The following is a 72089-nucleotide window of genomic DNA, read 5'->3' as shown; positions in this document are numbered from 1 at the left end:
GTTAGATTAGATTAGATTTTTTTTTAGGTTAGATTTTATTTTTATTTTTTTAGATTAGATTTTATTTTATTTTATTAGATTTTATCTTTTTATCTTTTTAGGTTAGATTTTATTTTATTCTTATTCTATCTTTTAGGTTAGGTTAGATTTTATTTTATTTTATCTTTTAGATTAGATTTTATTTTTTAGATTAGGTTTTATTTTATTTGATTCTATCTTCTAAATCTCTTATCTTCTTATATCTTTTCAATCTTTATTTTCTTTTCTCTATCTTTTTGTGCTAACAATTGTTTTTAGGGTTTTGTGCCTAATGTCTGCAGAATGCAATTTGGTCAAGAGTTTAATTATAGGGGCACTCAATTCTACCAAAGTAATCTCAACCAATGGTGGGAACCTCACTCAAGCACGGATCAAAGCCAATTTTGGCAAGCTGCTGGACAATTTGAGAACCAACCACAACAACAATGGCAGCAACAACCCTTTCTATCAGGAAGTTTGGATAGGTTGGAGGACACCCTTCAACGATTTTTGAAAAATTCCGACTCTACTCAGAAAAGCATTGAAGAATCATGTAAAAGAATGGAGATGCAACTTCGTCACATTAGTCAGATATTAAATGATGATGTTAATACTGATGTTAACCTTAAGGAGGAAGGGCAAGTCATTATCACTGAAAGTGACAAGATTCTTGATGAGGAAAAATTAGAGGGAGATGAGGAAAGGGTAGAGAGAAAAGAGAAAGAAGAGTTGAGTGAGAAAGATAAAGATGAAGAAAAAGAAAAAGAATTGGTTGAGAGAAAAGAGAGAAAGAAAATTTGTGTGAAGATAAGGAAGTTGAGGAGAAAAAGAGAAAGGAAGAAAAAAATAAAAGAAGAGAAAAAGAGAAAATTTAGGGAGAGAAAAAGGAAGAAAAAGAAGATGAGAGGAAAGAAGAAGAAATCACATGAAAAATCACATCCTCATCTAAAGAAGAATCATAGGAAGGAAAAGAAATTTAAGTGCTTTATGGAAATCTTCAAGAAATTGGAGATTAAAGTTCCTATGATTGAGACATTGCAACAGGTTCCTGGTTTGATCAAATTTCTGAAGAAGTTCAGTAGGAAGAAGAAGAAAAAGAAGAAGGAACTTGAGCTTTACTGGGTCAAGCTAATGACATTAAAAGAGCGCTTGCTGGGAGGCAACCCAGTGAATTTAAAAACTTTTGATTTGGTTTTGTAATTTTTAATTTGTGAACATTAGTTTTGTAAATATTTTTGTTGGATCCAGCATCTACTGAAGGATGTTAGGTTTGTAACACCTACTGATGGGTGTTGGTGAGAAAATTTTGCACCTACTGATGGGTGCTGGTAAGTTGGAAACACCTACTGATGGGTGTTGGTGGAATTTGGGTCAGGCTCGTGACGTTAAACAAGCGCTACCTGGGAGGCAACCCAGTTGATTGATTGTTTTTGTTTGTTTATTTTAGTTAGGGTTTGCATAAGCATTTTTAACATTGAATTGCAGGGAACCTATGAGGGACATGTAGGGAAGGCACGTAGGTCAAGAAAAGAAGGAGAGGAGCACATCAAGAAAGTGCCGCTGAGCGGCAATTACCGCTGAGCGGTACTCTCGCAGACTGGGCTTTAGTTCCCCTTAGCGGGACCCGAGCCCATTAGGGTATTTTTATACCCCAAGCTGCGTTTTAGGGTTTATTTCCAGACTTCTCTCTGCACAAACACTTCCACACACCTTCTCTTAGGTTTCCCACATCTTTTTACTCTTCCCTCTTTAGAAAATTTCTCTTCCACTCACTTTTACACTAGTGTGCTATCAAAGTTTGGGGTTGGAAGAGAGCATTCTAGTTTGGAAGCATTCTCATATCATCTAGCATCTCCACCCAAGTAAGTAAAATGCATTTTGTTCATTCTATGGTTCTTGAAATTGACTGTGATTGTCAAAGCATGAATATTTAGGGGTTTTGATTTCTATGCATGATTTGATGATATATTTGATGTTTGAACCGATTAAACTGCTTGATTATGAACTGAAAAACTGAAAATTGCATTTGGGTGGAGTTAGGACAGTTTAAAAACAAGATTTGCAAAAATCTGCAGATCACCGCTGAGCGGCATTTACCGCTGAGCGGCACTCTGCCAGATTTGCTTTTTCTGGTTTGTTGCGTGTTTGAATGTGGCACTGGTGGCGCTGAGGGGAAATTCTGGCCCTCAGCGGTGGTTTAGCTTCAAAAGGAGTTTTGTTTTGTGTTTACTAATGATTAACATCATGTTCTGTGGTTTTGGATTTATGTTTGAATGCAGGAATGGCATCCTCTTCAGGAAAGAGATTGAAAACCATGGCAACCAAGAGAAAGGAAAAGGAACCAGAGCAGCCCCATAATGGCAGGTTCCTCTCTAGGAAACATGAGAAGCACTTTAGGGTGGTTCAGGACAGGAGACTTCTAATGGAGAGAAAGGTTGGAATGATACCTAACTTTGCTCCTCAATTTGGAGAGCAAGTGTTAGGGAATGATTGGGGGAAGCTAGCCACTTATCCATCACCTGCCAACATAGCTGTGGTGAAAGAATTCTACACCAATGCAAAGAAGATTGGTGATTATCCAGCTGAGAATTATTTGGGCTATGTTAGAGGCCATGCTATTAGATATGATCCTGACTCCATCAATAACTTTCTGGATACTGTGTGGGCTGGTGAGCAATGCCAGTTTGCTCTTAGCATGGAGGAAGGTGCTGACTTTGAGGATGTTGAGAGAGTATTGTGCATACCTGGAGGACACTTCCAAAGGAATAGATCTGGCTCAGTGGTTAATATTAGGAGGACAGATTTGACTCCTCTTGCAAAGTATTGGATGGCATTTTCTCATGCCAACATTCAGCCATGCTCACATGTGTCAGATATCACTCTCAGCAGGGCATTATTCATCTATTGTGCTATCAGAAACTTGAATGTTAATATTGGGCAGGTGATAGCTGATGAGATTAGTGTGTGTGCTAACACCTCAAACAACAAAGCACCACTGGGACATCCTTCTTTGATCACTCACCTTTGCAAGCTAGCTGGGGTGGATACTTCTGTTCCACCATTTGAGAGGCCACGAAAAGCTATAGATGAGGCCTATTACAGACATTACTGTGGAGGTGAGGAGGCAGCCCAGCCAGTTCCACCACGCCAGGCTCGTAGAGAGAGAAGGCCAGCACAGGGCAGGACTTCTGCTGATACTCATGAGGTAGAACCATTCCAGATGAGGGACATGTATATGTCTCTTATAGGTGCTCAGTTGCAGTCCATCCACAGAGGGCAGGTGGCCACGACTGACATGATAGTGGGGATGTATGATACCCCTCCAGCACACAGGTGGACTATGGATGAATTCCATAATGTGGTAGCTTGGCCAGAAGAACCAGTATATGGAGGAGCTGGAGCAGCTGAAGCTTCAGCCCGAGACATGGATGAAGATGAAGCTGAGAAGGAGGATGCATTTGATGAAGATGATGATGAAGAGGAAGAGGAAGATACAGAGGACAACTCAGATTGATGAGGAGCTGAGATAGCATCATGTGCTTGATGAGAGGGTCGCACCTCCCACAAAAGTTATGCATAAAAGAATGCAGTATAGTGCTAGGAAGTGACTCCTAGGTCGTCTCACAAGGACCAATATTGCGGTTCAGTCTCAGTTCACACACGGAAAAGGGGGGGTTTGTGATTTTTTTGGTTGCGGTAAAATTTAAAAGCGTTGAAATAAAATTCAAAACAGTAAAACGAAATTAAAACAGTAAAAAAAAAACGAAAATACAGTTACATGAAACAGTGAAAATAAATTTGGAACAGTAAAAACGAAAATACAGAAAAACATAAAATACAGAAAACAGTAAAAACAGTAGAATATTAAAAACAGAATTAAAATTACTGCAGTAAAATAAAAACAGTAAAACAGAAATTACATTTCAGAAACAGTAAATTAAATTAATGCATTAAATTAAAATTGTAGATGAACAAAAGAAAAAGGAAAACTAAATTGAAAATTCAACATTACAAGATGTGCATCAACCGTAAGTGGATTCTTGTACACATGGCAGCAGCTGCACACTCCTCATACATAAATGAATTTCTATCTTCTAGATAAGATATGTGCTTCCTCTCTTTGCTACTGGAAACCAACGTTCCATTCCAAAGTGCTGTCCACTTATGCCTTCATTCCAACCATTTACTTTTTTTTTCTCCATTTTCAATCATCATTCTATTCTCACCAAAACTATCTTCTCCTCTTCGTAAGAAATCCTTCTCCTCCTCTCTACTTGTGCTTACTTCCAACAAAGAAAACCAGCAAAAACAAATCCACACCTCCAAGGTTGAACATGGTTCTCTTCTCCACTACACCGAGAGCTCTTTCTCAAATAAACAACTTTTCTTTTTGAGTTTATTTTCTACTGCTAGGTGACGACAAAGTGCTACTCTACTTCTAAACCAAAATAAATGAACTCTCTCTAAGGTTCCACACAAGACCGTGTACCCTTTTTCCACAAATGACAGAATGCTAGAAGAGATTATAAAATAGTGCATAAATCCAAATGAAAAGATGCAATACTGATTCAACAAGAGGAATAAACAACATCCAATTCATTCATCATCAGAAATATTGTACAGTTCTCTTGAAGTAAAAATACTCAAAGTAAAAGGAACAAACAAGTGGTAGCTGCTGCCTCTTGGCCGTGTGCTTCCTTCCCAAACGTAACATCAGTTTGCTTCCTTCTTCCAGCTCTCTGAATGTGGTATTTTTCTACTTAGGATCATCTCTAAATTTTCTTCTGTCAAGCCTCTCGGCCGTGTACCATTTCTTCTTTCATTCTCCAGCCATGTTGTCTGCACTCTTACATTTTTCTCTCATAGAAGAAGAAGATGAAAAAAATGGAACACTCAGAACTGTTGAGAGCCAAAAATCCGAGAGGAGAGACTCCCCAGGTGGCGGCTGCCCTACAAAAACCTGCACCTCCTCTGCTGGACCGTGGGCGTGAAGGTGCAGCCCTCTCTCGCTGGACCCTTGCTTTTGACACCCCTTCATTCATCCAGTGTCCTTGGCTGCCTCTCGGCCGTGTGTGAAGGCCTGCTGTTGTCCGTGCACCAGTGTGGCAGCAATTTGGAGGAGTTTCCTTCCAAACGGTGGCAGCCTTTTCTCGTGTGTCTGGGCAGCACCAAAAATAACTCTCTTTTTTGTGATGTTGGACTCCTCCATGGGCCCCTCTTGCTGGACGTGAAATACCATAGGCTGCCTCCCACTAAATGCCAAAGTCCTTTTCTTTAATGTCCATGTCTTAGGTGGCAGCTAGACTCTCCATCATGTGTGCCAACTCCTCTTTCAAATTTTAAAAATCCAAAAGCTTTCCATGTGGGCCGTGATGTGCATGTGGTTGCTCTTTTTTTTTTCTTTGCTATTCAATAAAGCCAAGTTGTTGTATGCCTTGTTTAAGAGTGTTGGGAGGTTTTAGCACTGTCCAAATATCAATTCCAGCCACCACAATTACTAAACAGCAAGCAAACAATGCAAACAGATTAGAAATCACTCAAACAGTAATCACTGGACTGACATATGAGAGTAAAATAAATACTGGGAACAAGACAGAACGAATTTGAACAAAGTAAAAACTATACGTTAAAATAGACATCCATACGAAACTATGAAAAAAAATTGCATGGAAAACGGATAAGAATTGAACTCAAACGAAGACACACAAGTTGACACAAACAGCAGTAATCACTGGACTGACATATGAGAGTAAAATAAATACTGGGAACAGCACAGAATGAACTTGAACAAAGTAAAAACTATATGTTAAAATAGACATCCAGACGAAACTATGAAAAAAAATTGCATGGAAAACGGATAAGAATTGAACTCAAACGAAGACACACAAGTTGACACAACATTCACGCGGCAGCCAGCGAAAAATAAAAATGGCTAAGATGCATTGGCTCAATTTCCATTTCTCATTTAGCTTTCTAATGTCCCAAAAAGTTATCCAAAATTTTCCCATAATTAATAATGCAAAACAATAAGCTCAGATAATTCAAATTAGTTAAAATAAGAATTTCCGATCAAATTAAGCACAATTAGGAAAAACAGGAAAATACCGGACGTTTAAGCATAATTCCCCGACTAATTCTAGCACATTAAACTAAGTGAAGTGAGGAAAATATTGGTTCATCAAAATAGACCACACTTAGTCTTTTGCACTCCTGGGCAAAATCAAGACGCAAATCAGGGAATAGTTCAAAGGGCTTTTAAGAAGGTGACACAACGTCGACACACAGAAAATAAAGACTCACAAGGAAACAAACAGAATTTACACCGTCCTCAAGAAATCTGGACAGAGAAAAGAAGTAGATAATTCCAACACAGAATGAATCAGAGAAAGCAGATACTCATGAAATCATCCAAGCAATTCAAGACATGGCAAAATGATTAATCAGCTCAAGAGGTGAATCAAAAGTAACAAAACCTCACAGATGCACTATCAGTGTTTCTCTCAAGTGTTTGGGGTAAATCAATGTCACTCAATGCACTCAAGAAAGCAAACAACAACAGACTTGGCAAGCCTCTAATATCAACACTCAGAAACATATGCATGTTCAAATCAAAAGGTCTTTTCATGGTTGTAATGGGGCCAAGGACAAGGGAGGATATAATATGGATGAGAAGCTATAAACCAAAAGAAATAGAGGAGCAATGGGGAACAAGTGTAAACACAATCAACTCACACCCAGACCTCTAATTCAATCCTCTTCTTGACTCCATTATTCACAATTTTTTTTTTTTCATTTTTTTCATATTTTTTTCTGCTCTCTTTTTTTTTTTTTTTTTTCAAAACAAAACTGTAAAAGACAAGATACACGTATATTTACAAAAACAAAACAAGAAAAGGAACCAACTAGCCAACTCATAAGAATCCCCAAGGAGACCACACTTGTTCCCAAAACACTTCCAAAGCTCCAAAATTCCCTAAGGTTAAGGTAATCATGGTTTTTCACTTAGGGCTAGTGTATGAGCTTCAAAACAAAGAAATGGGGGAAAGTATAGGCTCAAAAGGGGTTATCAAAGGATCAAAACAAGGTAAGCTTATTTGGCTAGAGAGGCTCAAGAACAAAATTGCCTTTATCACTTCCAAACATGCATATCAATCAAGAGTTATCAACAAGAGTCAAGCCAAGGCATATGCGCAAGCAATCAAGAGGCATATCACACACAAGAAAGAACATAAAGTGGCTCAAATCTCACACAGGGTAATTCTGTCACAATCAAATCAACCTCTCAAACATCATAATCATCTTCTCAAGCAGAGAAAAGCAAGGATTTCAAACAGGTCAGAGTATCAATGAAGTGAAAGATACATCTACAACCTAAACAAAGTCCAGAAATGAAGAGAATCATGCAAAACTGTATACAAGACACGACAAAAACTACCTAGAAAAGAAAAAATTTAACCAAGAAAACAAAAACTAACGAAGAAAATTAAAAATCTCCCCCAATAGACCACACTTAAACTACACAGTGTCCTCAATGTGTCATAAGCATAAGATCATAAATCATAACAGTCAAAAGATCATGGACAAGTGCAATAAAAGTAGGAAAAGGGGGAGAAGAGAGAAAGAAAACTCCCCTGATCATGGTGGCAGTTGCCAATTTTGGACTTGTAGGGAGATGTCTTCCACCACAGGATCCAGCAAGGAAGTTTTGAGGAAGAATTGCTTCATCCTCCAGATTTGATCTAGCAGGGAGATATCATCCACAGCTGGATCTAAGAAGCAAAGGTTGTTGATGAGCAGGTTCAGCTGGTGCCTATTGATCTTGAAGCTTTTGTCAGTGTTAGCACCTTTGTTTTCCACTGTGGGTGTTTGTCTATCAAATTCATGTGTACCTCCTACAACATGGTTAGTGCAATGTGGCTCCAAAGAAATGACGTGCAAAGGTATAACACCCAATCCCAATTTATCAGACTGAACCTCAGATACATCCTCAGAACATGAATCAATTTCAAAATCACAAGCAATATCAATTACAGACTCAGATTCATGTTCAATGCATGGAGAATAAACATTCGGATGCGACAGCAAAAATTGGTTCTCATCATGCATAGAGGGAAAATTAAAATCAGACTCAACAACAATATAATCATCAGCATACCTCTCAACAACATAATCATCAATATAATCAAATTGAGGTATGCTCACCTCCTCTTCCTTGAAGATTGCTAAAGTGTGGGAAGATGAAGGTGGTCTACCTGGTTCAGGATTACTGCTTATTTCTGCCTGCTCCTCAAAATACTCATCACTCTCCTCAGGTGCAAGGGTATGGACATAGGATGATGGGAAAGTAGATGGCACAATAGTAAGTTCATGACTCTTCTCCCCATCTTCTATGTTGATGCCACTATCATCATCATCTGGAATCTGAACAGTCTGAAATGGTAACTCTGAATCTTGAGACTGTTCCTCAGTGAGTTGAGTGGCCATCTGCCCTATCTGATCAGTCATACTCTGAATGGCAGCTCCTATTTCTTGCTGGAACTGCATGTTCTCTTGCCTAAACTGAAGGTTCTGCATGGTCATCTGCTCCAACAACTCCTGCAATGTAGGCTCAGAAGTAGAAGGCTGAGGAGCTGTTTCGGCAGAAGCATCATATTGCTGACTCTGATATTGCTGGACTGGTGGAGGCATGAAGGTACTCTGGAATGGTGGTTCTTGATATTGATGTTGTGGAGCATCGTACCATCCCAAGGTAGGGTCATTCCATCCAAGACCGTTGTCGTATCCATCTTGCACATGGGAGAATTTACTCAGAAATTTATGCTCAAGATCTTCCCATCTGGTAATGGATCCTGGAGGAAGAGAGTCTTTCCAATCTTTTGGTGCTCTTTCTAATGAGTGCGGGAATGCTCTTAAGAAAACTAGATCGTCCGGGACATTTGGAAGTTTCATTAAAGAGCAAATTCGATAAAACCTATCCAAATGTTCATGTGGGCATTCACTTGCAAGACCATAAAACTTGGGCAACAAATTCATCAGTCCAGTGGTGAGAACTAAATGATCACCATCCTCATTAGGTGGAACCGGCTCCCAAAGAGAGCTCTCAGAAATTTGAGGATGAGCCACATTGTTCTCAGCATAGAAGTCAGCAGAATATGAATTACAATCAGAGTAACATGCAGAAGGAGAATCATAATCAGAGGCACCAGCAAAACAAGCAGTGTTCACAAAATCAAAATAGGTAGACATGGAAAAAGAAGAATACTAAAAATCACGAAACAATTAAAACACAACACATTTATACATGCAACACGCACACATAAAACAGAACATCACATCACATCACATCACAACACAAGACAAAACACAACACACACAAACACAACAAAAAGACCTAAGACTGAACCATTGGTCCCCGGCAGCGGCGCCATTTTGATGAGAGGGTCGCACCTCCCAACAAAAGTTGATTGCATAAAAGAATGCAGTATAGACTAGGCAGTGACTCCTAGGTCGTCTCTCAAGGACCAATTGTGGTTCAGGTAATAGGTCGAACACGTTAGGGGGGGGGGTTTGAAAATGTTTTTGTGATTCGAAAATGATGTAAATTAAGACTGGAAATTAAATACAACCAAACATAATTGAAAACAGGGAAATGAATTAACAAAGCGTGAATACCGAACGGTTTCTAAAATAAGTGAGGAAATTGGAAATGCAAGAAGATAAATAAACTGAACAGAACAGACAACATGATAACAGTAAATTAAACATTCCTAAAGCCAAAACTAATTTAAATGCATTAGAGAAATAAGAAAAAGGAATTCAAAACTATTAAAATGCAATGATGAGCTAAAAAATTAAATGCACTTTGTAATCATCTAGATGAAGTACATCCATCATTGAAACGACATCAAAAAAAAACAATGCATGAACAGTAAAGGAATCAACGTGGCAAATGAAATAAACTAAACAAGTAAACTACTCCAAGCTGGAATAAAAAAATTGAAAGCACCCAACGCAAAATGAATCAGCGTTTCTCTCAAATAACCGTGCAGCTGTGTGCTTCACTTCTTCCAACTCCATTCTGCAAAGTATTAGCTCAAGAAAAAAAAAACCTTTCTCCGTGTTTGCTTCCAGCCGTACCAAGCAATTCCATTTCACCTAACCAATCTCTATTTTATTCTGCCTCTTCCAGCCGTGTCATGTGCTCCTTTCTTGTGAAATGAATTCTTTCTTCTTTCCCAGGTGCGGCTGGACTCGCTTCCCACAATTCCCTAAGCCAAAAATAAGTGCTCTCCTTCCAAGTTCAATTCATGCACATCCATCACCGAACAACACTCCAACGTGTGATTCTCTCATGGATCCATCACCGAACAAACTTTTAATTAGCTGCATTTCTGAAAAGCAAAGAAAAACAAGATGACTCACGTGTGTGCTGGACTTCCCACTTCTATCCATTATTTAAAATGCATCCTAATCTCTAAAAGCAATGAAAATCGTAAAAGCTGATTCCCGTGTGCAACTCTTCCAGCCATCACCGTTCCAGCTCTTCCATGTGAATCAAAATAAAATTAAAAACCAATTGAAATCTAACACCATCCGTGTGCAAGCTTCCAGTACGTCACCGCACACACACATTCACGCTGCTTTGAGGTTGTGACACTTGTGTGCTGCTCCAGCTGCTCATGGACGTGGCAGTGATGACCGAGACCTGCTCATGCATTCTCTCGTTCAGCACCAATTCATTCTCAAATTAAAGGGGCCATGAGTGAATCAGCAAAGAGGAGTAAAAAAAATCAGCTTCCATTCATAGATAAAAACCAGCGTTCCTTCAAAAACAAAAGCCCGAGAGAAAATATGAGGAGTGGCGGCTGCTTTTCTAAGGGCCGTGTGTCCCTTTTTAGGGTAGGGTCCACACGGCCCTTAGAAAAGCAGCCGCCACTCCTCATATTTTCTCTCGGGCTTTTGTTTTTGAAGGAACGCTGGTTTTTATCTATGAATGGAAGCTGATTTTTTTTACTCCTCTTTGCTGATTCACTCATGGCCCCTTTAATTTGAGAATGAATTGGTGCTGAACGAGAGAATGCATGAGCAGGTCTCGGTCATCACTGCCACGTCCATGAGCAGCTGGAGCAGCACACAAGTGTCACAACCTCAAAGCAGCGTGAATGTGTGTGTGCGGTGACGTACTGGAAGCTTGCACACGGATGCTGTTAGATTTCAATTGGTTTTTAATTTTATTTTGATTCACATGGAAGAGCTGGAACGGTGATGGCTGGAAGAGTTGCACACGGGAATCAGCTTTTACGATTTTCATTGCTTTTAGAGATTAGGATGCATTTTAAATAATGGATAGAAGTGGGAAGTCCAGCACACACGTGAGTCATCTTGTTTTTCTTTGCTTTTCAGAAATGCAGCTAATTAAAAGTTTGTTCGGTGATGGATCCATGAGAGAATCACACGTTGGAGTGTTGTTCGGTGATGGATGTGCATGAATTGAACTTGGAAGGAGAGCACTTATTTTTGGCTTAGGGAATTGTGGGAAGCGAGTCCAGCCGCACCTGGGAAAGAAGAAAGAATTCATTTCACAAGAAAGGAGCACATGACACGGCTGGAAGAGGCAGAATAAAATAGAGATTGGTTAGGTGAAATGGAATTGCTTGGTACGGCTGGAAGCAAACACGGAGAAAGGTTTTTTTTTTCTTGAGCTAATACTTTGCAGAATGGAGTTGGAAGAAGTGAAGCACACAGCTGCATGGTTATTTGAGAGAAACGCTGATTCATTTTGCGTTGGGTGCTTTCAATTTTTTTATTCCAGCTTGGAGTAGTTTACTTGTTTAGTTTATTTCATTTGCCACGTTGATTCCTTTACTGTTCATGCATTGTTTTTTTTGATGTCGTTTCAATGATGGATGTACTTCATCTAGATGATTACAAAGTGCATTTAATTTTTTAGCTCATCATTGCATTTTAATAGTTTTGAATTCCTTTTTCTTATTTCTCTAATGCATTTAAATTAGTTTTGGCTTTAGGAATGTTTAATTTACTGTTATCATGTTGTCTGTTCTGTTCAGTTTATTTATCTTCTTGCATTTCCAATTTCCTCACTTATTTTAGAAACCGTTCGGTATTCACGCTTTGTTAATTCATTTCCCTGTTTTCAATTATGTTTGGTTGTATTTAATTTCCAGTCTTAATTTACATCATTTTCGAATCACAAAAACATTTTCAAACCCCCCCCCCTAACGTGTTCGACCTATTACCTGAACCACAATTGGTCCTTGAGAGACGACCTAGGAGTCACTGCCTAGTCTATACTGCATTCTTTTATGCAATCAACTTTTGTTGGGAGGTGCGACCCTCTCATCAAAATGAAAACATAAAATACAGAAAACAGTAAAAACAGTAGAATATTAAAAACAGAATTAAAATTACTGCAGTAAAATAAAAACAGTAAAACAGAAATTACATTTCAGAAACAGTAAATTAAATTAATGCATTAAATTAAAATTGTAGATGAACAAAAGAAAAAGGAAAACTAAATTGAAAATTCAACATTACAAGATGTGCATCAACCGTAAGTGGATTCTTGTACACATGGCAGCAGCTGCACACTCCTCATACATAAATGAATTTCTATCTTCTAGATAAGATATGTGCTTCCTCTCTTTGCTACTGGAAACCAACGTTCCATTCCAAAGTGCTGTCCACTTATGCCTTCATTCCAACCATTTACTTTTTTTTTCTCCATTTTCAATCATCATTCTATTCTCACCAAAACTATCTTCTCCTCTTCGTAAGAAATCCTTCTCCTCCTCTCTACTTGTGCTTACTTCCAACAAAGAAAACCAGCAAAAACAAATCCACACCTCCAAGGTTGAACATGGTTCTCTTCTCCACTACACCGAGAGCTCTTTCTCAAATAAACAACTTTTCTTTTTGAGTTTATTTTCTACTGCTAGGTGACGACAAAGTGCTACTCTACTTCTAAACCAAAATAAATGAACTCTCTCTAAGGTTCCACACAAGACCGTGTACCCTTTTTCCACAAATGACAGAATGCTAGAAGAGATTATAAAATAGTGCATAAATCCAAATGAAAAGATGCAATACTGATTCAACAAGAGGAATAAACAACATCCAATTCATTCATCATCAGAAATATTGTACAGTTCTCTTGAAGTAAAAATACTCAAAGTAAAAGGAACAAACAAGTGGTAGCTGCTGCCTCTTGGCCGTGTGCTTCCTTCCCAAACGTAACATCAGTTTGCTTCCTTCTTCCAGCTCTCTGAATGTGGTATTTTTCTACTTAGGATCATCTCTAAATTTTCTTCTGTCAAGCCTCTCGGCCGTGTACCATTTCTTCTTTCATTCTCCAGCCATGTTGTCTGCACTCTTACATTTTTCTCTCATAGAAGAAGAAGATGAAAAAAATGGAACACTCAGAACTGTTGAGAGCCAAAAATCCGAGAGGAGAGACTCCCCAGGTGGCGGCTGCCCTACAAAAACCTGCACCTCCTCTGCTGGACCGTGGGCGTGAAGGTGCAGCCCTCTCTCGCTGGACCCTTGCTTTTGACACCCCTTCATTCATCCAGTGTCCTTGGCTGCCTCTCGGCCGTGTGTGAAGGCCTGCTGTTGTCCGTGCACCAGTGTGGCAGCAATTTGGAGGAGTTTCCTTCCAAACGGTGGCAGCCTTTTCTCGTGTGTCTGGGCAGCACCAAAAATAACTCTCCTTTTTGTGATGTTGGACTCCTCCATGGGCCCCTCTTGCTGGACGTGAAATACCATAGGCTGCCTCCCACTAAATGCCAAAGTCCTTTTCTTTAATGTCCATGTCTTAGGTGGCAGCTAGACTCTCCATCATGTGTGCCAACTCCTCTTTCAAATTTTAAAAATCCAAAAGCTTTCCATGTGGGCCGTGATGTGCATGTGGTTGCTCTTTTTTTTTTCTTTGCTATTCAATAAAGCCAAGTTGTTGTATGCCTTGTTTAAGAGTGTTGGGAGGTTTTAGCACTGTCCAAATATCAATTCCAGCCACCACAATTACTAAACAGCAAGCAAACAATGCAAACAGATTAGAAATCACTCAAACAGTAATCACTGGACTGACATATGAGAGTAAAATAAATACTGGGAACAAGACAGAACGAATTTGAACAAAGTAAAAACTATACGTTAAAATAGACATCCATACGAAACTATGAAAAAAAATTGCATGGAAAACGGATAAGAATTGAACTCAAACGAAGACACACAAGTTGACACAAACAGCAGTAATCACTGGACTGACATATGAGAGTAAAATAAATACTGGGAACAGCACAGAATGAACTTGAACAAAGTAAAAACTATATGTTAAAATAGACATCCAGACGAAACTATGAAAAAAAATTGCATGGAAAACGGATAAGAATTGAACTCAAACGAAGACACACAAGTTGACACAACATTCACGCGGCAGCCAGCGAAAAATAAAAATGGCTAAGATGCATTGGCTCAATTTCCATTTCTCATTTAGCTTTCTAATGTCCCAAAAAGTTATCCAAAATTTTCCCATAATTAATAATGCAAAACAATAAGCTCAGATAATTCAAATTAGTTAAAATAAGAATTTCCGATCAAATTAAGCACAATTAGGAAAAACAGGAAAATACCGGACGTTTAAGCATAATTCCCCGACTAATTCTAGCACATTAAACTAAGTGAAGTGAGGAAAATATTAGTTCATCAAAATAGACCACACTTAGTCTTTTGCACTCCTGGGCAAAATCAAGACGCAAATCAGGGAATAGTTCAAAGGGCTTTTAAGAAGGTGACACAACGTCGACACACAGAAAATAAAGACTCACAAGGAAACAAACAGAATTTACACCGTCCTCAAGAAATCTGGACAGAGAAAAGAAGTAGATAATTCCAACACAGAATGAATCAGAGAAAGCAGATACTCATGAAATCATCCAAGCAATTCAAGACATGGCAAAATGATTAATCAGCTCAAGAGGTTAATCAAAAGTAACAAAACCTCACAGATGCACTATCAGTGTTTCTCTCAAGTGTTTGGGGTAAATCAATGTCACTCAATGCACTCAAGAAAGCAAACAACAACAGACTTGGCAAGCCTCTAATATCAACACTCAGAAACATATGCATGTTCAAATCAAAAGGTCTTTTCATGGTTGTAATGGGGCCAAGGACAAGGGAGGATATAATATGGATGAGAAGCTATAAACCAAAAGAAATAGAGGAGCAATGGGGAACAAGTGTAAACACAATCAACTCACACCCAGACCTCTAATTCAATCCTCTTCTTGACTCCATTATTCACAATTTTTTTTTTTTCATTTTTTTCATATTTTTTTCTGCTCTCTTTTTTTTTTTTTTTTTTCAAAACAAAACTGTAAAAGACAAGATACACGTATATTTACAAAAACAAAACAAGAAAAGGAACCAACTAGCCAACTCATAAGAATCCCCAAGGAGACCACACTTGTTCCCAAAACACTTCCAAAGCTCCAAAATTCCCTAAGGTTAAGGTAATCATGGTTTTTCACTTAGGGCTAGTGTATGAGCTTCAAAACAAAGAAATGGGGGAAAGTATAGGCTCAAAAGGGGTTATCAAAGGATCAAAACAAGGTAAGCTTATTTGGCTAGAGAGGCTCAAGAACAAAATTGCCTTTATCACTTCCAAACATGCATATCAATCAAGAGTTATCAACAAGAGTCAAGCCAAGGCATATGCGCAAGCAATCAAGAGGCATATCACACACAAGAAAGAACATAAAGTGGCTCAAATCTCACACAGGGTAATTCTGTCACAATCAAATCAACCTCTCAAACATCATAATCATCTTCTCAAGCAGAGAAAAGCAAGGATTTCAAACAGGTCAGAGTATCAATGAAGTGAAAGATACATCTACAACCTAAACAAAGTCCAGAAATGAAGAGAATCATGCAAAACTGTATACAAGACACGACAAAAACTACCTAGAAAAGAAAAAATTTAACCAAGAAAACAAAAACTAACGAAGAAAATTAAAAATCTCCCCCAATAGACCACACTTAAACTACACAGTGTCCTCAATGTGTCATAAGCATAAGATCATAAATCATAACAGTCAAAAGATCATGGACAAGTGCAATAAAAGTAGGAAAAGGGGGAGAAGAGAGAAAGAAAACTCCCCTGATCATGGTGGCAGTTGCCAATTTTGGACTTGTAGGGAGATGTCTTCCACCACAGGATCCAGCAAGGAAGTTTTGAGGAAGAATTGCTTCATCCTCCAGATTTGATCTAGCAGGGAGATATCATCCACAGCTGGATCTAAGAAGCAAAGGTTGTTGATGAGCAGGTTCAGCTGGTGCCTATTGATCTTGAAGCTTTTGTCAGTGTTAGCACCTTTGTTTTCCACTGTGGGTGTTTGTCTATCAAATTCATGTGTACCTCCTACAACATGGTTAGTGCAATGTGGCTCCAAAGAAATGACGTGCAAAGGTATAACACCCAATCCCAATTTATCAGACTGAACCTCAGATACATCCTCAGAACATGAATCAATTTCAAAATCACAAGCAATATCAATTACAGACTCAGATTCATGTTCAATGCATGGAGAATAAACATTCGGATGCGACAGCAAAAATTGGTTCTCATCATGCATAGAGGGAAAATTAAAATCAGACTCAACAACAATATAATCATCAGCATACCTCTCAACAACATAATCATCAATATAATCAAATTGAGGTATGCTCACCTCCTCTTCCTTGAAGATTGCTAAAGTGTGGGAAGATGAAGGTGGTCTACCTGGTTCAGGATTACTGCTTATTTCTGCCTGCTCCTCAAAATACTCATCACTCTCCTCAGGTGCAAGGGTATGGACATAGGATGATGGGAAAGTAGATGGCACAATAGTAAGTTCATGACTCTTCTCCCCATCTTCTATGTTGATGCCACTATCATCATCATCTGGAATCTGAACAGTCTGAAATGGTAACTCTGAATCTTGAGACTGTTCCTCAGTGAGTTGAGTGGCCATCTGCCCTATCTGATCAGTCATACTCTGAATGGCAGCTCCTATTTCTTGCTGGAACTGCATGTTCTCTTGCCTAAACTGAAGGTTCTGCATGGTCATCTGCTCCAACAACTCCTGCAATGTAGGCTCAGAAGTAGAAGGCTGAGGAGCTGTTTCGGCAGAAGCATCATATTGCTGACTCTGATATTGCTGGACTGGTGGAGGCATGAAGGTACTCTGGAATGGTGGTTCTTGATATTGATGTTGTGGAGCATCGTACCATCCCAAGGTAGGGTCATTCCATCCAAGACCGTTGTCGTATCCATCTTGCACATGGGAGAATTTACTCAGAAATTTATGCTCAAGATCTTCCCATCTGGTAATGGATCCTGGAGGAAGAGAGTCTTTCCAATCTTTTGGTGCTCTTTCTAATGAGTGCGGGAATGCTCTTAAGAAAACTAGATCGTCCGGGACATTTGGAAGTTTCATTAAAGAGCAAATTCGATAAAACCTATCCAAATGTTCATGTGGGCATTCACCTGCAAGACCATAAAACTTGGGCAACAAATTCATCAGTCCAGTGGTGAGAACTAAATGATCACCATCCTCATTAGGTGGAACCGGCTCCCAAAGAGAGCTCTCAGAAATTTGAGGATGAGCCACATTGTTCTCAGCATAGAAGTCAGCAGAATATGAATTACAATCAGAGTAACATGCAGAAGGAGAATCATAATCAGAGGCACCAGCAAAACAAGCAGTGTTCACAAAATCAAAATAGGTAGACATGGAAAAAGAAGAATACTAAAAATCACGAAACAATTAAAACACAACACATTTATACATGCAACACGCACACATAAAACAGAACATCACATCACATCACATCACAACACAAGACAAAACACAACACACACAAACACAACAAAAAGACCTAAGACTGAACCATTGGTCCCCGGCAGCGGCGCCATTTTGATGAGAGGGTCGCACCTCCCAACAAAAGTTGATTGCATAAAAGAATGCAGTATAGACTAGGCAGTGACTCCTAGGTCGTCTCTCAAGGACCAATTGTGGTTCAGGTAATAGGTCGAACACGTTAGGGGGGGGGGGTTTGAAAATGTTTTTGTGATTCGAAAATGATGTAAATTAAGACTGGAAATTAAATACAACCAAACATAATTGAAAACAGGGAAATGAATTAACAAAGCGTGAATACCGAACGGTTTCTAAAATAAGTGAGGAAATTGGAAATGCAAGAAGATAAATAAACTGAACAGAACAGACAACATGATAACAGTAAATTAAACATTCCTAAAGCCAAAACTAATTTAAATGCATTAGAGAAATAAGAAAAAGGAATTCAAAACTATTAAAATGCAATGATGAGCTAAAAAATTAAATGCACTTTGTAATCATCTAGATGAAGTACATCCATCATTGAAACGACATCAAAAAAAAACAATGCATGAACAGTAAAGGAATCAACGTGGCAAATGAAATAAACTAAACAAGTAAACTACTCCAAGCTGGAATAAAAAAATTGAAAGCACCCAACGCAAAATGAATCAGCGTTTCTCTCAAATAACCGTGCAGCTGTGTGCTTCACTTCTTCCAACTCCATTCTGCAAAGTATTAGCTCAAGAAAAAAAAAACCTTTCTCCGTGTTTGCTTCCAGCCGTACCAAGCAATTCCATTTCACCTAACCAATCTCTATTTTATTCTGCCTCTTCCAGCCGTGTCATGTGCTCCTTTCTTGTGAAATGAATTCTTTCTTCTTTCCCAGGTGCGGCTGGACTCGCTTCCCACAATTCCCTAAGCCAAAAATAAGTGCTCTCCTTCCAAGTTCAATTCATGCACATCCATCACCGAACAACACTCCAACGTGTGATTCTCTCATGGATCCATCACCGAACAAACTTTTAATTAGCTGCATTTCTGAAAAGCAAAGAAAAACAAGATGACTCACGTGTGTGCTGGACTTCCCACTTCTATCCATTATTTAAAATGCATCCTAATCTCTAAAAGCAATGAAAATCGTAAAAGCTGATTCCCGTGTGCAACTCTTCCAGCCATCACCGTTCCAGCTCTTCCATGTGAATCAAAATAAAATTAAAAACCAATTGAAATCTAACACCATCCGTGTGCAAGCTTCCAGTACGTCACCGCACACACACATTCACGCTGCTTTGAGGTTGTGACACTTGTGTGCTGCTCCAGCTGCTCATGGACGTGGCAGTGATGACCGAGACCTGCTCATGCATTCTCTCGTTCAGCACCAATTCATTCTCAAATTAAAGGGGCCATGAGTGAATCAGCAAAGAGGAGTAAAAAAAATCAGCTTCCATTCATAGATAAAAACCAGCGTTCCTTCAAAAACAAAAGCCCGAGAGAAAATATGAGGAGTGGCGGCTGCTTTTCTAAGGGCCGTGTGGACCCTACCCTAAAAAGGGACACACGGCCCTTAGAAAAGCAGCCGCCACTCCTCATATTTTCTCTCGGGCTTTTGTTTTTGAAGGAACGCTGGTTTTTATCTATGAATGGAAGCTGATTTTTTTTACTCCTCTTTGCTGATTCACTCATGGCCCCTTTAATTTGAGAATGAATTGGTGCTGAACGAGAGAATGCATGAGCAGGTCTCGGTCATCACTGCCACGTCCATGAGCAGCTGGAGCAGCACACAAGTGTCACAACCTCAAAGCAGCGTGAATGTGTGTGTGCGGTGACGTACTGGAAGCTTGCACACGGATGCTGTTAGATTTCAATTGGTTTTTAATTTTATTTTGATTCACATGGAAGAGCTGGAACGGTGATGGCTGGAAGAGTTGCACACGGGAATCAGCTTTTACGATTTTCATTGCTTTTAGAGATTAGGATGCATTTTAAATAATGGATAGAAGTGGGAAGTCCAGCACACACGTGAGTCATCTTGTTTTTCTTTGCTTTTCAGAAATGCAGCTAATTAAAAGTTTGTTCGGTGATGGATCCATGAGAGAATCACACGTTGGAGTGTTGTTCGGTGATGGATGTGCATGAATTGAACTTGGAAGGAGAGCACTTATTTTTGGCTTAGGGAATTGTGGGAAGCGAGTCCAGCCGCACCTGGGAAAGAAGAAAGAATTCATTTCACAAGAAAGGAGCACATGACACGGCTGGAAGAGGCAGAATAAAATAGAGATTGGTTAGGTGAAATGGAATTGCTTGGTACGGCTGGAAGCAAACACGGAGAAAGGTTTTTTTTTTCTTGAGCTAATACTTTGCAGAATGGAGTTGGAAGAAGTGAAGCACACAGCTGCACGGTTATTTGAGAGAAACGCTGATTCATTTTGCGTTGGGTGCTTTCAATTTTTTTATTCCAGCTTGGAGTAGTTTACTTGTTTAGTTTATTTCATTTGCCACGTTGATTCCTTTACTGTTCATGCATTGTTTTTTTTGATGTCGTTTCAATGATGGATGTACTTCATCTAGATGATTACAAAGTGCATTTAATTTTTTAGCTCATCATTGCATTTTAATAGTTTTGAATTCCTTTTTCTTATTTCTCTAATGCATTTAAATTAGTTTTGGCTTTAGGAATGTTTAATTTACTGTTATCATGTTGTCTGTTCTGTTCAGTTTATTTATCTTCTTGCATTTCCAATTTCCTCACTTATTTTAGAAACCGTTCGGTATTCACGCTTTGTTAATTCATTTCCCTGTTTTCAATTATGTTTGGTTGTATTTAATTTCCAGTCTTAATTTACATCATTTTCGAATCACAAAAACATTTTCAAACCCCCCCCCCCTAACGTGTTCGACCTATTACCTGAACCACAATTGGTCCTTGAGAGACGACCTAGGAGTCACTGCCTAGTCTATACTGCATTCTTTTATGCAATCAACTTTTGTTGGGAGGTGCGACCCTCTCATCAAAATGAAAACATAAAATACAGAAAACAGTAAAAACAGTAGAATATTAAAAACAGAATTAAAATTACTGCAGTAAAATAAAAACAGTAAAACAGAAATTACATTTCAGAAACAGTAAATTAAATTAATGCATTAAATTAAAATTGTAGATGAACAAAAGAAAAAGGAAAACTAAATTGAAAATTCAACATTACAAGATGTGCATCAACCGTAAGTGGATTCTTGTACACATGGCAGCAGCTGCACACTCCTCATACATAAATGAATTTCTATCTTCTAGATAAGATATGTGCTTCCTCTCTTTGCTACTGGAAACCAACGTTCCATTCCAAAGTGCTGTCCACTTATGCCTTCATTCCAACCATTTACTTTTTTTTTCTCCATTTTCAATCATCATTCTATTCTCACCAAAACTATCTTCTCCTCTTCGTAAGAAATCCTTCTCCTCCTCTCTACTTGTGCTTACTTCCAACAAAGAAAACCAGCAAAAACAAATCCACACCTCCAAGGTTGAACATGGTTCTCTTCTCCACTACACCGAGAGCTCTTTCTCAAATAAACAACTTTTCTTTTTGAGTTTATTTTCTACTGCTAGGTGACGACAAAGTGCTACTCTACTTCTAAACCAAAATAAATGAACTCTCTCTAAGGTTCCACACAAGACCGTGTACCCTTTTTCCACAAATGACAGAATGCTAGAAGAGATTATAAAATAGTGCATAAATCCAAATGAAAAGATGCAATACTGATTCAACAAGAGGAATAAACAACATCCAATTCATTCATCATCAGAAATATTGTACAGTTCTCTTGAAGTAAAAATACTCAAAGTAAAAGGAACAAACAAGTGGTAGCTGCTGCCTCTTGGCCGTGTGCTTCCTTCCCAAACGTAACATCAGTTTGCTTCCTTCTTCCAGCTCTCTGAATGTGGTATTTTTCTACTTAGGATCATCTCTAAATTTTCTTCTGTCAAGCCTCTCGGCCGTGTACCATTTCTTCTTTCATTCTCCAGCCATGTTGTCTGCACTCTTACATTTTTCTCTCATAGAAGAAGAAGATGAAAAAAATGGAACACTCAGAACTGTTGAGAGCCAAAAATCCGAGAGGAGAGACTCCCCAGGTGGCGGCTGCCCTACAAAAACCTGCACCTCCTCTGCTGGACCGTGGGCGTGAAGGTGCAGCCCTCTCTCGCTGGACCCTTGCTTTTGACACCCCTTCATTCATCCAGTGTCCTTGGCTGCCTCTCGGCCGTGTGTGAAGGCCTGCTGTTGTCCGTGCACCAGTGTGGCAGCAATTTGGAGGAGTTTCCTTCCAAACGGTGGCAGCCTTTTCTCGTGTGTCTGGGCAGCACCAAAAATAACTCTCCTTTTTGTGATGTTGGACTCCTCCATGGGCCCCTCTTGCTGGACGTGAAATACCATAGGCTGCCTCCCACTAAATGCCAAAGTCCTTTTCTTTAATGTCCATGTCTTAGGTGGCAGCTAGACTCTCCATCATGTGTGCCAACTCCTCTTTCAAATTTTAAAAATCCAAAAGCTTTCCATGTGGGCCGTGATGTGCATGTGGTTGCTCTTTTTTTTTTCTTTGCTATTCAATAAAGCCAAGTTGTTGTATGCCTTGTTTAAGAGTGTTGGGAGGTTTTAGCACTGTCCAAATATCAATTCCAGCCACCACAATTACTAAACAGCAAGCAAACAATGCAAACAGATTAGAAATCACTCAAACAGTAATCACTGGACTGACATATGAGAGTAAAATAAATACTGGGAACAAGACAGAACGAATTTGAACAAAGTAAAAACTATACGTTAAAATAGACATCCATACGAAACTATGAAAAAAAATTGCATGGAAAACGGATAAGAATTGAACTCAAACGAAGACACACAAGTTGACACAAACAGCAGTAATCACTGGACTGACATATGAGAGTAAAATAAATACTGGGAACAGCACAGAATGAACTTGAACAAAGTAAAAACTATATGTTAAAATAGACATCCAGACGAAACTATGAAAAAAAATTGCATGGAAAACGGATAAGAATTGAACTCAAACGAAGACACACAAGTTGACACAACATTCACGCGGCAGCCAGCGAAAAATAAAAATGGCTAAGATGCATTGGCTCAATTTCCATTTCTCATTTAGCTTTCTAATGTCCCAAAAAGTTATCCAAAATTTTCCCATAATTAATAATGCAAAACAATAAGCTCAGATAATTCAAATTAGTTAAAATAAGAATTTCCGATCAAATTAAGCACAATTAGGAAAAACAGGAAAATACCGGACGTTTAAGCATAATTCCCCGACTAATTCTAGCACATTAAACTAAGTGAAGTGAGGAAAATATTGGTTCATCAGTGCTTATGCTTTGTGGTTTAAGTTTTCTGAACTTATTTGTTTTTGTTTTTAGATTAGGGCTGATGTACTCTATTTGAAACCTGGTTTGTTGTGATGGTTTGCTATTAACTGTGATGTTGTGATAAGTAATACTGAATGATGCTTATGATTAACTGATGTTGAGATGATGTGCACATTAAAATGCTTATACAGGTGATTCACAAGTTTTGTGAACAAATGCATGATATCATGATTGTGATTGTGAAATTAAGCAGGAGGTGTATGTCGAATGTGAATGAGCTTATATGTGAGATTTTGAGCTTCAGAGTTGTTATTGTTGAATGCTATTACTTTGAAAGCATGAATGGTTTTGCCCAGGTTTTCTATGATTGAATTAATTGCTTGTTTTGCATCACATGATCAAGGCCATTTGTTGAAAACCTTTTTATTGGCCAAATTCATACAATTAGCCCACTAAAAGAGAACACTTTGCGTTCTATCCTTTGAACCCTTAGCCTTGAACATACACTGAAACCTTTGATTGAAAAATCTTTACCTTGAGTTAAGTAGAAGATCTTGTGTGGTATTGTTAAATGTTCAAGTTTGGGGTTGTTGGGAAAAACATGAAAAGCATTGAGCTAAGAGTTAAAAAAGTAAGAATATGCAAAGAAAAAGAAAAGAAAAAGAAGCAAAGCTCAATGCAAAGGCAAAAGAAAGTTGGGAAAGAATAAGATGATTGTGTTGTATAATTCTCTTAACTCAAGGATTTTGTGATCTAGAAAAACAAATTTTCTTGTTAGCCCAGCCACATTATAAGCCATAGAAAAGTCCTTGTGATGATGCATGCTTGTGAATGTTTTTGATTGTGGTAAAATGAAAGGCAAAGCTAATTCATGTAACATTGTGATAGTAGAGTGAATGAGTGATCATCTCTTATACACTTGAGTGTGAGTGAAACACTTGACTTAGTGAGGAAATATCACATGCACACATGAACATCCATGCTTAATTGATTGATCATTCATGAAAATAGCATTTGTTGGAATTTAAATGACTTTGTGAACACTAAAGCATGTGCACATCTTGATTGAACTCTTGGTCATAAGTTTGAGTGAAGTTTTTGCTTATCTTGAAAAGAAGATTTTTTAATAAAGTGAATCATGATATGAATTGGTTTAAAGATAGAGTTACATCTTATTTGCTTGAGGACAAGCAAAGTTCTAAGTTTGGGGTTGTGATAACAGTTGAAAAACTGTTATTTTCATGATTAAAATTGACACTAAAAGCAACCTTCACACTTAGAAATTAGCTTGAAATCATGTTTTTCTTTATATTTTTAGAAATAAGAGAGCTGGACAGGTTTATGCTTGATTTCAGTGTTTTTGTGCAGGTTTTAAGGTGAATTTGGTAAAAGAAGTGAAGAAGGAGAGAGATGAAATCAGAAAAGACAATAAAAAGTGCAAAAGGAGAAGCCGAAGTCACCGCTCAGCGGCAGTTTACCGCTGAGCGGCACTCAGGAGTTTGCGGGAGGTCCGCTGAGGGGCAAAATGGCCGCTGAGGGGAGAAAACAAGTCACGCACTCACCGCTGAGCGGTATTTTACCGCTGAGCGGTATTTTACCGCTGAGCGGTATTTTACCGCTGAGCGGTACTCTGGAAGTCACGGGAGATCCGCTGAGGGGCAAAATGGCCGCTGAGGGGAGAAAACAAGTCATGCAATCACCGCTGAGCGGTAGTTTACCGCTGAGCGGCACTTAAATGGGCTTGGACTTGACTTTTTGTAATTTACGAATGATACATAAGCTTTAGGGTTTCCTAGGGTTAGGCATCTCTGGCTGGAAGGAGGCAAACACTCTCTCTACCACCCCTTTGAAGGAGGATCTTGGATGCTGAGGCTTCCGCTTCACCTTTTTAGGGTTTATTCTTTCATTCTTTCATTGTAATTCATCTAGGTTCACCATGAATATGGTGAACTAACCTCTTTATGTTTGTTGGGGAATCAATGTAGTCTTGTGAAACTCTCATATATGGAATCTGTTTTTACATCTTTTAATTAAGACTTATGCTTTCTTTCATCATTAGTTAGGGTTTTTCCTCTTTGTTTAATGCTTGCATGGTTTAACTCATTCGATGCATGATTATTGGTTTTGTCGATACGGGAACGTACGGGGAAGTCTAGATCCGGGGAATTTCTCCCAATTTTATATTGGTTGTCGTTAAGCTCCTGTACTTATGAACTAATCATTAGGAATGCTAGGAATTGTATGAACTCGTGATTAGGGAGAAGCCTTCTGGAAAGGTACATTAGAGAGTGGCATTAACAATGGTGATTTGATCGTTGAATTCCTAAAATATATGAGAGTGGATAAGATGAAATTGAACCCCAACAACATATCCATACATAAATTTCATTGAAAGTGTTTATCTTTTGCTTTTTGCCATTGATCACAATTCATGCATACATGTTTATTTTCTGTCTTGCATTTTAAACCCCAATTAATTCGTTTGTAAGTCTTAGTTAATTAAGAAATCACATAACTAAACTAGGCCGTGAGTCCTTTGGGAAGAACGATACTTGGTCTAACCAACTTTATTACTTGAACGATTCGGTCATACTTGCCGATTGAAAACAAGTTTGTGACATCATAATTTGGTGTTCATAAATTTGTCCATCAGTATTGTTTGTTTTGATTCTGCTTTAGTTGCATGATAGGGATTGAATGTTTGAGTGATCTGAGAAATTAATTGCAGGGAGCAAGTGAGGGGCATGAGTAGAAGGCACCTAGGTAAGCTAGGAAGAAGAAAAGCACAACACGAAAGTGCCGCTGAGCGGCAAATTGCCGCTGAGCGGTGGTATCGTAAAAGGGGCTTAGGTTGCCCCTTAGCGGAACCCGAGCCCATTAGGGTATTTTTATACCCTAAGTCACGCTTTGGCCTCTATTTTTATACCCAAAGGTTCTCTACATTTTTCCTTTCATTCCTCTTTAGAAAATCTCCCTTCCACTCACTTTCTCACTAGTTTTCCATCTAAGTTTGGGGTTGGGAGAGAGCATCATTGATGGGGCTGAGTTTTTCAAAGCACTAGAGTAGGATTTGTTTTATCAATCACTTATGTTTTTAGAATAGGATTTGATGTACTCAATTGAAAATTTTGTCTGTTGTGATGGTTTGCTTATGATTGTTGTTTGATAAGTAATGCTTGATGATGCTTTAATATTGATTGATGTTGAGATGTACACATTATATGCTTATACAGGAGGTTCACAAGCATTGTGAACAAATGCAAGATGTTATGATTGTGATTATGATTCTAAGCAGGATGTTATATGTGGAATGTGAATGAGCTTATATGTGAGGTTTTTGAGCTCCAGAGTTGTTATTGTTGAATACTATTACTGTGAAAGCATGAATGACTTTGCCTAGGTTTTCTATGATTGAATTACATGCTTGTTTGCATCATATGATCAAGGCCATTTGTTGGTAACCCTTATATTAGCCAATTTCATGATTAGCCACTAAAAGAGAACACTATGTGTTCTATCCTTTGAACCCTTAGCCTTGAACATGATTTGAAAACCCTTGTTGAAAAGCTTTACCTTGAGTTAAGATGAGAATATTTTGTGGTATGTATAAATCTTCAAGTTTGGGGTTGTTGGAAAATAGAAAGGGAAACTGAAAGCATTGAGCTAAGAGCTAAGAATTAAGTATGTGAAAAGAAAAAAGAGAAAGAGAAAGAAAAGAAAAGAAAAGGCAAAGCTCAATGCAAAAGAATGTTGGGATAAATAAGAATGATTGTGTTTATATGTTTCTCTTAACTCAAGGGTTTTGTGATCTAGAAAAACCAATTTTCTTGTTAGCCCAACCACATTATAAGCCATAGAAAAGTCCTTGTGATGATGCTTGCTGGTAAGTGTTTTTGATTGTGGTTAAATGAAAGGCAAAGTTGATTCATGTGACATTGTAATAGTAGAGTGAATGAGTGAATATCTCCTATACACTTGTGTGTTTAAGTGAAACACTTTATCTAGAAAGGATAGATTCCATGAACACATCAAAACATCTTTGCTTAGTTAATTGATCATTCACGAAAATAGCATTTGTTGGATAGTATGTGTTTGAGTGGTCACTAAAAGCATGTGCACATCTTGATTGAAGTCTTGATAATGAGCTAAATTGAGTATTTACTTGTCTTGAAAGAAGGATTTTTGAATGTGGTGAACCATTATATGGATTGATGGAAGATTGAGTTACATCTTGTTTGCTTGAGGACAAGCAAAGTTTTAAGTTTGGGGTTGTGATAACGGTTGAAAAACCGTTATTTTTATGCTTAAAATTGATACCAAAAGCAACCTTTAAGACTTAGAAACTAGCTTGAACTCATATTTTTGCTTTAGTTTTGTGAATAAGAGAGTTAAAAGTGAATTTAATGGTTTTGTGCAAGATTCCCTTGATTTTGTAGGCTAATTGAATGATTTGAAAGAAGAATTGAAGTACCGAATGATTGGAGTGCTGAAAAGTCAACCAGAATCCAGAAAAGTCAACCAGTCAACCAGAAAAGAAAACCAGTCAACCAGAAAAGTCAACCAGAAAAGAAAACCAGTCAACCAGAAAAGTCAACCAGTCAACCAGAATACGGAAAAAGTCAACCATACGAGTTTTGGGCCAGTTTTCTGCGATTTTATGATCTGTTTGGGCCTAGCCCCTTTTATATTATTTTTATGTCCTATTTAAAGACCTAGATGTCTTAGGGTTTTGTATCTTTGGCTGGGAGAAAGCAGAAACACACTTTTCACCCCTTAGGGGTAGATTGGGAGATGGTGACGGCTCTCCTCTTCTCTTTCTAGGGTTTTTCTATCTCTTTCATTCTTTCATTATTGTTCATCTAGTTTCGCCATGAATATGGTGAACTAAACCTTGTATTGTTGTTGGGGAATCAATGTAGTCTTGTGAAACTCTCATATATGGAATTTGTTTTTACATCTTATATTTAAGACCTATGCTTTCTTTCATCATTAGTTAGGGTTTTTCCTCTTTGCTCAATGTTTGCTTTGTTTAACTCATTCAATGCATGATTATTGATTTTGTTGATACGGGAACGTACGGGGAAGTCTAGATCCGGGAAATTTCTCCCAATAGTATATTGGTTGCCGTTAAGCTCCTGCACTAAAAGAACTAATTATTAGGAATGCAAGGAATCGTATGAACTCATAATTAGGGATAGGCCTTCTTGCAAGGTAATTTAGAGAGTGGCATTAACAATGATGAAAAGAATGTTGAATTCCTAAAGTATATGAGAGTGGATAAGATGAAATTGATAACCCCAACAACATACTCATCCATATATTCCATTGAAGTGTTTGTATTTTGTTTTAGCCATTGATCAAATTCATGCATACATGTTTATTTTCTGTTTTGCATATTAAACTCCACTTATTTCGTTCTTAAGTCTTAAATAATCAACAAATCACATAACTAAACTAGGCCGTGAGTCCTTTGGGAGAACGATACTTGGTCTTACCGAGTTTATTACTTGAAACGATTCGGTCACACTTGTCGATTGTTAAACAAGTTTGTGGCGCCGTTTTTCGGTGTACATAAATTTGTCATCACTGAGTTATATATGTGATTTTATACATGAATGCATGACACATGTTTTTGGATGAAAAATCACAACCACTAATGTTGAACTTTAAAATGTGTGGCAAAACAACATTTTAAAATCGATTAGATTATGGGGGAATCGATTAAAACTCGTGTATTTGCACAAACGTTTTCAAGTGTGCTATGAGAGTTTTTCAAAGAGAAAAGTTTTCAAAATTTTGCATAACACTGTTGCATAATCGATTGCATGCGATATGTATTCGATTAAGTTTGTTACTCTTTTGAAATCTGTTAATGCTTGATATAACTATTACAACGAATATATTTTTAAATATGTTGACCAAGCATTAAATGTTATTCGACTACATTAATTGTGAATTCACTTAAGTGCTTTGACTACTACTATCTATCTGTTATAACTGAATTGGTGTATTTGGCTGCATTAGTAGCTTAGTCGATTAAAATGCGTCAGAGATGTGTTATACTATAAATTGACGTGAATTTGATTTCTGTAAAGACTTTTTGTGATTCTAACCTTTTCATATTCTTTTGCAGAAAAGTGCAAAGCTTACAGAAAGAGAAAGAGCTCCAAGAAACTAGTTTGACTGTGGTGATCAACTAGGTGTGATTTCTTGAAGAGCAAGATTGCTGAGTTTCCAAAGTCTGATCTATCTGCACATTTGGGTGTCTACTGCAAGATCAGGTTCTACAATCATCTCAACATTGGGTTGAGTTCCCTGTTGTGATTACAGGAAGAAGGACGCCCAGCGTTCTTGACTTTGAGGGTGCTAAAAAACTTGATGACAAATTTATGAACACCGAAAAACGGCGCCACAAACTTGTTTAACAATCGGCAAGTGTGACCGAATCGTCTCAAGTAATAAAACTAGGTAAGACCAAGTATCGTTTTCCCAAAAGACTCACGGCCTAGTTAGCTATATGATTTGTTGATTATTTAAGACTTGTTAACAATTGATTGTAGGGTTTAAATGCAAAAGACAATAAATAAACATGTATGCATGAATTTCATCAATGGAAAAGAGGAATACAAACACTTTAATGAATTAGATGGATGAGTATGTTGTTGGGGTTATCAATTTCATCTTATCCACTCTCATATACTTTTAGGAATTCATCATTCTCTTCATCAATGCTAATTCCACTCTCTAAATCACCTTGCAAGAAGGCCTATCCTTAATTACGAGTTCATACAATTCCTATCATTCCTAGTAATTAATTCCGAAGTGCAGAAGCTTAAAGGCAACCAATATGCTATTGGGAGAAATTCCCCGGATATAGATTTCCCCGTACGTTCCCATATCGACAAAATCAATAATCATGGCAATGAATGAGTTAAACAAAGCAAGCTTTAAGCTAAGAGGAAAAACCCTAACTAATGATGGAAGAAAGCATAAGTCTTAAAATAAGATGTTAAAATAAATTCCATATATGAGAGTTTCAAAAGACTACATTGATTCCCCAACAACAATACAAGGTTTAGTTCACCATATTCATGGTGAAACTAGATGAACAATAATGGAAGATTGAAAGATAGAACCCTAGAAAGATGAGGAGGTAGTCTGAGCATCAAAGATCTTCCTTCAAGGGGTGGAAAAGTGAGTGTTTGCTTCGTCTCAGCCAAAGATACAAACCCTAGGACGTCCTAAAGCTTATATATTATTCTAAAATATACAGAAAATTAGGCCCAGGCCCAAAATAGTGCTGCTCAGCGGTAAACTACCGCTCAGCGGTAAACTACCGCTCAGCGGTAAGTGCATGAGTCGTTTCTTCCCCTCAGCAGCCTTTTCACCCCTCAGCGGAGCCAATGTGGGTTTCAGAGTGCCGTTCAGCGATAAACTGCCGTTGAGCGGTATTTGCGACTTCTCCTTTTGCACTTTTTGATGTCTTTTCTAATTCCATCTCTATCCTTCTTCACTTTTTTCACCAAATTCACCTTAAAACCTGCATAAAACACTGAAATCAAGCATAAACCTGTCCAGCACTCTTATTTCTAAAAATATAACCAAAAGCATGATTTCAAGCTAGTTTCTAAGTGTTAAAGGTTGCTTTTAGTATCAATTTTAAGCATGAAAATAACAGTTTTTCAATTGTTATCACAATTCCAAACTTAGAACTTTGCTTGTCCTCAAGCAAACAAGATGTAACTCAATCTTCTACCAATCCATATAATGGTTCACCACATTCAAAACTTCCTTTTCAAGATAAGTAAGTACTCAATTAAGCTTATTGCAAAGATTTCAATCAAGACATGCACATGCTTTAGTGTTCACACAATCACATATTATCCAACAAATGCTACTTTTCATGAATGATCAATCAACTAAGCATGGATGTTCTTATGTGTTCATGTAATCTTTCCTCACTAGATAAAGTGTTTCACTCAAACACACAAGTGTATAAGAGGTATTCACTCATTCACTCTACTATCACAATGTCACATGAATCAACTTTGCCTTTCATTTAACCACAATCAAAAACACTTACAAGCAAACATCATCACAAGGACTTTTCTCTGGCTTATAATGTGGCTAGGCTAACAAGAAAATTGGTTTTTCTAGATCACAAAACCCTTGAGTTAAGAGAATCATATAAACACAATCATTCTTACTTTTCCCCAACTTTCTTTTGCATTGAGCTTTGCTTTTTCTTTTCTTTTCTTTCTCTTTTTCTTTTTCTTTTCACATACTTAATTCTTAGCTCTTAGCTCAATGCTTTCAATTTCCCTTTCTATTTTCCAACAACCCCAAACTTGAATATTTGTTAATACCACAAAATATTCTCATCTTAACTCAAGGTAAAGTTTTTCAACAAGGGTTTTCAATTCATGTTCAAGGCTAAGGGTTCAAATGATAGAACACAAAGTGCTCTCTTTTAGTGGGCTAAATTCATGATTTTGGCTAATAAAAAGGTTACCAACAAATGGCCTTGATCATATGATGCAAAAAAGCAAGTAATTCAATCATAGAAAACTTGGGCAAAGTCATTCATGCTTCCAAAGTAATAGCATTCATTCACACAACTCTGGAGCTCAAAACCTCACATATAAGCTCATTCACATTTGACATACACATCCTGCTTAGTATCACAATCACAATCACAACATCATGCATTTGTTCACAAAGCTTGTGAACCACCTGTATAAGCATATAATGTGCAAATCTCAACATCAATCAATATCAAAGCATCATCAGGCATTACTTATCAAACAAAAATCTTAAGCAAACCATCATAACAGACAAAGTTTCCAATTGAGTACATCAAACCCTATTCTAAAAACAGAAGTGATTGATAAAACAAATCCTGCTCTAGTGCTTTGAAAACTCAGCCCCATCAATGATGCTCTCTCCCAACCCCAAACTTAGATGGAAAACTAGTGAGAAAGTGAGTGGAAGGGAGATTTTCTAAAGAGGAATGAAAGGAAAAATGTAGAGAACCTTTGGAAAAGTGTTTAGGAGTGTGCGCCAATACCTCAAACAACAAAGCACCACTAGGACATCCCTCTTTGATCACTCACCTTTGCAAGATAGCTGGGGTGGACACTTCTGCTCCACTATTTGAGAGGCCAAGAAAAGCTATTGATGAGGCTTATTACAGACAGTATTGTGGAGGTGAGGAAACAGCTCAGCCAGTTCCACCACGCCGTGCTCGTAGAGAGAGAGGGCCAACACAGAGCCAGACATCTGCTGAGACACATGAAGCAGAACCATTCCAGATGAGGGACATGTATATGTCTCTTATAGGTGCTCAGTTGCAGTCCATTCACAGAGGACAGGTGGCCACTGCTTAGATGATTGTGGGGATGTATGATACACCTCCAGTCCACAGGTGGACTATGGATGAATTCCATAATGTAGTAGCTTGGCCAGAGGAACCAGTGCATGGAGGAGGAGCTGGAGCAGCTGAAGCTTCAGTTAGAGAGATGGAAGAAGATGAAGCTGATGATGATGATGCATTTGAAGATGATGAAGATGAGGAAGAAGAAGAAGATACAGAGGACAGCTCAGACTGATGAGGAGCTTAGATAGCATTTATTGATAAATGCTATCATATGATTATGCTTTTGTGGTTTAAGTTTTCTGAACTTATTTGTTTTTGTTTTTAGATTAGGGTTTGATGTACTCTATTGAACACCTGGTTTGTTATGATGGTTTGCTATTAATTGTGATTGTTTGATAAGTAATGCTGAATGATGCTTATTGATTGATTGATGTTGAGATGATGTGCACATTAAAATGCTTATACAGGTGATTCACAAGCTTTGTGAACAAATGCATGATATTATGATTGTGATTGTGAAATTAAGCAGGATGTGTATGTCAAATGTGGATGAGCTTATATGTGAGGTTTTGAGCTCCAGAGTTGGTATGATTGAATGTTATTACTTTGGAAACATGAATGACTTTGCCCAGGTTTTCTATGATTGAATCAATTGCTTGTTTTGCATCATATGATCAAGGCCATTTGTTGGAACCCTTTTTATTGGCCAAATTCATAAAGTTAGCCCACTAAAAGAGAACACTTTGTGTTCTATCCTTTGAACCCTTAGCCTTGAACATACACTGAAACCCTTGATTGAAAATCTTTACCTTGAGTTAAGTAGAAAATATTTTGTGGTATTGTTAAATGTTCAAGTTTGGGGTTGTTAGGTAAACATGAAAAAGGAAAAGCATTGAGCTAAGAGCTAAAAAGTAAGAATATGCAAAGAAAAAAAAAAAGAAAAGAAAAGAAAAAGAAGCAAAGCTCAATGCAAATGCAAAGGCAAGTTGGAATGAATAAGAATAATTGTGTTGTTATGATTTTCTTAACTCAAGGATTTTGTGATCCAGAAAAACCAATTTTCTTGTTAGCCCAGCCACAGTATAAGCCATTGAAAAGTCCTTGTGATGATGCATGTTTGTGAATGATTTTGATTATGGTAAAATGAAAGGCAAAGTTGATTCATGTGACATTGTGATAGTAGAGTGAATGAGTGATTACCTTTTATACACTTTTGTGTTGAGTGAAACACTTTACCTAGTGAGGAAATATTCCATTAGCACATGAACATCCATGCTTAATTGATTGGTCATTCATGAAAAAGAGCATTTGTTGGGTATTAACTGACTTTGTGAAACACTAAAGCATGTGCACATCTTGATTGAACTCTTGGTCATAAGTTTGATTGAAGTTTTTACTTATCTAAAAAGAGGATTTTTGAATGAGTGAACCATCATATGAATTGGTTGAATATTGAGTTATATCTTGTTTGCTTGAGGACAAGCAAAGTTCTAAGTTTGGGGTTGTGATAACAGTTGAAAAACTGTTATTTTCATGCTTAAAATTGATACAAAAAGCAACCTTTACACTTAGAAACTAGCTTGAAATCATGCTTTTATCCATATTTTCAGAAATAAGAGAGCTGGACAGGTTTATGCTTGATTTTAGTGTTTTTTTTTGCAGGTTTTAAGGTGAATTTAGTGAAAGAAGTGAAGAAGGAGAGAGATGGAATCAGAAAAGACATCAAAAAGTGCAAAAGGAGAAGCCGAAGTCACCGCTCAGCGGCAGTTTACCGCTGAGCGGCACTCAGGAAGTCACGGGAGGTCCGCTGAGGTGAAGAAACGACTCACGCACTTACCGCTGAGCGGTACTTTACTGCTGAGCGGCACTTTTATGGGCTTGGACCTAATTTTCTGTAATTTACGAATAATATATAAGCTTTAGGGTTTCTTAGGGTTAGGTATCCTCGGCAGAAACGAAGCAAACACTCTCTCTTCCACCCCTTTGAAGGAGGATCTTGGATGCTCAGGCTTCCTCTTCACCTTTCTAGGGTTTTATCTTTCATTCTTTCATTGTTATTCATCTAGGTTCACCATGAATATGGTGAACTAAACTTTGTATGTTTGTTGGGGAATCAATGTAATCTTTTGAAGCTCTCATATATGGAATTTGTTTTTACATCTTTTATTTAAGATCTATGCTTTCTTTCATCATTAGTTAGGGTTTTTCCTCTTTGCTTAATGCTTGCGTTGTTTAACTCATTCGATGCATGATTATTGGTTTTATCGATACGGGCACGTACGGGGAAGTCTAGATCCGGGGAATCTCTCCCAATATTATATTGGTTGTCGTTAAGATCCTGCACTTGATGAACTAATTATTAGGAATGCTAGGAATTGTATGAACTCGTAATTAGGGAGAAGCCTTCTTGAAAGGTACTTTAGAGAGTGGCATTAACAATGATGATTTGAATGTTGAATTCCTAAAATATATGAGAGTGGATAAGATGAAATTGACCCCCAACAACATATTCATACATATATTTCATTGAAAGAGTTTATCTTTTGATTTTGCCATTGATCAAAACCTCATGCATAGATGTTTATTTTCGTCTTTTGCATATAAAAATCCAAATATTTCGTCCTTAAGTCTTAGCTAATCAACAAACCACACAACTAAACTAGGCCGTGAGTCCTTTGGGAAGAACGATACTTGGTCTTACCAAGTTTATTACTTGAACGATTCGGTCATACTTGCCGATTGTAAAACAAGTTTGTGACATCATATTTTGGTGATCATAAATTTGTCCATCAGTAGGGTACAATTCGGACTAGAAGCACAAAAGTTTCTGAACCTCTTCTTGCAGGACTGGAAAATAGTAGAAGAAAAAGGAGAAACAGTATGTCTAGAGAACTTTTCCTTTCTCCTGAGACTCTTTTACAGCCTTCACCTCAAAGATCTGACTAGGAAACTGAAAATATGGCTGAAGAGTAGAATGGTAGACGTACCCTGGAAGATTATGCAACAGTTATTGGCCCTCATCATTTTAATAGCATTGCAAGGCCGAGGGTTAATGTTGAAAATATGGAGATGAAGCCTGCTTTGATTCAATTGGTGAAGAGCAACCAATTCAATGGATTATCACATGAAAATCCATATGAGCATTTGACCACATTCAATGAGATATGCAATACTGTGAGATCAATGGCGTGCCAGATGAAGCTATTAGACTAAGCTTGTTTCCTTTCTCTTTGAGAGGCAATGCTAAGATGTGGTTGAACTCTTTTCCAGAGAACAATTTTATTGAGTAGGAAGCTGTGGTTTCAAAGTTTCTGAATAAGTATTTCCCACAATCAAAGGTAAACAAAGGCAAGCAGGAAATTTCTTCTTTCAGGCAGGGCATAGATGAAACGTTAGGTCAAGCATGGGACCGATTTAAAGGCTTGCTGAGAAAGACGCCTACTCATTATTTTGATGAACCTACAATAGTCATTCTATTCCTTGGAGGTTTAAGCTCATAGACTAAATTGATGCTAGATGCCTCAACTAGAGGTAATATCAAGTGCAAGACTCCAGAGGAAGCCTATGATTTGATTGAAAATATGACTACTAATGATAATGAGATGCACAGTGAAAGAACTCAACTTCAACAAAAAGGAGTTCTACAATTACAATCTCAAGATGCTCTGCTAGCACATAATAAGATTATGACTCAACAACTGGAGGCTCTGATGAAGAAAATCTCTCAATTGCCAAAGGAGTTGCACAATGTTTCTCAAATTCAACAGCAACTTTATGAGTTGTGTGGTGGAGATCATATTAATGGTCAATGTGCTATGCCGGAAGCTACCCAAGAGGAAGTTAATTTTATGGGTCAAGGTAACCAATTACATCCAAGTAATTACAACCAAGGGTGGAAACCTCATCCAAGTATGGGACAAGGGCAAGCTGGGCAATTCAATATACCCCAACAACAATGGAAAAAACAACCTTCATTATATGAAAGAACTGCAAAGTAAGAAGAGACACTCCAACAGTTCATGCAAGTGTCTATCTCCAATCATAAAAGCACTGAAGCTGCCACAAGGAATTTGGAGATACAAGTTGGTCAACTGGCTAAAAAGTTGGAGGAGAAATTTGAAAAGTAGTTTGGGGCTAATACTGAAGTTAACCGTAAAGAGGAATGCAATGCTATCATGAGCATAAGTAGTAAGAGGTTGGAAGAGAGAAAAATAGAGAGAAAAGGAAAAGAGGATTTGAGTGAAGAAAAAGAAGAAAGTGGGAGAAAAAGTGAGGTTGAGAGGAAGGAGAAGAATAAAGAAAAGGGAGAAAGAAAAGAGGAAGAAGAGGGAGAGAGAAAATAGAGAAAAATTGAGCAAGCTCTTCCTTACCCTAAAGCTTTTACTAGTAAGGAAAAAGAAAGACAATTAGGGTGTGATGAGTCACAATTCTTCATTATGCACTTAATTCTCCATTTTATCTCATTTTCACTATTTGGGCTTAATTTCAAGACTAATTCTTATTTTAATTAATTTGAATTATTTGGGCTTAATTATTTCAATTATAAATTGCAGGACAATCACTCTTGAAAAGTTGAGAAAAGGTTTGAACGTAATGCACAGAGCCGTATGGTCTGACACTGCCAGAACCAAACAGTTAGGGTCTGAAAGACCGAACGGTTTGACCATAGTCTTGACCGAACGGTCTGTCAAAGATGTGACCGAACAGCCTGTCAAAGTTTGCACAAAACGAGCTGAGAGCCTTGCTGGAAGCCTCCACCGGACGGTCAGCTACCAGCTGAGCACTGTTGAACAGAATGGCCGAGCATCATAGAATCGAACGGTCTGTGGACGCATATACCGAACGGTCTGTGAAAGCTTACACCGAATGGTCGAACACTAATGAATGGAACGAAAAAAACCTGTTGTCTGAGAGTGGATGACCGAACGGTCATGTGAAGACTGCATAGTATAGAGCGAGCCTGTAGAGCATTGCTGAATGACTGAGCGGTCTGAGCCTTAAGCACCGAACGGTCAGATGCAGTAACTAGAGGAACAACAGCAGTGTTGGATGCACATTCTGGGACTTCAAGAGGATGGGCACGTCAATATTGTAGCGTTTTGGAAGGTCATTGGGTGAAACTTTAGGACTTTGGGCCCAATTGTAGGTCATTTTGTAGGACAAGCCCATTAGGAGGGCATTTTTGGTCTTTTGGGTATATAAAAAATCCTAAAAGCAGAATTCTCGAGAAGTCTAGCAGCCACCACTACGTACCTGTTCTGAAGAAGGGGTTGTTGCATCCATGGGTTAGGAGGAGAGCTCCAAGAGGTTCCTTTTCGTTGTTTTCTTACTTGAACCGATAAAACGTTTATATTTTCTTCATATTGGAATGCACACAGTTACTCATTAATTTATTTTCACCATTCATCGTCACCTTCCTGCATTTCTGCCTTGCGATTCTACTTCACGTTGCATTTTCAATGCTGTTTGATTCTCAGTTTGCGTTGGATGATGCTTTTACTGTTGCGAATCATTTTAATCCCATTCGGTGTATTTTCATTAACGTTTATAATAGTTTTCGGCTTATCTGTGCATTTCGAAGTTAAAGTTTAGTTTCTGTCGCACTCCGTTCAAAGATTGATGAATTCTTATCAATCACAAAAACACTTTCAAACCCCCCACTACGTGTTTGACCTAATTCTCGAACCACACTTGGTCCTTGAGAGACGACCTAGGAGTCACTTCCTAGCACTATACTGCATTTATTTGCGTATCAAATTTGATGGGCTACGATAGCCGCATCAAATTTTGGCGCCACTGTCGGGGAACAACGGTTTGCTTATAGGTCTTTTATTGTCTTAGTGTGTTGTGTGTGTTAGTATATGTTTTTTCTTGTATGTTTGAGTATGTGTGTTTTGTTTGCTTAGGTTGTTTTGTGTGTTTGAAATTTTTGTGCTATAGTTTCATGGTTGTAGGGTGTTGTGACTTAGTGCATGACTAGGGGCAATCCTGGACCCATACTACCCTTTGATCCTGAGATTGATAGGACTTTTCATAGGTTAGTTAGGCATTCTAGGAATTTATCTTTAAAGTTTGTTTTTGAGTCAGTTCCATTAGATATCGTGCATCCTACTGCTGATTTTGAATCTACTGCTCAATACTTTGTGCATACTACATCTACTGCATCTGTTGCATCTGCATCTGATTCTGATTCTGATTTTGTTATTTTTCACACTAAGAACAATATGGCATAACCTCCACCTCGCGAGAAGACTTTTCGGGAGATGGTTGCACCTGATTTCACTTATGAAAGCTTGTGCATCCAATATCCTGATGAGGACGTACCATTTGTTCTCAAGACTGGACTAATCCATTTGTTGCCCAAGTTTCATGGCCTTGCAGGTGAGTGTCCGCATAAGCATCTGAAAGATTTCCACTATGTGTGTTCATCAATGAGGCCTCAAGATGTTCCTTAAGATCACATCTTCTTAAGGACATTTCCTTATTCACTAGAAGGTACAACAAGGGAGTGGTTATACTGCTTAGCGCTTAGATCCATTACCAACTGGGATGATATGAAGAGGTTGTTCTTAGCGAAGTTTTTCCCAGCATCCCGAACCACAGCTATCAGAAAAGACATAACGGGGATTAGGCAGCTTGGTGGAGAGAGCTTATATGAGTATTGGGAGAGATTCAAGAAGCTTTGTGAAAGTTGTCCTCACCATCAGATACTAGAGCAACTCCTTCTCCAGTATTTTTATGAAGGTCTCAACAACATGGATAGGAGTATGATTAATGCTACCAGTGGTGGAGCACTAGGAGATATGACGTCTACTGAAGCCAAGCACTTGATTGAGAAGATGGCTTCCAACTCCCAACAGTTTAGCACCACAAGTGACACTATTGTGGTGAAGGGAGTACATGATATTGCTACCCAGTCTTCATCATCTGCTGATAGGAAATTGGAAAGCAAGCTTGATTCTCTTGCGAATTTGGTGGCACAGATGGCTTCAAATCAGAGACCAGCATCTCTATTTGCATCTGTTACACGATTGTGTGGTATATGTCTTTCCAGTGATCACCATACAGATGACAGCCCTGCTTTGCAACAACCTATTGGCCATGATGCACCTCCAGCCTATGCTGCAAAAATACAAACCAACAGGCAACCACAACAACAAAATTATGACTTTTCCAACAACAGATATAACCCAGGGTGGAAGAATCACCCAAATCTTAGATGGCCCAATAATTCACTTAAGTAGTAGCAGCCACCACTACGTACCTGTTCTGAAGAAGGGGTTGTTGCATCCATGGGTTAGGAGGAGAGCTCCAAGAGGTTCCTTTTCGTTGTTGTCTTACTTGAACCGATAAAACGTTTATATTTTCTTCATATTGGAATGCACACAGTTAGTAATTAATTTATTTACACCGTTCCTCGTCACCTTCATGCATTTCTGGTTTGCGATTCTACAGTTCACGTTGCATTTTCAATGTTGTTTGATTCTCAGTTTGCATTAGACGATGCTTTTACTTTTGCGAATCATTTTAATCCCATTCGGTGTATTTTCATTAACGTTTAGAATAGTTTTCGGCTTATCTGTGCATTTCGAAGTTAAAGTTTAGTTTCTGTCGCACTGCGTTCAAAGTTTGATGAATTCTGCATTTTCTAGTTTTGCTGCATTTGATACCGATCGGTTATCTCTTTAGACCGTTCCATTATCTAAGTGTTTGTCCATTTACTACCGTTCGGCTGCCTTCTTTGTTGCTCAGTTTCAATAGGTTGCTTATTTCCCGTTCAATTATTCTTGATATTTTAACTTGTTTCCGTTTTACTTCTTAATTACCGTGTAGCTATTTTCTGTATGGGTTCGTTTCTTTTGTTAATAGTACCGTTCGGCTTATGCGTGTTGGTTTTCCCACTTCATTTTATTAGCTTGCTTTGAACCATTCGGCCCACACACTTTATTCTTATTATCGTTCGGTCAAGAACGTTCGGTTTACACTTTTCCTCTACTTTTCCGCTCTTGCACTGTACATCTTTATTTACTGCATGCCGCTCGGTTTTACATTTACACTGTTCTGTCTCTAACATGCTTCATAGTTAGAGACCATTCGGCCTTGTTCTGCATTCATTTGTTTAGCTTTCCATTTACATTTCCATTCGACCGTTGTCTATGTCGTTCGGCTCATTATTATTACGCTCGTTTTCTACACCATGCTTTTCTTAATTTATCGTACCGCTCGGTTTCTTTTTACGCATTTATTTTAGAGACCGTTCGGTCTCGATGCTAAAACCGTTCGGTTTCACTCTAGGAGCGATCGGTCTTCATGCTTTGCATATCTCTTTAAGCGTGTTTAATTATGTCTAGTTGTGTTTAATTTCATAATTTAATTTAGTTCATTTCCTGTCACAAAAACACTTTCAAAGCCCCCCCACAACGTGCTTGACCTAATTCTCGAACCAAATTTAGTCCTTGAGAGACGACCTAGGAGTCACTTCCTAGCACTATACTGCATTTATTTGCATATCAAATTTGATGGGCCGCGACAGCCGCATCAGGGTGTTTCAAAGAGATGTTCAAGAAATTGAGAATTACCATTCCATTGAATGAGGCATTGCACCATATTCCTGGATATGAAAAATATATGAATAAGTTCCTCAAGAAGAAGAAATATGTAGATGAGGACACAATTGAAGTATAGTGAAATTGTAGTGTAATTTTGTAGAAGACACTTCCTCCCAAAGTAAAAATTCGGGAAGCTTCACTATTCCTTGCACTATTGGAAATTGTGATGTAGGGAAAACTCTAATTGACTTAGGGGCTAGTATCAATTTGATGCCCTTATTCATGTTAAAGAAGATTGGTGATCTTGAGGTCAAACCGACCAAGATGATGTTGCAAATGGCAAATAGATCTACCAAGAATCCCCATGGTATAGTGGAGGACGTTGTGGTGCAAGTTGACAACCTTAAATTCATAGTGGATTTTGTGTGATGGAGATGGGGGAAGATTTGAAGATCCCTATCATTCTTGGAAGGCCATTCATGAAGACAACTAAGGTTGTCATCAATGTAGATGTTGGAGTTTTAATGCTTAAAGACAACGATGAAGAGGTGATTTTCAATGTCTTTAATGATGAGAAACTGATTCAAGAGAAGAAGACTAGTCCAAAAGATACAGATATGTCAAAGACTAGTGTATCTAAACAAGTTGCTGACTCAGTTAAGGGAGGTAAGAATTCTTTCTTGTCACGGGTGAAGGAAGAGGGGAAAGAAAGTCAAGAGAAGAATCAAGAGAAGATATTTCACCCTGACTTGAAGTGTGAAGATGAAGAATTCAAACTTGGCAAACCAGTCAAGTACAAGAATAGCTTATGGGTTGTGAAGGAGATTAAAGTGAATGGAGTTGTTGAGATTGAAGCTCCATATTCTAGAAGAGTCAAGAAGGTGGACAAGTTGTTGAGGACAAGTTGATGTGATTAAAGAAAAAGGAACACCAACATTAAAGCTTCAAACTGAACATTATGGTGTCAGGCTCGTGACGTTAAACAAGCGCTTACTAGGAGGCAACACAATGCTTTTGAAAACATTTTTGTTTTTGTTTTTGTTTGGTGTGTGATATGATTTAGTTTAGGGATGTTTTTTTTTGAGAAGGTATGGTTATGATGTGCATCAATAGAATAATTATTTTAAGTTTGCGATGTTATGCTTGAGTTGGAAAGTCTTGAAAGATAAAAAATCTGAAAAAAAAAATTAAGGGATGAAACTTAGGGATCATACCTAAAAACACTTAGGGAAAGCAAGAAAAGAGGGGAGAAAAAGCCACGCATCGCACTGAGCGCCCCTCAGAAGGGCATTGAACGCCAGCGATGCTGTTTGGAATTTTGGGCTTTTAAAGCTCAGCGTCATTAGGCCCATTTCACTCTTTTAACCATAAAGCATGCGATTTCTTCCTCACTTCTCATTCCACACTTTCTAGCCACCAAAGAGCTTTTATTAGGGTTCACTACTACTTTCCCCTTTCATCCCTTCTCCAAAAATCACCATCTCCACTACCCTTTACTTCATTCCATTCACTAAGTTTGGGGTTTTTGGTGTGCTGTAGCTATTGTTCATAGAAGCCCTAAGTTTCCACCAGCCCTTTGTGCAAATTTGGAAAGATTTGAACTCCACTCAAGTAAGCATCTTGCATTTTCAATTTTTAACTCTTGATAGTTTTGATTCTTGAGGTTTATGTATGATATGTGTTTGATCTGTTGAATAAACTATTGCTGGTTGGATTATTGATGATTATTGCACTGTGGAAAGTTAGTGTGTGGAGTATTTGGCCAGCTAGGGCCATGAAGTCTTTTTTGGTATGGCGCTGAGGGCCACTTAAAGGGCGCTTAGCGCCGACGCATCTGGTTCATAGTGGTTGTTGTTGTATTCTGGTGATTCTGGTCATGTGCAAGTACCGCTGAGGGCCCTCTGATTTACCCTCAGCGTTGGAGAAAAAGGGTTTTGATGTTGATTGGTGTTTAGATTATAGGATGTTTATGTTTGACTAGTGAGGATGTGTTGAATGCATGAATATTATGGATGACCCATTAGCAGATTGTATTGTGTTTGATTGTGGTGCAGATATGGCTTCATCATCTAGAAAGCGTATTAAGCATACTGCTGATAGAGGACAGAAGAGAAAGGAACATATATATTCCAACAAGTTCCTCTCACACATGCATGAGAGGCACTTTCAGGCGGTACAGAACAAAGGCTTTTGATGTTGAGAAAGGTGGGACTGATACCCACCATGACACCGAAATTTTTAAGAGAGCTGGAAAGGAGGCAATGGGAGAATCTGGCTTCTTACCCCTCACTTGCTAACATATCTGTGGTAAAGCGGCATGCGCGATATCCAATCTCCTTCTTCCTAGCTTGCCCTAAGCGTCCATCACCAATGCCTCTCAACTTCAACTCTCAAATTTTCAAATCTCATATATTTTCCACTTACTCCATACACTCTCACTTAATAAATGCACTTAGTCTCTCACACCACTCACATTCAACAATAATCCCTATAATGCAACTAGAACAGAAGCAAAACAAACAAACAAAGACAAATTCAATCAACTGGGTTGCCTCCCAGGTAGCGCTTGTTTAACGTCACGAGCCTGACCCAAAATCTTCCAACACCCATCAGTAGGTGCAAATCTTACCATCACCCTTCAGTAGGTGTACCTTCTGAGTATCCTTTAGTAGATACCCAATCATCTAGCATCCATCAGTAGATGTTGTGCTGTAGAACACTCATTACCAAAACAAAACAAAATAACAAAAGTTCACAATTATATCACCAAATAACAAAAATTAAAGTTTTTAAACCATTGGGTTGCCTCCCAGCAAGCGCTCTTTTAACGTCATTAGCTTGACCCAATAAAGCCCAAGTTCCATCTTCAATGTTGGTGTTCTCCTTTCTGGATATTCTTTTTTTTTTCTTCTTTTTGCTGAATTTCTTCAGGAATTTGATAAAACTAGGAACTTGTTTCAATGTCTCAATCGTAGGAACTTTAATCTCTACTTTCTTGAAGATTTCCATAAAGCGCTCAAATTCCTTCTCCTTCCTATGATACTTTGGATGAGGAAGGGGTTTTTCATATGATTCTTTCTTTTTTCCTCTCGTCCTCTTTCTCTTTTCTCTCACTTTCTTTTTCCCTTCTCTTTTTCCACTCACTTTCTTCATCTTGACACAAATTTTCTTTCTCTTTTTTCTCTCAACCACTTCTCTTTCTTTCTCTGCATCTTTATCTTTTTCACTCAACTCTTCTTTTTCTTTTCTCTCTATCTTTCAATCATCTAAAGTCTTTTCCCTTCCAGTGATAATGGCTTGACATTCTTCCCTACGACTAACTTCAGTATCAACCCCAAAATCTTCCAATCTCTCAATTAAGTGACCAATCTGCATCTCCATCCTTTTAAATGCTGCTTCAATGCTTTTCTGAGTGGAGATGGACTCTTGCATAAATTGTTGGAGGGCGTCATCCATCTTTGCCATTCTTTCTGATAGAGAGCTTTGTTGTTGCCATTGTTGTGTTGGTAGTCTCCTAAATTGTCCGGCAGCTTGCCTAAATTGACTTTGATCCATGCTTGAGTGAGATTCCCTCTAGTGTTTGACATTACCTTAGTAGAATTGAGTGCCCATATAGTTAAATTCTTGTCCGAATTGCATCGTGCAAACATTAGGCACAAAACCCTAGAAAACATTTATTAGCACAAAAAGATAAAAAAAGATAAAAAGATAAAATAAAAAGATAAAATAAAAAGATAAAAAGATAACAATCAAGTCAAAGCTAATCAATAATCACACAAATAGAATAGTTAAACCACGAGTCCCCAACAACGACGCCAAAAACTTGTTAACACTCGCCAAGTGTACCAAATCGTATCAAGTAATAATAAAATGGTAAGACCAAGTATTGTTTCCCATAGGACTCACGACCTATACAGTTATGTCATTTCTTGATTAAATTAGACTTGTAAACGAAATCATTGTGTTTGAATTGCGGAAAATAAACATGAATGCAAGTATTTGATCAATTGGATTGAAAGAAGCAAAAGAAACTGATGTAAAATATGGAATGATGATGTTGTTGGGGTTCCCGATTTATCTTGTCCACTCTCATGTATTCATGAATTCATCTTTCTTCATTAATGTTAATGCCACTTTCTAATTTACCTTAAACCCGATGTCTCGGTGAAGAAAGCCTACTTTTAATCACTAGTTTACAATATGTTGTCTCCCAATAAATTATTCATGCATTACTTCGCATAGAAGCTTAAAGGCAACCGATCCTCCTATTCCTATGTCTAGGTAATATTGCTTCCGGGAAATTTCCCTAGTTCTAGATTTACCTATATGTGTCCATATAGATAACATCAATGATCATGCAATTGAATGAGTTAAACAAAGCATGCATAGAGTAAAGAGGAAAAACCCTAACAATCAATGAAGCAAAGCATATAAAATATAGAACCAATTCAATACATGAGAGTTTCAAAGGATTAAATCGGTTCCCCAACAACAATGGAGGTTTAGTTCACCATACACATGGTGAAAGTAGATGAAACACAATGAAAGAGTGAAAGATAGAACCATAGAATTTGAAGAAAGGAGCTTCCGCATCCAAAATTCGCCTCCAAGGGGTGAAGAAAGTGTGATTTCGCCTCTTTCTGTCCAAAGATACCAACCCTAGGTCGACTAAACCCTTATATAGATTATTAAAATTTATAGAAAGTAGGCCCAAGCCCAATTAAATGGCGCTCAGCGATAAGTGCGGCTCTTCAAGATGATGCTCAACTGCAGTTTTGGCCCTCAGCTGTGACTACGGTACTTCAGAATACCTTAGCGGTAAAGTTGCGCTCAGTGGTGACTACGACTCTTCTTTTGTGTCTTTTTACTTCCTTTCCTGAGTCCAGCTCCTTACTACTTCAACTTCTTTCATCAAATTCATCTTAATTCCTGGCAAAACAAGGAAAATCAAGCATAAAACCCATCCAACTCTCTTATTTCCAAAACTTAAGTAAAAACATGATTCCAAGCTAGTTTCTAAGTCGTAAAGGTTGTTTTTAATATCAAAACTAAGTATAAAAATAACAGTTTTTCAACCGTTATCACAACCCGAAACATAGAACTTTGCTTGTCCTCAAGTAAACAAGATGTAACTCAGTCTTCCACCAATCCATATAATAGTTCACTACATTCAAATACTCTTTCTTTCAAAACAAGGAATTACTCAAATAAGCTCATCAAAAAGAATTCAGTGAAGATGCACACATGCTTTGATTCAATCAAGCTCATTGTGGTGTTCATATAATCACATAGTATCCAACAAATGCTATTGTCATGAATGATCAATTAACTAAGCATAGATGTAATCATGTGCTCATGGAATTATTCCTCACTAGATAAAGTGTTTCACTCAATAACACAAGTGTATATAGAGGTCACTCATTCACTCCACTATCACAATGTCACATGAATCAACTTTTCCTTTCATTTAACCACAATTAAACACACTCACAAGCAAGCATCATCACAAGGACTTTTTATGGCTTATAATGTGGCTGGGCTAAGAAGAAATTTTTTTTTTCTGGGTCACAAAATCCTTGAGTTAAGAGAATCATCATTTAAACACAACTATTCTTACTTCTTGCTAACTTTCTTTTGCATTGAGCTTTTCTTTTTCTTTCTTTTCTTTCCCTTTTATTTTGCTTTTCACGTGCTTAGCTCAACGCTTGTTGTTTTCCCTTTTTAGACTTCCCAACAACCCTAAACTTGAACCTTTATCAACCCTTCTCAACGCTTGTTGAACAACCACCTGTATATCAGCATATAGTGCACAATCTCAACATCAATCACTATCCAAGCATCATGAAGCGATACTCATCATGCATAAATCACAAGAAAACCATCATAACGGATAAAAATTTCAAATTGAGTACATCACAACCTATTCTAAAAACATAAGCAAATAAGTTCAACAGTAGATGCTATCTCTGCTCCTCATCAACTCATGCTATCATCAAAGTCTTCTGTTGATGGATTGACAAGTCTACCAAATCGCACAAGTAATATAAAATGGTAAGATCAATTATCGTATCCTAGAGGACTCACGACACTAAACAATTATGTGATTACTTAACTAATTAAGACTCTAAAGAACATATTTTGGGGTTTTTGAATGCAAATGCAAAAAAATAAACATGAATTCAATTTGATCAATTGAGGCTAAACACAAGAATGAATGGATGAAGTTGATAATATGAGATGAATATGTTGTTGGGGTTTGATTTCACCAAGTTTACTCTCATGTATATAAGAATTCTTGTTTTTACATTAATGTTAACGTCACTCACTAAATTACTTAGAACGCGATCCCTCGGCGCAATAAGCCTGCCTTAATTCCTAGTTCGTGCAATTCCTAGCGTTTCTAGAAAATTAAGTCTGAAGATCAAGAGCTTAAAACGACCAAGTACTCATACCCTCATCCCTAAGAAATATTACCCTTGGGAGAATTCAACAAGAACCTGAATTGTAAGGAACCTCCCGACACTCATGCAATTCATAAATCATGCTACTAAATGAGTTAAATAGAGCAAGCATTGAAACAGATGAATTCCCTAACAATTATGAAAAATCATATAAATTAAGAATCAATTCAAATACATGAGAGTTTAAAAGGTTACATAATCCCCCAATCAACAAATAGAATTACAATGGAATGAAAGAATGGAAGAGATAGAAAAACCCTAGAAAGAGAAGAGGAGAGTTGTCACCATCCTCAAATCTACCCTCAAGGAATATGAGAGTTGTCACCATCCTCAAATCTACCCCCAAGGGGTGAAAAATTTGTTTTTGTGCTCAAGCCATCAAAAGATACCAACCCTAGGACGTCCAAGTCCTTTAAATAGATTAAAATACTAACACAAACGAAGCCCAAGCCCAAAATAGATAAGAAAAATAACAAAAACCGAGTCCAAGCCCATAATGTGGCGCTCAAGCGCCCCTGGAAGGGCGGCCGAGCGATGAACATCGGTTTTATGGCGCTCAAGCGCCCCTAGAGGGCACCCGGGCGTCGTGCGGTGCAAATTAAGTTATTCTGGTTGACTTTTCTGCACTCTAGTTGACTTTTCCGCACTCTGGTTGACATTTCTGCATTCCAATATTTTGGTACTTTAACTCTTCTTTCAAATCATTCCAATGGCCTACAAAATCAAGGGAATTAGTAAAAAATTCATTAAGTTCCACCTCAACTCTGTTATTCACAAAACTAAAGCAAAAACATGAGTTAAAGTAAGTTTCTAACTCAAAAAAATTGCATTTAGTATCAAAATTACATCACAAATAACGGTATTTTCAACCGTTATCATCTTCCCCCTCTCCTTCTTCAACATCTTCAAAATCATCATCCTTATCATCTTCCTCCATAGCTGGAGCTTCAGTTGCTCTAGCTCTATTGGCTTGTGCCTGCTCCTCTGGCCATGCTATATTAGACAATGAGGAAGTGTTGCTCATGTCTTACGGGAGAGGAACTTATTAGAATAAGGACGTTCTGGTTCCTTCCTCTTGGCTCCCATAGTTTTGATTCTTTTACTTGATGAGGAGGCGATCCCTGCATCAAATACAATTCACAAAAACTACAAGAAATATCGTTAAGCATTAGTAAACCACAAACAACTTCCTAGCACTCTTCCTATCATCGCTGAGGGCAGAATAGGAACCCCCAGTGTCACCTATGCAAATAAACAACAAGAAAGCACATAAATCACGTTTCTGCAGAAATCGCGCTTAGTGGTAACTAGCGTTGAGCGGAAACCAGTTTTTTTTCTGCATAATTGCCCTAGCTGACTTCTAATCTCCACCCACACGCATTTTTCCTAGTTCCAGTCCTTAATCAAGCAATTTAATCGGTCAAAACAGTGATTATTTCATCCAATCATGCATAAACATCAAAATCCCTCAAGAATCATGCTTAGACAACCATATTCATTCAAAATCATGCTTTCAAAACACTAGTACAAAAACAACACTTTACGTCGTTTATTTTTGGCTTTTAACGACGAATTCGAGACCGACGTCATAGCGGGTGACGTAAATTTTACATCGAATATTACTGGGCGACGTAACTAGGACAATTTGACGTCAAGTAGATCGAGAATTGACGTAAGCCTAACGTCAATTTTGTGCAACGACGTGAGGTTACGTCCATTAGTAAACAGAATGATGTCCAATATTTGAATAAATATTTATATTTATAGTAAGATTTGTCGTCTAATGTACGAGGAAAGTGACGTAAAGTTAACATCGTTATTGAAGATAATGGACGTAATGTTCACGTCGAAGTTAATGGAGGACGTCAATTTTTGAGTAATATTTGAATAAATATTTATATTTAAAGGAATATTTGACGTCATGTATAAGGGGAAGGATGTAAGGTTAACGTCGAACTTGTCGATATGTGACGTTATTGTCGCTGTATGAATGTCGAAAGTGTATACTTCGACGTTACCTTCAGTATGTTTTTTTAAATTTGATTCGGTTTAGCTCATTTAACCAAACCTGAAATACAGAAACCAGTTTTCTAATTCATATATATTCACAAAATTAATTAATTTAAATCATGCCATCATCAATTCACCAATTCCAATTAAATAGTAAAACTAAAAGACGCTAATGCTATCATCAAAACTTAAAAGAACCTAGTTTTCCATTCATCTATTCACATTATTCATCTATTCACTATAATCTATTAACAGTTTAAAAGCTGCACAAGTAAGCAAATGCTACTATCATGAAAGGAAAAACCTAAAGCTATAACTATTTAAAATGTTTATTCAAATATCGTGCCCAATCCTCTCTTATCTTCGTTATTACTAAAGTGGACAATGGAGAGGTAATGTTGAACCATTTCATAATCAAGGAAACTTTACTATTATATTCATTTTAATGTCAAAAGTTTATTGATATTTGTAAGACTTTCAAATGTAAATTTCTACCTCAGTCCATTCCCCTCTGATTTATGGTCGGATGATTACCTTCATCCAGGACATGATGTAGTAGCCACATGCACATGAATCATTCTGCTTGTTACACTAAACATGTGAAAGAACTTAGTCAAATGTAATGGTTTAAATTTGACTATGAAAATTAAAGGTTAAAGAGCAACGAATTCCAATCTTAGGATATATAATTTCAAGTTGTTGTTCTCTGGTCCTAGTCATAACTCTAAACAAATTTGAAACATTTGAAACATTAGAAACATAAGTTAATATATTAATATGATAATGAATTGATAAGAATGAATGTAATACTTACATTTGTATCAAGGACTTCAACACCGCTTTCATCTTCCTATGAAGAGAACAAAACCATACAACATGTGCTTTTTATGGAATGATCACCATGAGTTGTCAATGGCCCCTGTCATGTACCAACAACTAGTGAGTTAGTTTATTGATTAAAATTTGATAAAAGTTGACAATATTGGGAAACACATATGCATCAATGTATGGTGTGATATATATCTCTCTGTTAAACCCAGTCTTTCATGTTTGAATATATGATTTTCTGAAATCTAATGTGTTTCCAGATGGTTGAATGGTCTGAGGTTCAAGAAATCCATAAACTGATGCCCGACCTGATTCAACTATGATGGTGTCCATGTACCTGTGAGAATAAAGTTAAGTATATTTATTAAAAAGTAATAATACTAATATACAAATTGGAAAATAACAAATAAAAAACTTACATGCACCATAGTTGTATGCATGAAATGTTGAGCATTTTTTCTCCACCAATGATCTCATACGCATCATCGAAATTAATATACAATGGAACATGGCACTCGAGGCCAAATGTTCTTAACTCCCACAACATCTCTATCGGTCCTTTTCTCAACTTATTTAATCTGGAGGTCAATATGGATATAGCATCATGGTCTTCTACTTCCTCACGAGCCTCGTTCACAAACTGAGCAATTGGTTTTTTCTAAAGACGGTAGACCTGCAACTCACATTTACAAAAGTTAGGAATCGTTTAATTATAACTTGAAGATTTAAGATAATAAAAAGAAGAATATAATACTGCTGGTGGGCCAAAATATGGCATGATCATAGCCTTAGGCCAAACTATAAATGTGCCTAAGGCCTTCCCCACGAATTGGATATCCTAATTTTCCTGTTAAAAACGAAATTAATGTTAAAGCATGATTAACAAAAATAAGTCAATGATGGAAGTAAAGCATCTTAAACATACCAAAATATCCTCCCATAGTAGATTTTTGTCAACCTGTGGGACATCATCCCAACAGGTAGCGACAATAGGGACATGTGCTTTTGCCATCACGCATAAGTAACTTTTGAACGATGTTGCATGTGCCCCAATAGGCACAAATGTTCGGGGATCAAACTCCTCCGTCACTGGTTTCTCATTAACCCAACGGGTTGTAACATCAGGCATCCGAGTCACAGACCTACCCCCTCCTCCCGTCAAACCTGATCTAGAGCTCGTCATACCTGTTTACAAAGTGTTAGTACATTATAGTTAGAACACACCAAAATAAATAAATTGTACAAGTAATTAAAACAATGTTAAGACACCTATTTATCCCATATTCCTTCGTTGTGATCACATCGAGTTGCATGTATTTCATCGAGTACATCATCAACCTTATTTTCAATGGTTCTTGATGAGAAGGAGCTTGTCTCAAGTATATCTAAAGAGTCTTCATCATGAGTTGTGTGCATGGCTCTGCCTTCCAATACCACTGACCATTTATGATTCATTGGGTCAGTGACATAGAATATTTGTCTTGCTTGACTAGCCATAATAAATGGTTCATCCATGTAACTCATTTTGTTAAGATCCAATAAAGTGAATCTGAGGTCTTCTGTCAACCCATTTACACTTGAAAACTGGAACTCTAAAAGTGACATAATCAATTTCCCAAATTTCTTGTATTATTCCAAAATAACTGATTGATGCTGTAATTGGATTCTTATCCTTGGAACTAGAAAAGTGTACAGCCTCAGCTTGTAGGGTGACTCCACTATTTTGAACTCTACTTTTATCGTCTTCCTCCTTTGAATAGAACAAGTAATTGTTTATGTAATAGTCGCCGAAAGTGATCACATCAGTGTTAGGTCCACGAGCTAGTCTCAATAGATTTTCAGAAACATTCGGAGTCGCATAAATCTTTTTCTTAAACCAAACTAAAAAGGATTTGTTATGTTCATTAAGTGTCCAATTTTCACTCATACGTGGATGTGCTGACTTAATTTCATCAATGTATTGTGAAATGTAAGGAATAACATCCTTTGTGTTGTTTAAAATGTACAAATGTGCTTGATTAACTTCTTTTCCACTAACACTTTCAATCCTTACTCCTCGAACTCCCTTTCCTTCACGTCTGCTCTCATGTATTTTCTTTGGAAGTCCTATTGGGTCACAACTTGGCATATAACTTGAGCAAAATTCAATGGCTTCCTCTGCAATGTAGCGCTTTATAATCGAAGCTTCCGGTCTCAATTGATTCTTAACATATCCCTTTAAGATCATCATGTATCAAGAAAACCAGCCCACATATTTGAATCTCTCTCACTAGATGGACAATCAAATGAACCATGATATCAAAAAATGAGGGTGGGAAATACATTTTCAATTGGCACAATAGTCTGATGGCCTCATTTTGCAAATCATCTAATTGTCGAGGATCAACAACTTTCTTGCAAATGTCATTGAAAAACAAAATCAAACGTGTGAGAATACCTCTAACAAAGGCAGGTAATATGGCTCGAATAGCTACTGGTAAAAGTTGTTACATTAAGACATGACAATCGTGAGACTTTAAACCAACCAACTTCAAATCTTTCATAGAAACAAGGCTACTAATATTCGACGAATAACCTTGTGGAACCTTCACATTTTGTAAACATTGAAAAAAAATTTGTTTTTCTTCTTTTGAAAGAGTTTGACAAGCTGGAGGAAGATAGGTTCGCCTTCCTATGGATTGTGGATGTAATTAGAACGAATTCCCATGTCAACCAAGTCTTGTCGTGCTTTTACTCCATCTTTTGTCTTTCCTTTAACGTTTAGTAAAGTCCCAACAATACTATCACAAACATTTTTTTCAACATGCATCACGTCTATGCAATGTCGCACATCAAGTTTACACCAATATGGAAGATTGAAGAATATAGATCGCTTTTTCCAAATGTTTTTCTCAACGGTCTTCTTTTTATGTTTTCTGAAGACAACATCAATGTTCCTCACCTGGTCATATACTTCTTCCCCATTACGTGGTCTGTACACTACATCATCCTCAGGACTTCCATTAAACGCTTTTTTCAATCTACGGTAAGGGTGATTCGAGGAAGGAATCTTCGGTGTCTTGTGTACACAATTTTGTGCCCATGCTTGAGTTGAACATAGCTAGTATTTTCTTCACAAATCGAACATGCAAAATGACCTTTAACACTGTATCCACTCATGTTCCCATATGCTGGGAAATCATTTATGGTGCAAAACAACATTGCATGCAAACGAAAGTTTTCTTCTGAATATGAATCGAAGACCTCGACGCCCTCTTCCCACAACATTTTTAAATCGTCAATTAACGGTTTTAGATAAACATCAATGTCATTTCCAGGTTGTCTAGGACCCGATATCATCATAGACAACATCATGTATTTTCTCTTCATGCACAACATAGGAGATAGATTGTAAATCATCAAAATAACTGGCCATGAACTATGTTTGCTACTTAAGTTGCCATAGGGATTCATACCATTGGTAGCAAGTGCAAGTCTTAAGTTTCTCGGCTCTACACTAAATTCGGGAAATGTGTGATGAGTGCATATTTATGCCTACATTTATGCTTTAAAATTCAAATTTTTGATGGGATAATTGTGCTTAAATGGTTTATTTTAAGTGAATTTGTGATGATTGGAATTGTTGGGTTTGGGAAATAAAGAGACGTAAAAAGTGAGTTTTAGCGCATAAATTATTCTTGGATGTTCTAATGTTTATTTGTGCAACTGAGAATATAAGTTTTATTGGTCCAAATGGCAATTCAAGGCCCAAAATCAGATTTTATTTGGAAAATTCAGAAGGGGCTAAAGTGCAAAAAGAGGAAATTTCAGAGTATTTGTGCAATTTTGAAAAGTCAAAAAATCTAAAAGATAAAATTCAGTTGTTGAATTTAATTTGGGAATATAAACAGAAAATATCTTCCAAATAATTTTATCATTATCTAAATCTTTTAGTTATTTGGAAGATATAGGATATAAGATAATTGAGTTAATATCTATCAAATATTCTTTAAAACTGATTTAATCTAATGAATATTTGAAAGATATAATATATCAACAGAAAATATCTTATCAACAAACTATTCGGAGTCCAAGCCCAATCAAGCCTATATAAAGAGACCCAAGGGAGGCAGAAAAAGGGACTTCACTTAATTCATTCTCTCATACTCCTCTCACTTTTCTTTCATCTTGTATTCAACTCCATTCATGGAGAGCTAAGCATCTAGGGCTATTCTGCTGTAATTCCATGACGGATTCTGAGGGTACGTTCAGTTAATGCAATTGTTTACTTTGATTATTGATTTAAGTTGTTTTCTCTCTATGTCTTTCATCTCTCTATCTTGTTAAAAGTAAAGATTTTTGCATCATAATGTGTTTGAATCTACATGCATATTGATTATATGAGTTCTAGGGTTTCTAGGTTTAATTGAGAATTTACTTTGATTTAATTTAGGAGCTTTCATATGATTAAATGGTTTTTACTATCAATTGAGAATGTACTTTGGTTGATTAGTAATAATTTCAACTATAATTAATTGAGACTTCACTTTGATTGATTAACTTTTAATTTGGTTAGGAGATTTAAGAATAGACATGATTAAACACAATAAAATTTGATTGAGAATCTACTTTGGTTGAATTTATTGTGAATAATCTAGAAAGGTTTTGCATTTGATTGAGAATTTACTTTGGTTAAATGCATGATCGCCCTCAAATTAATTAAGAATGTACTTTAATTAATTTGAAACTTAAACAATAATCAATTGAACAATTATCCGTGAATAACCGATGATGAATCTATCTTGGAAAAGCAGTGGAATTAGCCTATTTCATCATAACTATTTTTAAGTTTCTTATTTATTCTTTAAACACTCTTCAACCATTACTTTTATTCATAAGCATTGCATAACATTCATAAGAGCCAGATATTCGAAAGCAATTCTGTATTCGTTGGGAGACTACTTAGGGTTACGTTAACCCTATCTACTTTCTTAAATACTACTTGGCAATACTAAAGTTTCCTTGAAAAGTAGTATTAATTTGATAGCCTCAACGACAGCGTATCAATGTGTCATCAATGTTCTTCCATTGTGGGGAATCAACTGGGTGTCGAAGAAGATTATCACATTTTCTTCCATCAACGTTCCACATAAGATTCTTCACATCTTCTTTAATAGAAAACAATTGTTTCAACCTTGGTACTATAGGTAAATACCACATGACCTTAGCCGGTGGACCTTCAATGTGTTCATCGTTATTTCCATCAACTTTCTTCTTAAATCGTGACGAACCACACGTCGGACAAACCTTCATTGAAGCATAGCAACTCCAACAATTCCGTGAAACTTTTATCAGTCCATCTGTTTCTTGCTTTCAAACAAAACAATTTCAAAGTAGCCGATAACCTTGTAAAATTGATGCATCCTGGATACAACTCTTACTCCGAATTGTTCTTAAGACTATCGTATAAATGAGCTCCTCCAAAATTTTCTTCGCCAACGTCACATACCATTTCGTCTAAATGATCACTCATCCATTCATCGACGTAATCCGAACCTCTTAAAGTTGTTGGTTATATAATACTTCCCCATGCCAAGTCCAAACTGTATAACTTCTCATTATTCCATAGATGAACAGATGATCACGGATGTTGTCCAAGTCTTCATATACTTGATTGAGACAACGAACACAAGGGCAAAAATATGCCCCGTTCACTGGTTTTGCGTGTTCTTTAACATATTGTGTGAACTCAGAAAACCCTCACTCATACTCTTCACTAATACGACGCTGATGAATCCAGCTTCGATCCATACTACTACACCAAACGAAAAGAATCCACAGAAAAAAAAAAACTAACTTACGTAGAGAAATTTTTTCTGGCGTATTCGATGGGGCTTCGACGTTTTTTTCTGGCGCTCCTATGATTCTTTTTTCTTTAAAATCAGACATGATTTTTTTTACTTCTTCCTTAATCGATTGAAGTTGGTAGTGTACTGAAATTTGCACTTTTAAACCAGTGATAAGTTTTTGATCAATATCAAAACTGCATAATCTTTTCTTCTCAACTAGATTGAGGATTAGTCCACATACAATGCAATCAACATTAACAATTCAACATATCGTTTACTAAAATAAATCTTCATTTCATTTCAAAATAAAACTGAAGCACTACATAAAACCAGAGGTGTCTTAATGCCATGATTACAAAATATAAAAAATAAAATCCACATAGAAAAGTAGTCCCTATTCTTACGAAGAAGATTCCATTCAATCTTCATCAATTGACTCATCATCAAAATCTTCAGTTTCAAAGCAATTGCCATTCTTGTTTCCCTTCTTCTCCCATCTGAAAAGAGTATCTTCAACTCTCTCATCCCTTTCAGACTTCTTCCTAAATTGATCAACAACATATTTCTCAAAATCAGTTTATGGAATGAAGGCAGTATGATCTGCAGCAGGAGTAGGTGTACTTCTAACAGTTAGCTCATTTCTGAAGAAGCATCCATTAACAGTCCTTTCCAGCCTAATAGAAAACGGACTTAGTATACCAATTTCTTGTGACTTGTTGCACATAAGTCTGACTTCTTGAGATACATGTACTCCTTGGAGTATCAACGCCTAGCTTATAAATAGTCCATATGGCAATTTGTGTGCATATTTATCTCCTCCAGCGATCATGTGGTCTTTTAGTACCGCAACCCAGTTGGTTGGGATTCTAGTCTTGATAGCATTCAACATAAATACATCTTTTGTTGACATTCTGCCCTCGATAAATCTTCCAGGCAGCAGTAGCCAAGTCAGGACATAAGCAATCAGTTTCTCCTCCTTGTTTAAGCCATCATGTAGGTATTGCTTATCCACCCTATACCTTCCTGGATATCTTAAGCAGTTTATATATATAGCTCTCTTTGTTAGCCATCTTTTTGACTCAGAATCACGGATATGAGAATCGTAACCTTCAGCTTTCAGTCCAACAATATCTAACCAAACATTATCGTCCATAGTAATGTTAACACCTTTGACCCTTGAGTGAATGACCCCATTTACAACCCTCAGGTTTGTGTAGAAAACCTCTACCGAATCTAGATAGCAATCTCCTTTCATTTGAGCAAAATCAGTAAGCCCTTGATATGCAATCCATTCTTGAAAAAGGAACCCTTCTTTCTTGAACAATTCCAGGTCCAAATACTTGTGAGGAACTACATATTTTATAACTCTCTAGAATACAAAATTTCCTCGGAACTCTTCATCACTTATCCATCCAGATGGGTTTGCGTTTCTTGAAACCCGGGTAACCTTCATTTTTCCTCTTGATGATGACGATGGAGAAGCCATATCTGAATAGAATTCTAGGAACGTGTTTCAAAATATCGACTTCTTAACTTCATAACTCCTCTGCTTAAAAAATACAAAGGAGACGTCGAATTATAGAGGGCATCGACGTACTAATAGACAAACAGTTTGACAAAAGACAAAGGATACGTCGTATTCTGCGAATATATGACGTTTTCTTCTTCATCCTTGCCCCTCTTTTTTCCTTTTTAAAACCTCTCATAACCTCCCAGTACCATTATATTTTAATATAAGATTTATATTTTAAGATAACCTCCCATTAGAAATGCAATGTTATAAAATATAAGAACGATTTGTCGGTGAAATTTAAAGAGCATAAAATTTTGTTTCTTTAAAATATTAATTTTATTTCATATGGAAAATAATAATAATAATATTTTATGAGAATTGTGTTTTAGTTATAGATCACAATAATTAGAATCATAATAAATACTTTTATATTATTAAAAGTAATTTGAAATGCATCTTTTAGGCTAAAGAAAGGTATGATTATACTACAAGACTTTGATTGATTTTTAAATTATAATACTTTAAGTTTGAGAAAAAATTAAGTTGATTGTTAGAATATCGTGCACAAAAATTGAGATAGCTCAGTTAGAAAAAAAATATTTAGACAAGTTAACAACAGAGATGCATCACACCAAGTCAAAGATCGAGAAGAGACAGTGTGTATGGAGAATAGTTAGACAGATCTAGACCAAAAATTAAGACAAAATGGGTTGGGTCGAAGATTAAGGCAGGTTAAGTTTGACGGTGGAGACTTTGACCCAAAATGAATGTTCGGAGATTAACAATAAGGTCCAGACAAACCAACATATGTTGAAGGTCGAAACGGGTTGGCCTAAGCCAAAGGTAGGGATGCGCTGAACCGAGCCAAAGGTAGGATAGAGGATTATCTCCTGATTAATAATTAGTATAGGAAATAAAATAAATTGTATTTTTCTTATCAAAGATTAACATCTTTGTTGCGAATCTTTCTTTTAGGGTTTTTTAGGTGCCTTAAACATTTATACCTACACTTATACATAGGGACACCAAATACAACTGTAGACATTTTGGAAGTCATAATATTCATTTGCAACGTTGAGAGAGGATTATTTTTGGTTCTTGGTTTACAACTCTGATTCTTATCAAAGATTAACATATTTGTGGCAAATATTTCTTTTAGGGTTTCTTAGGTTGCCTTAAACATTTATACTTATATTGTGGTGTTTCCATCTTTGTCGTATGAACCTCTAGAAAAAATTTAAAAAATTCGAGACGGACGGGCCAGGACATGAAAGAGATGGATCTGTATATTTGAAACAAACCGATCACGACGACCACATAATAGTTTATAAAAAACTCGAAATTAAAAAGTCGACGATGATCAAAGATCAAACGAACTCTTACAAAACTTTTATTGGCCACATTGAAATAAATTATTTTGAATAATTTAATAATTATAATTAGTTATTAGTATAAATGATTATGATATCCATAAATACTATGATTAACATTATTAGAAAAACAAATTTGACCCCTCTCATGCATTATTTCTTCGCTTTATAGTATTTTAACAAACGTGTGATCAATATCAAGCCACATTGTCATTAATATGACCATAAATAATCATTAAAAACTCATTTGGATTTCTTAATTTATAACAATTTGAATCAATTCTTTATTACTTAGAATCGATTATATTCATTTAGAAAAATTGAGAGTGGAATTATATGAATATAGAGGGGCACATCAAACTTTTTAACTTCAAGCCCTCCAAACATCCCCTTCTTCACGGGTAATTTAAAAGTAGCCATTTTCTGGAGAGCGGGACGTCATTTTGTTTATAAATCAATCCCACGAAATTTATTGATTTTTTTCTGAATGATGTTTGAACGTCGAATTCGGCGGGGCTTCAACGTTCATACAAGAGGTGGAGTGTGGCAGTTACTAAGCATAATTACACGACGTACGTCATGAGTTCATCTATAAATATAGCTTGCATTTCACATAATCCCTGCCTCCTGTTTCCGTATTGAACATATTACGATTCATGTTTTTTTATCTCCTTTGCATTTTTGTTCTTCATATTGCAATTTGATAACTTGAACTTGAAAGTGGTTCATTCATCGTCATTTCATATGAAGGAGCCCTTTCAAGTTCAAGTTAACAAAATGTTTTTGTAGTACAGAAATGGTTAACATATCTTACTGAAAAGGAAGTGCTTAGGAAAAAGAAATATATATGGTTCACAATATGTTTAATGCTGAAACAATTTTGAGATCTAAAATAATTATATAAAAAAGTTGTTCAACTTCATCATTTAAAATTGTATGATTGTTTTTTAAATTGTCCATAAGTTGGACTCCTTTATTAGATTTCAGAGCTATCTTTTTTCTAAGAGAGGACGCAACTTATGGACAATTTAAATTTGGAATCAATTTACACAGTTGACGTCGAATGTTTAGTACCCTTGATGCAAAGACCTAGAGTTTATTCATTGCTCACATCCATTTTATGTGATAATCGATGTCCTATACCCCCTTAAAACTGAATGATGTTTTAATGTCGAATGCGGCTGGGAATTGACGTACATTTGGATGAAAATGTACATTTCGATGAAGTACATTTCACTGGATCAAAATGTATCATAAATTTGGATATGGAGTTTATTCATTGTTCACATCCATTTTATGTGATAATCGACATCCTATACCCCCTTAAAACTGAATGATGTTTTAATGTCGAATGCGGCTTGGAATTGACATACATTTGGATCAAAATGTACATTTCGATGAAGTACATTTCACTGGATAAAAATGTACCGTAAATTTGGATATATTTTGTTTTCCCCCTCTCATAGAATGTCGAAGGTAGCGGGGCAGTAACGTGAAGAGAATTGAAGTATGATGGGAGCATTAATGGGGAGCTCTTAACTTCAAATTAATGACGTGAAGGGTTAGTCCACATACATCACAATCAACATTCACAATTCATAGATCGTTTACTAAATTAAAATATTCATTTCATTTCAATCTAAAACCGAAAGAAATACAGAAACAATAGGTGGCTTATTTATAAAATAAAAAACAAAAAACATAGAAAAGTAAGGTCTAAAATAATTATAAAGAAGATTCCATTAAATCTTCATCATCAGAATCTTCAGTATGATCTTGATTAGGAGTAGGTGGACTTCCAACAATTTGCTCATCAATGAAGAACCATCCATTCATAGTCTTTTTCAACCCAATAGATGACAGACTTAGTATACCAATTTCTTCTTACCTTTTGCCCACAATTCTTCTTTCTTCTTCAGATACATCTACTCCTTGGAGCTCTAGCACCTTGTTGATAAATACTCCATATGGACATTTGTGTGCATAATCATCTCCTGTAGCGATCATGTGGTGTTTTAGTAACGCAATTCAGTTGGTTGGGATTCTAGTTTTGATAGCATTCAACATAAATACATCTTCTGTTGACATTCTGTCGTTGTTTGATCTTCCAAGCAGCAGTAGCCAAGTCAGGACATAAGTAATCATTTTCTCCTCCTTGTTTAAGTCATAATGTAGGTACTGCTTACCCACCCTGTACCTTCCTGGATATCTTAAGCAGTTTATATATATATAACTCTCTTTGTTAGGCATCTGTTTGACTCAGAATCATGAATATGAGAATCAAAACCTTCAGCTTTCAGTCCAGTAACATCTAACCAAACATTATTGTCATTAGTAATGTTAACACCTTTGACCTTTGAGTGAATGACCCCATTTACAACCCTCAAGTTTGTGTAGAAAACTTCAACCAAATATGGATTCCAATGTCCTTTCATCTGCACAAAATCAATAAGCCCTTGATATGCAATCCATTATTGATAAAGGAACCCTTCTTTCTTGAGCAATTGCAGGTCCAGATACTTGGAGGAACTACCTTTTTTATATTTGTCTAGTATAAAAACTTTGCTCGCATGTCTTCGTCACTTATCCATCCAGATGGGCTTGCGTTTCTTGTAACTCGGGCAATCTTCTCTTTTCCTCTTTATGATGACGATGGAAAATCCATTTCTGAATAGCATTATAGCAACGTCTTTCACAATATCGACTTCTTCACTTCATAACTTCTATGCTTAAAAAATACAAAGGAGACATCGAATTATAGAGGGCATCGACGTACTAATTGTCAGCCAGAAGACAAAGAGTTAGAAAAAGACGTCACATTTTAGGGATATTCGACGTTTTCTGTTTCATCCTCCCACTCTCCTATTTTTCTTTTTCCTTTATAAAACCGCTCATAAGCTCCCATTACCATTTTATTTCAATATAATACTTACATTTTAAGATAACCTCCCCTATTAGAAATGAAACGTTACCAATATTCGAGGTTTTTCTTCTTCAGACTTCCGCCCTTTTTCTATCCTTTTGTCGGTGAAATTTAAAGAGAATAAAATTGTATTTGTTTAAAATATTAATTTAATTTCATATAGAAAATAATAATAATAATATTTTATGAGAATTCAATTTAGTTATAGATCACAATAATTAAAATCGTAATAAATATTATTGTATTATTTAAAGTAATTTGAAATGAATGTTTTAGGCTAATGATAGGTATTATTATACTAAAAGACTTTGATTGATTTTTAAATTATAATACCTTAAGTTTGAGAAAAAAATTAAGTTGACTAATAAACTAAAGGTGTTAAGATAGAATGTTGTGGACAAAAATTAAGATAGGTCAATTAGAAAAAATGACACTAGTGCAGAAAGGGCTTTAGACGTCCGTTCTTTGGGCTTTTTGACGTCCGACCTCCAACGGACGTCTATGGGGGTGACGTCTATGTAGACGTCCGTTGTGTCAGGACGGACGTCTATATAGACGTCCATTGTGTCAGGCCGGACGTCTATATAGGCGTCCGCTGTGTCAGGCCGGACGTCTATATAGACGTTCGCTGTGTCAGGCCAGACGTCCATATAGACGTCCGCTGTGAACCTCTCGGACGTCTATACACTACTGTAGAAAGGGCTTTATTAGACGGGTTATTTAGGGTTATTTAGGATTACGGCTTTTGGACGTTTGTTTGTGCACTGCAACACGTCTGAAGAGCAGATTCGAAATGAAAATGGAGGGAGATGGAGGAGTAAACGACCTAAAACGTAGGCCAAAAAATGCCGCCCAAGAACATGCAACAAGCTGCACCAAAATGCACCGAAAACGATTTTTAATCGGTCTAAATGAAAGATATTTCATCACTGAACAATTTAATCGGAATAAAAGTAAGATTAAATGATCCAAAACAGATAAAAACCAACCTGGAAATGCAAGGCGCAGAGAGAACTCTCACGGGTTCGCATAACTCCTCGCGGGTTCGCATAACTCCTCGCGGGTTCGCGTTTCGGTGTGTATGTCCTTATTTTAAACGTCTTTTGAACGTCCGTCCTGGAGGGGGACAGACGTCTATAATATAGTACACGTCCGGCCCCCTCCAGGACGGACGTTCAATAGGCTGACAGGGTAGTTGAACCCGTCAGTCTCTTGAACGTCCGTCCTGGAGGGGGACGGACGTCTATTAGACGTCCGTCCCCCTCCAGGACGGACGTTCAAAAGGCTGAAGCAATCAACTCTTGAACTCCACCAGTCAGCCTTGTGAATGTCCGTCCTGGAGGGGGACGGACGTCTATATATAGTACACGTCCGTCCCCCTCCAGGACGGACGTTCAAGAGACTGAATCTTCAACTCTCCCGTCAGCCTTTTGAACGTCCGTTAGAGGGGCCGGACGTCTACTAAATTATAGACGTCCGGCGCTCTCCAGGACGGACGTTTCCACAATCAATTATTTACCTTTATGCCACCGGTCAATTATTTACGTTGGGGTTTTGGTGGACGGACGTCTATGGGGTGACGTTAAAGATCAATTCTGCACTAGTGTGATGTCAAAGTATAATTATCCAAAAATATTTAGACAAGTTAACACGAGAGATGCATCACACCAGGTCAAATATCGAGAATAGACAACGTGTATGGGGAATAGTCAGACAGATCTAGAACAAAAATTAAGGAGAATGGGTTGGGACGAAGATTAAGGCAGATTAGGTTTGATGGTGGAGACTGGTTGACCAAAAATGAATGTTCGGAGATTAAGACCAAAGGTCCAGACAAACTAACATAAGTTCAAGGTCGGAATGGGCTGACCCGAGCAAAAGGTAGGATAGAGGACTATCTCCTGATTAATAATTAGTATAGGAAATACAATAAATTGTATTTTTCTTATCAAAGATTCACATCTTTGTGGCGAATCTTTCTTTTAGGGTTTCTTAGGTACCTTAAACATTTATACTTATACTTATATATAGGGACACCAAATCCATATGTAGACATTTTGGAAGTCATAAATATGCATTTGCAACATTGAGAAAGGATTCTTTTGGTTCTTAGTTTACAACTCTGATTCTTATCAAAGATTAACATCTTTGTTGCAAATATTTCTTTTAGGGTTTCTTAGGTTGCCTTAAACATTTATACCTATATTGTGGTGTTTCCATCTTTGCCTAATGAACCTCCAGAAAAATATTAAAAAAGTCGAGACGGACGGGCTAGGACATGAAAGAGATGAATCTTTATATTTAAAACGGACCAATCACGACTACCACATAAGCGTTTATAAAAAACTCGAATTTAAATAGTTGACGACGATCAAAGATCAAACGAACTCTTACAAAAATTTTATTGGCCACATTGAAATAAATTATTTTGAATAATTCAATAATTATAATTAATTATTAGTATACATGATTATGATATCAAAAAATACTATGATTAACATTATTAGAAAAACAAATTTGACCCCTCTCATGCATTATTTCTTCGCTTTTTAGTATTTTAACAAACGTGTGATCAATATCAAGCCACGTTGTCATTAATATGACCATAAATAATCATTAAAAACTCATTTGCATGTCTTAATTTATAACGCTTTGAATCGATTTGTTATTACTTAGAATCGATTATATTAACTTAGCAAAATTGAGAGTGGAATTATATGAATATAGAGGGGCACATCAAACTTTTTTAACTTCAAGACCTCGAAATATCCCCTTCTTCGCGGGTGATTGAAAAGTAGACAATTTCTGGGGAGTGGGACGTCATTTTGTTTTTAAATGAATCCAACGAAATTTATTGATTTTTTTCTGAATGATGTTTGAACGTCGAATTCGGCAGGGCTTCGACGTTCATTCAAGGTGGAGTGTGGCAGTTACTAAGCATAATTACACGATGTACGTCATCAATTCATCTATAAATATAGCTTGCATTTCACATAATCCCTGCCTCCTGTTTCCGTTTTGAACATATTACGATTCATGTTTTTCATCTCCTTTGCATTATTTTTTTCCTTAGATATATATGCATTATTGCAATTTGATAACTTGAACTTGAAAGTGGTTCATTCATCTTCATTTCATATGAAGGAGCCCTTTCAAGTTCAAGTTAACCAAATGTTTTTGTAGTACAGAAATGGTTAACATATCTTATTGAGAAGGAAGTGCTTAGGAAAAAGAAATATGGTTCACAATATGTTTAATGCTGAAACAATTTTGAGATCTAAAATAATTATATAAAAATGTTGTTCAACTTCATCATTTAAAACTGTATGATTCTTTTTTAAATTATCCATAAGTTGCAGTCCTCTATTGGATTTCAAGGCTATCTTTTTTCTAAGAGAGGATGCAACTTATGGTCAATTTAAATTTGGAATCAATTTACACAGTTGACATCAAAAGTTGAGTACCCTTGATGCAAAGACCTGGAGTTTATTCATTGTTCACATCCATTTTATGTGATAATCGACGTCCTATACCCCCTTAAAACTGAATGATGTTTTAACGTCGAATGCGGCTTGCAATTGACGTATATTTGGATCAAAATGTACATTTCGATGAAGTATATTTCACTGGATCAAAATGTACTGTAAATTTGGATATATTTTGTTTTCCCCCTCTCATAGAACGTCGAAGGCAGCGAGGCAGTGACGTGGAGGGAATTGAAGTACGATGGGAGCATTAATGGGGAGCTCTTAACTTCAAATTAATGACGTGAAGGGTTAGTCCACATACATCACAGTCAACATTCACAATTCATAGATCATTTACAAAATTAAAATATTCATTTTATTTCAATCTAAAACCAAAAGAAATACAGAAACAACAGGTGGCTTATTAGCATGATTACAAAATAAAAAACAAAAAACATAGAAAAATAGAGTCTAAAATAATTATCAAGAAGATTCCATTGAATCTTCATGATCAGAATCTTCAGTATGATCTTGATCAAGAGTAGGTGGACTTCCAACAATTTGCTCATCAATGAAGAACCATCCATTCACAGTCTTTTTCAGCCCAATAGACGACAGACTTGGTATACCAATTTCTTCTGACCTTCTGCACACAATTCTTTCTTCTTCAGATACATCTACTCCCTTGAGCTCTAGCACCTTGCTGATAAGTACTCCATATGGCAATTTGTGCGCATAATCATCTCCTGCAGCGATCATGTGGTGTTTTAGTATCAAAACCCAGTTGGTTGGGATTCTAGTCTTGATAGCATTCAATAGAAATACATTTTCTGTTGACATTCTGTCCTCGTTCAATCTTCCAGGCAGTAGTAATTAGGCTCAGATAATTCAAATTAATTAAAATAAGAATTTCTAATCAAATTAAGCCTAATTAGCAAAAATGGGAAAATATTGGACATTTAAGAACAATTCCCTGATTAAATCTAGCAAAATAAGCTAAGTGAAGTCAAGAAAATATTGAATCATCAAAATAGACCACACTTAGTCTTTTGCACTCCTAGGCAAAATCAAGATGCAGATCAAGGAATAGTTCAAAGGACATCAAGGGTACGACACAAACTGAGCACACAGAAACAAAGACTCACAAGGAAACAAACAGAATTACATAGTCCTCAAGGAATCTGGACAAAGAAAACAAGTAGACAATCCCAACACAGAATGAATAAGAGAAAGCAGATACTCATGAAATCATCCAAGCAATTCAAGACATGGCAAAATGATCAATCAGCTCAAGAGGTGAATCAAAAGTAACAAAACCTCACAGATGCACTATCAATGATTCTCTCAAGTGTCTAACGTAAAGAATTTCAACTCAATGCACTCAAGAAAGCAAACACAAACAGACTTGACAAACCTCTAATATCAACACTCAGAAACATATGCATGTTCAAATCAAAATGTCTTTTAGTATCAAAACCCAGTTGGTTGGGATTCTAGTCTTGATATCATTCAATAGAAATACATTTTCTGTTGACATTCTGTCCTCGTTCAATCTTCCAGGCAGTAGTAATTAGGCTCAGATAATTCAAATTAATTAAAATAAGAATTTCTAATCAAATTAAGCACAATTAGCAAAAATGGGAAAATATTGGACATTTAAGAACAATTCCCTGATTAAATCTAGCAAAATAAGCTAAGTGAAGTCAAGAAAATATTGAATCATCAAAATAGACCACACTTAGTCTTTTGCACTCCTAGGCAAAATCAAGATGCAGATCAAGGAATAGTTTAAAGGACATCAAGGGTACGACACAAACTGAGCACACAGAAACAAAGACTCACAAGGAAACAAACAGAATTACATAGTCCTCAAGGAATCTGGACAAAGAAAACAAGTAGACAATCCCAACACAGAATGAATAAGAGAAAGCAGATACTCATGAAATCATCCAAGCAATTCAAGACATGGCAAAATGATCAATCAGCTCAAGAGGTGAATCAAAAGTAACAAAACCTCACAGATGCACTATCAATGATTCTCTCAAGTGTCTAACGTAAAGAATTTCAACTCAATGCACTCAAGAAAGCAAACACAAACAGACTTGACAAACCTCTAATATCAACACTCAGAAACATATGCATGTTCAAATCAAAATGTCTTTTATGGATGTAATGGGGCCAAGGACAAGGGGGGATAAAATATGGATGAGAAGCTACAAACCAAAAGAAATAGAGGAGCAATGGGGAACAAGTGTAAACACATTCAAATCACACCCAGATCTCTAATTCAATCCTCTTCTTGTCTCTTTTTCTTTTCTTTCTCTAACTGTGTCAGAACCATTAAAAACGTACCCAAAACCCCTCTGAACGGACGCCATGTGTCAAGCAACGAGGATTCGAAAATCAGATAGTGGAATGCAGGTGTCAGTAGATGAGTGGACGTTCGTTTTAAGCAAAACTCAGTTTTTGGAAAGTTGCGTCACACTCTCTACATGCACCTTCTTCTCCAAAAACCCTGATCTTTCAAATTCTCCTCCCTCTCTCTAAAAAGCTCTTCCTTCTCTCTACCGAAACTCACCATTTCTCTACTCCGATCTCCGTTCAGGCACCGTAGGAGCACTCCCGGCGTCCCAAGTTTCAATTTGAACCGAACAGTTTCGAGTTCTGAAACTTTCCTTGTCCTTAGCCGTTCGTTCTCTGGTACATGCAAACCAAGTACCGATTGCATGATGTTATCTTGTCTGAACCACTTTTGGTTTTTGGCTGTTTTGTTAGTTTAAAGAGTGTGGAACGTAAGGGTAGAAGGAATTTCAGTTAGGCGAAACGTATTCTGTCTTTAGGACGTTCGTTCACGCTCAGAGGTAAGGGAAGCTTATTTAATTTAATCTGTATGTTTACTGTGTTGTATGAACGTTCGTTGATTTGATGACAGAAAATGAAATATGGTTATGCTATGTTCTGATGCATGAAATGTATGAAATCTCTATGTGTGGATGTTATGAAATATGAAAGTGATTATGATATGAATGTGGAAAGTTATGAAGTTATATGTTAGGAAATGAGTTTGAATATATATGAATTTTGAATATGAAATTCCCCTAAGAAAGTGTATGTTCGTTACTGAACGGTCTTTGACCGTTCGGTTTTCTAAGTGAACTTGGTTAGAATTGGATTCTTTCATTTGGTAAGAATCCTAGTTGAGGACGAGCGTCTTCGTGTTGTAATACTATGCTTTGGTGATGAGAGGGTCGCACCTCCCAACAAAAGTTGTGCATAAAAGAATGCAGTACAGTACTAGGAAGTGACTCCTAGGTCGTCTCTCAAGGACCAATTTGGGTTCAGTCTCAGATCAAACACGCAGTGGGGGGGGTTTGTGAAAAATTTGTGAATGCGGATGAACTAAATTAAAACACTAATGCAAATGGAAATGTAAAAACGGTCTCAATTACAAAATTAAAGCAGTTGGTCACTAAAGCTAACATTACTACTAAATCAAATAAAACTTGCGTGACTCACTTAAATTGAAATTGCTAAACTAGAAAACGTAACATTGAAAGTGACAAGCATGTGAAATAAAATTAAATGTCCAAGGTGCGAAAAACGGCAGCAAAACTAGAACATTCAATGCAAAAATTTTAACCAATAAAAAAATGAAAAGTAACTTTCGTCATGATGAGCATCGAAAGAAGCAATTGGCAAATTAGAAAAGCATGACTTAAAAGTTATCAAGCATGCATGTATTCAATATGAAAATTATAACCAAACTTAACTATAAGATTAAGCATTAAAATAATAATAAAGTAGACCCTGGAGCTCCTCTGGACGTGGTAGCAGTCCTATTCTAATTGGATGAAAATTTAAATCCATGTGCTTCCAAAGGCTGTAGGTGAAATGAATCACCGCCTCTCCTTGCTCCAAAATGAATTCAGCCCGTGACATATGTCCATTTTTCTAATTCCCGTGCACACCAAAATCCATCACCGCTCCATGATTCCACTCCTTCACCATTTCTCTTTTTCTCCAATAAAATGTTTCCAGCAAAAGATAAACTCCTTCCAGCCGTGCACCACATCACACGAACTCCATCACCGTTTCAGCATTCAAAGGAAAAGAAAGAAAGCTTCTAATATTCTCCATCTAGCACCGCTTCTCCAGCTTGCTTATCAAAATGAGACCAGCGTTAACATTTCTTAATGAAATCAGCGTTCAAGAGGAAACCAACATGAATGTGAATAAATTTTGTAACAACGTGCACAAGACAAAGCGAAAAATAAAATTTGTCTTCATTCCCAACAGTGTTTTTAGTTCCCCGGGGCCATTACAAAACAGAAACCTAAAAACTAAAAAAAACACCAGAGTGGGTGGCGGCTAGAGCTTCCAGGTGTGCCCCCCCCGTTAGGTCACTCTCCTTTCTACCGTGGCGGCTGGTTTATTTCAACGTGTGCCTGCTGGACTTGTTGCCCTTGATTGTCCGTAATTTGCTGGATGTAACACCTTTCTTTAGTCCAAGCACCTCCCTTGCTGGACGGACGTGCAACTGAAATCCCAGCTCCTCTCTGCCAGCGTGTGCTCTCAAGTGTTGCTGGACCGAGAAGGGTGGACCTCATGCTGCTGTGCTGGCCCAAGTGCGTGGAATGTTGAAGCTGCTGGGTGCACCCCTCTTTGCTGGGCCAGCTAGACGTGAGCTCTCTTTTCTTGTGCTTCCTTCAAGCTTGCTGGATGGGAGAGCTATGTGCGCGTGAAGTGCTGCTGGGTTGTGTCCAAGTGTTGGTTGCTGGATGTCTCAAGTGTGGACGTGGAAGCTGTTCTCCAAGGATGTGTGTGGATGCAGACCGTGTGCTTGCTGGACCCGTGAAGGCCGTGTGGTTGCTTCACGTTACCACTTCATTTGCTGGACGCACCCCATTCTCATGGGCCTCCGTGTGCTACTTCTCCATGTGCAACCCCAAAAAAAAAAAAATCCACACCTCCTCTCTCATCTTAGTTTAAAGTATAATTGATGTGGCATTTTCTTTTCACCTCCAAATGTCCCAAATATTGTCCAATAATTTCCCTACAATTAATAATAAAAATAATTAGCTCAAATAATTCAAATTAGTTAAAATAAGAATTTCCGATCAAATTAAGCACAATTAGGAAAAATGGGAAAATACTGGACATTTAAGCACAATTCCCTAATTAAATTCGGTACAATAAGCTAAGTGAAATTGAGAAAATATTGACTCATCAAAATAGACCACACTTAGTCTTTTGCACTCCTGGGCAAAATCAAGACGAAAACCAGGGAACTACTCAAACATCAGGGAGGTGACACAGACTCGACAGACAGACAACAAAGACTCCAAAACAGGAACAGAAACAAAATTACACAGTTCTCCAGGAATCTGGACCAAGAAAGGAAGTAGACAATATCCAACACATAATCAATCAGAGAAAGCAGATACTCATGAAATCATCCAAGCAATTCAAGACATGGCAAAATGATCAATCAGCTCAAGAGGTGAATCAAAAGTAACAAAACCTCACAGATGCACTATCAGTGTTTCTCTCAAGTGTCTAAGATAAGCAATGTCAACTCAATGCACTCGAGAAAGCAAACACAAACAGACTTGGCAAGCCTCTAATATCAACACTCAAAACATATGCATGTTCAAATCAAAAGGTCTTTTCATGGTTGTAATGGGGCCAAGGACAAGGGAGGATATAATATGGATGAGAAGCTATAAACCAAAAGAAATAGAGGAGCAATGGGGAACAAGTGTAAACACAATCAACTCACACCCAGACCTCTAATTCAATCCTCTTCTTGACTCCATTATTCACAAATTTTTTTTTTTTTCATTTTTCTCTATATTTTTTTTTTTCATCTTGTCTCTTTCCTTATCTTTCTGTTTAGCACACAACTATAAGAGACAAGATATAAATCATATTTCCAACAACAAACAAGAAGAGGAACCAACTAGCCAATTCATCAGAATCCCCAAGGAGACCACACTTGTTCCCAAAACACTTCCAAAGCTCCAAAATTCCCTAAGGTTAAGGTAATCATGGTTTTTCACTCAGGGCTAGTGTATGAGCTTCAAAACAAAGAAATAGGGGAAAGTATAGGCTCAAAAGGGGTTATCAAAGGATCAAAACAAGGTAAGCTTATTTGGCTAGAGAGGCTCAAGAACAAAATTGCCTTTATCACTTCCAAACATGCATATCAATCAAGAATCATCAAAAAGAGTCAAGCCAAGGCATATGCGCAAGCAATCAAGAGACATATCACACACAAGAAAGAACATAAAGTGGCTCAAATCTCACACAGGGTAATTCTGTCACAATCAATTCAACTCTCAAAAATCATAACCATCTTCCCAAGCAAAGAAAAGCAAGGATTTCAAACAAATCAGAGTATCAATGAAGTGAAAGACACATCTACAACCTAAACAAAGTCCAGAAATCAAGAGAAACATGTAAAACTGTACACAAG

At 37.2% G+C, this 72089-nt stretch overlaps 1 protein-coding gene, 1 non-coding gene and 1 pseudogene across 2 annotated transcripts; 1 reads left to right on the top strand and 2 right to left on the bottom strand.

The window, feature by feature from the left end:
• The first annotated feature begins 39219 nt into the window (after positions 1-39219).
• On the top strand, positions 39220-39909 carry LOC124844463 (uncharacterized). The gene has a single exon (XM_047321409.2). The coding sequence runs from the start codon at positions 39220-39222 to the stop codon at positions 39907-39909; it is 690 nt and encodes a 229-aa protein (XP_047177365.2).
• Positions 39267-39374, bottom strand: LOC148205279 (small nucleolar RNA R71). The gene has a single exon (XR_015783974.1). It is a non-coding gene; the product is annotated as a small nucleolar RNA R71 (small nucleolar RNA).
• An 11873-nt stretch (positions 39910-51782) lies between the features above and the next one.
• On the bottom strand, positions 51783-55796 carry LOC148205278 (uncharacterized; annotated as a pseudogene).
• Positions 55797-72089: the final 16293 nt, after the last annotated feature.

Source organism: Vigna umbellata, chromosome 1 (assembly GCF_029865625.1).
Source record: "Vigna umbellata cultivar VRB3 chromosome 1, Vumbellata_1.0, whole genome shotgun sequence".
In the NCBI taxonomy this organism is placed as follows: Eukaryota; Viridiplantae; Streptophyta; class Magnoliopsida; order Fabales; family Fabaceae; genus Vigna; species Vigna umbellata.
The sequence above is the reverse complement of the archived record's forward strand: the minus strand, read 5'-3'. Positions and strand labels throughout refer to the sequence as shown.

Excerpts from the sequence above, each read along its gene's own strand:
- LOC124844463 (XM_047321409.2), top strand. The coding sequence starts at position 39,220 with ATGAAGAGGTTGTTCTTAGCGAAGTTTTTCCCAGCATCCCGAACCACA.